The sequence below is a fragment of the Lolium rigidum genome, chromosome 2 (genome assembly GCF_022539505.1).
Source record: "Lolium rigidum isolate FL_2022 chromosome 2, APGP_CSIRO_Lrig_0.1, whole genome shotgun sequence".
Lineage (NCBI taxonomy): Eukaryota > Viridiplantae > Streptophyta > Magnoliopsida > Poales > Poaceae > Lolium > Lolium rigidum.
Genome location: NC_061509.1, coordinates 77,005,401 through 77,077,489, shown reverse-complemented (window position 1 = coordinate 77,077,489; position 72,089 = coordinate 77,005,401). Strand labels below are relative to the sequence as shown.

Here is a 72,089-nt window from a genome sequence, read left to right as displayed (position 1 = left end):
GGAGAGCATGCAAGATCATAAACAACACACATGTAATAGATTGATAATCAACATAACATAGTATTCTCTATCCATCGGATCCCAACAAATACAACATATAGCATTACAGATAGATGATCTTGATCATGTTAGGCAGCTCACAAGATCCGACAATGAAGCACATAAGGAGAAGACGACCATCTAGCTACTGCTATGGACCCATAGTCCAGGGGTGAACTACTCACTCATCACTCCGGAGGCGACCATGGCGGTGAAGAGTCCTCCGGGAGATGATTCCCCTCTCCCGGCAGGGTGCCGGAGGCGATCTCCTGAATCCCCCGAGATGGGATTGGCGGCGGCGGCGGCGTCTCCGGAAGGTTTTCCGTATCGTGGCTCTCGGTACTGGGGGTTTCGCGACGAAGACTATATGTAGGCGGAAGGGCAGGTAAAGGGGCGTCACGAGGGGCCCACACACCAGGGCCGCGCAGCCAAGGCCCAGGCCGCGCCGCCCTGTTGTGTCGCCACCTCGTGGCCCCACTTCGTAAGTCCTCCGGTCTTCTGGAAGCTTCGTGCAAAAATAGGACCCTGGGCGTTGATTTCGTCCAATTCCGAGAATATTTCCTTACTAGGATTTACTGAAACCAAAAACAGCGAGAAAACAGCAATCGGCTCTTCGGCATCTCGTTAATAGGTTAGTGCCGGAAAATGCATAAATATGACATAAAGTATGCATAAAACATGTAGATATCATCAATAATGTGGCATGGAACATAAGAAATTATCGATACGTCGGAGACGTATCAGCATCCCCAAGCTTAGTTCCTGCTCGTCCCGAGCAGGTAAACGGTAACAAAGATAATTTCTGGAGTGACATGCCATCATAACCTTGATCATACTATTGTAAGCATATGTAATGAATGCAGCGATCAAAACAATGGTAATGACATGAGTAAACAAATGAATCATAAAGCAAAGACTTTTCATGGATAGTACTTTCAAGACAAGCATCAATAAGTCTTGCATAAGAGTTAACTCATAAAGTAATAAATCAAAGTAAAGGTATTGAAGCAACACAAAGGAAGATTAAGTTTCAGCGGTTGTTTTCAACTTATAACATGTATATCTCATGGATATTGTCAATGTAACGTAATATAACAAGTGCAATATGCAAGTATGTAGCAATCAATGCACAGTTCACACAAGTGTTTGCTTCTTGAGGTGGAGAGAGATAGGTGAACTGACTCAACATAAAAGTAAAAGAAAGGCCCTTTCGCAGAGGGAAGCATTGATTGCTATATTTGTGCTAGAGCTTTGGTTTTGAAAACAAGAAACAATTTTGTCAACGGTAGTAATAAAACATATGTGTTATGTAAATTATATCTTACAAGTTGCAAGCCTCATGCATAGTATACTAATAGTGCCCGCACCTTGTCCTAATTAGCTTGGATTACCGAGATTGTCATCGCAATACACATGTTTTAACCAAGAGTCACAAAGGGGTACCTCTATGCCGCCTGTACAAAGGTCTAAGGAGAAAGCTCGCATTGGATTTCTCGCTTTTGATTATTCTCAACTTAGACATCCATACCGGGACAACATAGACAACGAGATAATGGACTCCTCTTTAATGCATAAGCATGTAGCAACAATTAATGTTCTCATATGAGATTGAGGATATATGTCCAAAACTGAAACTTCCACCATGGATCATGGCTTTAGTTAGCGGCCCAATGTTCTTCTCTAACATTATGCATGCTCTAACCATTAAATGAGTGGTAAATCTCCCTTACTTCAGACAAGACGAACATGCATAGCAACTCACATGATATTCAACAAAGAGTAGTTGATGGCGTCCCCGGGAACATGGTTATCGCACAACAAGCAACTTAATAAGAGATAAAGTGCATAAGTACATATTCAATACCACAATAGTTTTTAAGCTATTTGTCCCATGAGCTATATATTGCAAAGGTAAAGGATAGAAATTTTAAAGGTAGCACTCAAGCAATTTACTTTGGAATGGCGGAGAAATACCATGTAGTAGGTAGGTATGGTGGACACAAATGGCATAGTGGTTGGCTCAAGGATTTTGGATGCATGAGAAGTATTCCCTCTCGATACAAGGTTTAGGCTAGCAAGGTTATTTGAAACAAACACAAAGATGAACCGGTGCAACAAAACTCACATAAAAGGCATATTGTAAACATTATAAGACTCTACACCGTCTTCCTTGTTGTTCAAACTCAATACTAGAAATTATCTAGACTTTAGAGAGACCAATTATGCAAACCAAATTTTAGCAAGCTCTATGTATTTCTTCATTAATAGGTGCAAAGTATATGATGCAAGAGCTTAAACATGAGCACAACAATTGCCAAGTATCAAATTATTCAAGACATTTTAGAATTACTACATGTAGCATTTCCCGATTCCAATCATATAACAATTTAACGAAGAAGATTCAACCTTCGCCGTGAATACTATGAGTAAAGCCTAAGGACATATTTGTCCATATGCAACAGCGGAGCGTGTCTCTCTCCCACACAATGAATGCTAGGATCCATTTTATTCAAACAAAAACAAAAACAAAAACAAACCGACGCTCCAAGCAAAGCACATAAGATGTGATGGAATAAAAATATAGTTTCGGGGGAGGAACCCGATAATGTTGTCGATGAAGAAGGGGGTGCCTTGGGCATCCCCAAGCTTAGACAGCTTGAGTCTTCTTAAAATATGCAGGGGTGAACCACCGGGGCATCCCCAAGCTTAGAGCTTTCACTCTCCTTGATCATATTGTATCATCTCCCTCTCTTGATCCTTGAAAACTTCCTCCACACCAAACTCAAAACAACTCATTAGAGGGTTAGTGCACAATTAAAATTTACATGTTCAGAGGTGACATAATCATTCTTAACACTTCTGGACATTGCACAAAGCTACTGAAAGTCAATGGAATAGAAAAATCCATCAAGCATAGCAAAACGAGGCAATGCGAAATAAAAGGCAGAATCTGTCAAAACAGAACAGTTCGTAAAGACGAATTTTATTGAGGCACCAGACTTGCTCAGATGAAAATGCTCAAATTGAATGAAAGTTGCGTACATATCTGAGGATCACTCACGTAAATTGGCATAATTTTCTGAGTTACCTACAGATAATTAGGCCCAGATTCGTGACAGCAAAGAAATCTGTTTCGCGCAGTAATCCAAATCTAGTATGAACCTTACTATCAACGACTTTACTTGGCACAACAATGCACAAAACTAAGATAAGGAGAGGTTGCTACAGTAGTAACAACTTCCAAGACTCAAATATAAAATAAAAGTACTGTAGTAAAAACATGGGTTGTCTCCCATAAGCGCTTTTCTTTAACACCTTTCAGCTAGGCGCAGAAAGTGTATATCAAGTGTTATCAAGAGATACAGTATCAACATTACCTTGGGCTTTACCCTTACCTTTCTTGTTCTTTTTCTTACTCTTTGATTTAGGGAATATAAGTCTACCCCCGGGTGTAGAGGTGAATTTTAGGGTGCCTTCTCCCATATCTATGACTGCTCCCAATAGTTTCAGCAGGGATCTTCCGAGTGTGATTTGTCCTGTTCCTGCACATTCAATAACAAGATAATCAATGGATATTGTTCTCCCAAGAACGGTTGTATGCACACCCGCAGCTATTCCTTTAGGAATTATAACAGAGTTATCAATAAGAGTTATTCCTTCTCCCCCTTCAACGAATCCCCAAAGTTTCAAAGATTCATGAATACTCTTAGGCATTAGGCAAAATTCAGACATAATATCACAATTTGCATGAAGAGTTTGGTCACCGATAACAATCTTAATAGTAGGATCGCATAATGAAGGTTCAGAGTTCACTAAAACTTGATCAAGACGGTTACGAACATATCTATAATTTTCATTCAAGCGAGATGCACTTGTCTCAAGAGTGTTTAATCTATTATAAATGCTAATAAGGGCTGAATCAAAGTTATTAGCTGAATCATGTGATGCAACCAACTTCTTTATGGCATTAAAAGCTTGATCCCCATTGCAATGAAGGAAATCTCCTCCCACTACGGCATCCAAGGCATATCTATAGCGAATCATAAGACCAAAATAAAAATTACTAAGGAGCAAACTTAGAGTCATTTGAGGTTCAGCTTTACGATAAGAAGTAAAAATTCTGGACCAAGCATCTTTAAAACTCTCCTCATCCCCTTGTTTAAAAGTGAAGACTAATTCCTCGGGTGAAGAAGTAACAGGTGCGAGAACTAGACATGGTAACAAAAGTAAAATGCAAGTAACTAATTTTTTTTGTGTTTTTGATATAGAGTGCAAGACAGTAAATAAAGTAAAGCTAGCAACTAATTTTTTTGTGTTTTGATATAATGCAGCAAACAAGAAAGTAAATAAAATAAAACAAGACAAAAACAAAGTAAAGAGATTGGATTGTGGAGACTCCCCTTGCAGCGTGTCTTGATCTCCCCGGCAACGGCGCCAGAAAACAGTCTTGATGCGCGTAGATGACACGTCCGTTGGGAACCCCAAGAGGAAGGTGTGATGCGCACAGCAGCAAGTTTTCCCTCGGTAAGAAACCAAGGTTATCGAACCAGTAGGAGCCAAGAAGCACGTCGAAGGTTGATGGCGGCGGGATGTAGTGCGGCGCAACACCAGGGATTCCGGCGCCAACGTGGAACCTGCACAACACAACCAAAGTACTTTGCCCCAACGAAACGAGTGAGGTTGTCAATCTCACCGGCTTGCTGTAACAAAGGATTAGATGTATAGTGTGGATGATGATTGTTTGCAGAAAACAGTGAGAACAAGTATTGCAGTAGATTGTATTCGATGTAAAAGAATGGACCGGGGTCCACGAGTTCACTAGAGGTGTCTCTCCCATAAGATAAATAGCATGTTGGGTGAACAAATTACGGTTGGGCAATTGACAAATAGAGAGGGCATGACCATGCACACACATGATATGATGAGTATAGTGAGATTTAATTGGGCATTACGACAAAGTACATAGACCGCTATCCAGCATGCATCGATGCCTAAAAAGTCCACCTTCAGGTTATCATCCGAACCCATTCCAGTATTAAGTTGCAAACAACAGACAATTGCATTAAGTATGGTGCGTAATGTAATCAATAAATACATCTTCGGACATAGCATCAATGTTTTATCCCTAGTGGCAACAGCACATCCACAACCTTAGAACTTTCTGTCACTGTCCCAGATTTAATGGAGGCATGAACCCACTATCGAGCATAAGTACTCCCTCTTGGAGTTAAGAGTAAAAACTTGGCCAGAGCCTCTACTAATAACGGAGAGCATGCAAGATCATAAACAACACATAGGTAATAGATTGTTAATCAACATAACATAGTATTCTCTATCCATCGGATCCCAACAAACACAACATATAGCATTACGAGATAGATGATCTTGATCATGTTAGGCAGCTCACAAGATCCGACAATGAAGCACATAAGGAGAAGACGACCATCTAGCTACTGCTATGGACCCATAGTCCAGGGGTGAACTACTCACTCATCACTCCGGAGGCGACCATGGCGGTGAAGAGTCTCCGGGAGATGATTCCCCTCTCCGGCAGGGTGCCGGAGGCGATCTCCTGAATCCCCGAGATGGGATTGGCGGCGGCGGCGTCTCTGGAAGGTTTTCCGTATCGTGGCTCTCGGTACTGGGGGTTTCGCGACGAAGACTATATGTAGGCGGAAGGGCAGGTAAAGGGGTGTCACGAGGGGCCCACACACCAGGGCCGCGCGGCCAAGGCCCAGGCCGCGCGGCTAAGGCCCAGGCCGCGCCGCCCTGTTGTGTCGCCACCTCGTGGCCCCACTTCGTAAGTCCTCCGGTCTTCTGGAAGCTTCGTGCAAAAATAGGACCCTGGGCGTTGATTTCGTCCAATTCCGAGAATATTTCCTTACTAGGATTTACTGAAACCAAAAACAGCGAGAAAACAACAAGCGGCTCTTCGGCATCTCGTTAATAGGTTAGTGCCGGAAAATGCATAAATATGACATAAAGTATGCATAAAACATGTAGATATCATCAATAATGTGGCATGGAACATAAGAAATTATCGATACGTCGGAGACGTATCAAACCCCGGTGCAAGCGCATGAGAGTTTGAAGGTTTAGGCTCGTTTGCGCGAGTTGCACTTAGGTGCCTTGCGACTTCATCTTTGGTGAACCCCGATCTATCTCCTTCGTCTCTCATTGACTGTGGCGTTTGGGGGCGGCGTATCCGGCGGCGAGGCGATCGTCCTCGCGGTGCTGCCATATGCTTCCATCTCTTTGGTTATCTGTTATGCTGTGAAAGCTACAACGGCGGCACTCGACCTCAAGCTGTCTATCTGTCCTGCAAGCTTGGCTGCTCTGAAGGCGATGGTCGCTGCTCTTGTGTTGAGCTTCGTGATACCGGTGCAGTCTCGGTTGATCAATCCCCTTCGTCGGCGCAAGTGCCCTTCCTAGCAAGTGATTCGGTTTATCCCTCCGGCGAGCTTACGGTCAAGGTTCGTGAAGCCCGGTGGAATCTCGGTCTTGCAAAGCCCTTCGAAGGCGTTGACAGAAACTCCTCGCAATGTTGGCAATGATGGCCGGCGAGCTTCGTGTCCGCAATGTCGTCTCGGTGGCGCAAGGCCCTTCGCACAAGCCGACGACACTCGTTGACCCCATTGTTCTGAACCGCCAAATTCTGGATGACTGCTAAGCATGCTGGTCGCGCTGCATTTGCAATGACTCGGAATTGTGATACCCTTCGATGGCGTTCAGTGCCACTCCTTAGCCTAGTGCATGTGCTTGTCTCCTGCTGATGTCGCTGCGCTTGTAAGCTAGATAGTGCCTATCAAGTGCATTTGTCGTCTTCTTTTCTCTATTGTTGTAACAACTTATTTATCCTGACCAATGTCAACCCTCACGGGTGGACAAGAGCCTGGTCTTGTAATGCTCTTTTGATGCAATATATTCAGGTGGGGATTCTCTTCCCCCCGTGAAAGCTTCAAAAAAAAAAAATATATATATAACATTCACTCCGCAATCCCTCTTGTGTTGGAATCCATAACTGGAAAACCAGATCGAACTGAGTAGGATACTAGGATGCAAGTGGAAGGTGTTGGTGCGCGAGTGCGACGGCAGGCGTCATGTGGTGGCCATGGAGCCTCCGTTGCCTCACCACCCTCCACCTGCTTCTTCCATGGAGGCCAGCCACCCTTCCATCGAGCCAAAGTCGTCAGTCTGCCGTAGTGTAGGTACGTTCCATTTCAGAACGTGGCTGGCTGCCTCTCGTGCCTGGCTGTGTATCTGTGGCCCTGTGTATCCCTCTCGATAAGGCTGGGTTCAGAGTTCAGACACTCGTTCCCCGTATCTCTCGGCTCAGGCGTTCGTTCCTTGCATCCTATCCTGTAGTACATTCTCTATAGTACGTTCCCTGGATGCAACAGGCAAAAGGCACACCACTTTATTTATCTGCAATAGAGAACTAAGCTAGTGTTTAGTAGCTAGGCTTCTGCAACGGTTGAATTTGCTTTCTGTATTTGAGTTGCAAGTTTGATTGCAACTGAGATTTTTCAGTTGTAAGTGAACTTCCAAATGAAAATTTTAAGTTAAAACTACAAAAACTAAAAAATATCTTCAAACCATTAGATTTACTTCGTGATCAGTGCTAATGGTGAGTTGCAACGTGCGTTGCAACTACAAATCGATGACGTCATTCTAAAGAGAATTAAGTTATAGTTCTTAGTACACTGTAGTCAAACGCTATTTTATCTTTCGTTTGTACCTGTTGATGCCACTTTATTTATTCTGTTTGTACATGTCAAGGCCACTTCTCGTCTAATTGTTCCTTTCTGACTTTGTGATCTCGCCCGTGCGAGGCGATCAAGAGCCAATTACTTCCAAGTGCGAGAATTAGGAGGCTAATTTACTCGCAGTGCAGGCCGACGCAAGTACTTTGCGGCCAAGGCATGCATGAAACAAGACGTACGCACGTTTCTGAAGATGAGAAGACAAAGATAAAAGGCGTAGGTCAATGTATAAGCCATCAGGTATTCAGGGCAGCGTGCGTACGTACCGGCGCACTCCCGCGCGCGGCCAAGAGATCCGGAGAAAGGGACGGACCAAGGTTCAGCTCAGCTTCCTGAATCCTGATGAGCACCGGCCGTCGCCATCGGTGCTCGCAGCAGCAGCGTGAGCGACCTCGCACCTGTCGGCCGCTCCGGCGACGTAAGCGACCGACCGGACCACACCACCCACCACCGAAACCGGACCAGACAAACATGTTGTTCGATCCCCAGTGCTGCATGTCCCGTCTACGCAAGCACGTAGCGCGGTACGTGCTGGATCTCGCCCGCCACAGCGTAGCGAGCACGAGCGCCAGGACGACGCGCGCGGCACCGCCGCCGGAATGCCGTCGCCGTCGCCGTCGCGGAACGGACACACCTGTTGTCGCCGGCCGGAGCGAGCCACCTGATGGATCGGTCGGGCGGAGTCGTCGCGGAACTCGCCGAGGTGTCCGCGGCGACAGAGGATTCGGTTCCCGCCGCGCGCCACATGTCCTGTTTGAGCGCGCGCCTCGTTGCCGTCATAACTGGTCGATGGGTCACATTCCTCGTCTCCACGTATTCTTAGAGATCCGAATTTTTATCGCCGATGGGCACGTACGGTGTGTCCACGACGTCCTGCCGTCGCTGCATCACCTGTGTAATGCAAGGGTATCTCTTGCGGACTGATCCAAATAGGCGATCTAAACTGTTTTCTCTCTTCGCTTGGGTCGGTTTGTGGACAGAATTTCGCCGTCGGTTCAGCTGGCCCGAACAGCATGCCTAGCGGCTAACCTATTCAGTCCGATATTTGAGCAAATCTAACTACATATAAATTCTGAAATTGCATACATTTTTGGCGACAAATTTGCTTGAGCAAATGGATAGAACTTAGTAAAAGCACGGTAGAAGACTATATCGTCTTCATCCTTTCATCTCCTAATCGTTCTTGTCGGTGTGGTAGTGGCGACGGCACATGGTCTCATCGAAAATCTTGACGGTGAAGATGATGTGGCTGTCGTGCAGTGTCGTCGCTTGCAATCTGCGGCATCGTCCCGACCAATTGTAGCTCCCGCCCACGCACTTTGTAGCTTTGGCATCAACCCTTTGCAGCATCAAGAAGGTAAGGACGACTTGCAGCGGTGACGCATTTTGTCGAGACCGACGCCACGTTCCCTCAACCTTCCGCCAAGTGCGGGGCTCTCTTAGGAACCTTGCCTTCCGTAGCTGCCGCCGCCGCCCACGGCGAGCAGGAGCAATGAGATCGAGGCCTCCCTCGTAGTTGTAGATGTGAGGCGCGTGCCCGTGGCGGGAGAGGAGGGACGACACGACCTAGCAAGTACAGTGATAAAGGAGTTGCCATGGCTTGTATTACCAAGAAAATCTTGAGCATAGGGGGGGCGTAGCCCCTGCTCGTCCCTCCTTGAACCCGTCCCTGGTTACCACAGACGCCTCCCTGTTGACGGGAACGTCGACTTCCAATGAATGAATATTTCGCCTTTATAAAATACACAGATGTTAAACCTAAGGTTTGAATTCTTATGGACTGGAGGTATAACCACCCAACCTTAGGTTGGTTCCCCAAGTTCGCAGTGAACTCTTACTCGGTACTAGGTTTCCCGTATAGACGATCTGGTCGGAAAAGGGCACGAAACTTTATCCCGTTTGACGTTTGTACCTGTGAAGACCACTTGTCGGCTAGGCTCGTTGACTTTCTCATCTCGGCCGTATGAGACGATGATGAGCCGATTTTCTAGCTAGTGCGTGAATTAGGAGCAGGCTAATCACAGTGCAGGGCGACGTCGTCCGCCCCCCTTTGTGCTTTGCGGCCACGGCATGAAACCTGACGCCCTCTGCTTGTTCTTTTTTCCGAGAAATGAAATGAAGGAAAGTCCAGGTCAAAATATAAGAGCAGCTAGGGTGCGTACGTACGTACTGGCGCACTCCGGCGGCCAAAGAGTAGAGATCCGGAGAGAGGGACAGACGAAGGTTCAGCCACCACGCACCGTGACCTGGCACCTGTCGTGAGCGACCGACCGACCAGCGCACCGACGACCGAAATCGGACCAAACAAGGCCAGGAGCTGCCTGCCCCGTCTTGGCAAGCACGTCGCCCGGTACGTGCGTGCTGTGCTGTGCTGTGCTGGATCACGATCGCCCGCTGCAGCGCAGCGAGCGCGACCGCCAGGACGACGCGGCACCGCCGCCGGAGTGCCGTCGCCGTCGCGGAATGGACACCTTTTGGTCGCCGGCCGGAGCGAGCCCGCGCGCGGCGCGCCACCTGGTCGGTCAGGCATGCAGATTCCTCGCGGAACGTACACGGAGCTCGCCCAGGTGTCCACGGCGATCGGAGAGATTTCAGTTGCCGCGGCGCGCCACCTGTCCTGCTTTGCGCGCCTCGTCGCCGTCAGGACTACTGATCGATTGACGATTCTTCACGAACTCGCGTACGCACCCGCTGACGCACGATTCCTCGTCTCTGCCTCGCACGACGATTATCAGTTACTTTTTCATGTTTGCAACAGCCGTGTGATCTACACAACAAGTGATCGATCGGGTTGCTCCACCTGTTAGAGTATCTCTAGCAGATCCCCATATCGGTCTCGAAACGCGGCGGCGGGCCGATACGGGGTTTCGGCTATTTTTTGGGCCAGATTAGACCCCGCATCGGTGGTCTGGTCCGGAAAATGGATCCATGCCGCAGTCCAAATCGCCAAAATACCCGCATACATAACGGTCGGCAAAGAGAATGAGGGCCAAACCCCATCCGCTCCTCGGCCTCTCCGCATCCCACCGACGTGAAATCGCCGCCCCTCTGGCGAGCAATCGAAGCGTCCGCGTGTAGATCGAGCGTCCCCACCTCCCGAACAGCAACGATGGTGGCAGGGCACGGGCGCGGGGGCGGCCAGGTAGAATGCGGCGGACGCTCTACCGTGCGCAGTGCGAGCTCCACCGGTCCTTCCGCCGGCGAGAAGACAGAGGCGGAGAAGATCAAGTCGGACGCGGCGCGCATTCAGGGTAGCTACCGCTACCGCAAGCACGGCGTCGCCGCGCAGCCAGCCTTCGCCAAGCGGGAGTCCGACCGCTACCGCCGCGGCCGCGCCTCCTCCCCTTCCACGGCGTCGTCGTCGAGCTCCCGCCAGCGCCCTTCAGCGGCGTTGGTGGTGAAGATGGAGGAGGACGACGCCGAGTCACCCCGGCTCCCGCAGCCGCAATTCGCGCCCGGGGACTACCTCGACGACGAGCAGCTGAAGCTCGTCTTCCCGCAACTCGGCGTGAACGCGAGGCTCGCGCCGGGCGACTTCGTCGAGGAGCGCGACCTCGACACGGTGGTCGGCCTGTTCTCACGCTCGAGCCAGCGCGACGCAGACAAGGCCGACGAATGGCAGCGTATTGCGGAGGAGCAGGGTCGGGTGTTCGTCGACCTCGGCAGCGACACGGAGTGACGCGGCCGCTCCGACGCGCCGCCGCCACGGTACAGGGCTCCGGTGAGTATCCCGGAGCCGATTTTGCTGTTCTAGGTTGCCGTGGTGGCGGATTTCAACTCGAATGTAGCAAATTTGAGTTTCTTTTGATGTAATGTAGTCGAATTAGGATCAATGTAGTATGAACTATCTGAATGAATTGCAAATTCATTCTTCCGCGTGTTTTTTTTCAATTTGCAGTTCTATATGCCGTATTTGAACTGCGAGTGTATTCTTCGAACCCCAAATCCGCGTTAGGGTGCCCTGGATACGCGGATTTGGGGTTTGGGGTTTGATGCTTCTACTAGAGACGCTCTTAGCTGCTTCCAAGATCCAGCCCAAACCATTCCCACAAGTTTTACTTCCTGCAAGATCGACTTGTGGAGGAAAAAACAAACACAAGGCTGGTGACCTCCACGAAAAAGAGCCGAAGAAGAAGAACCACTAAATTTCGAAGCACCACCAGGTTGGTTCATGGTTGTGCGTGCCTCAAAACAGTGGAGGATCTAGGATTGTGAAGCAGGGTGGTCCATCTTCAATTTTTGTTTTTGAACATAAATAGGTCAATATCAACATACTAGCATATAATTGAACACTAACACTATGATCTTAAAAATATATAATAATTCACAACTTAGTTTGAATTTTGCATAAAATAGGCCTACATGTTTTCAAAAGAAGAGAGATGACTACTTTTGATAGGGCCTAGGCCTTGAATTTGCTCTTCCGCCACATCCGCCGCAGGTACTGACCGCAGTGGAAGGAGCTGACGGAGTAGCCTTCTTATTTGCCCTCCGAAAAAGAGATGCAATCTTTGACATCGAAGCCATATCTCCGGTCCTCTGCATTCTTCATCAGTTCTACAACAAAATTGTTCAACCTACTTTAGTAATTAGCTGCAATTCATTGGACATCAATCCTAAAGAATCAATCAGATTTTAGTTTCAAATAAGCTAAAAAATGTGTACAATTTTGAGTTGAAATTACCTAGCTCAGCTTGGAGAGTTGGAGGACGAATTGGGCTGATGCTGAGCCGTGCCGGAATGAGTGCCATCAGTTACCAATAACCAGTTAATCAAAAGTTGTGATAATAAACAACACCATCCAAACTCACAGTTGTCCTAATAGCTGATTCATCACAAGTTCTTCATCGGATGAGTTAATATATACCACTTCCCATAATATTAAAGACCAGGGATTGCTTCTAGTCAAGTCATATCTAATGGAGTGATATCAGACCTGACCCTATTTCTCTTCCTCATCTACTATGTTCATCTTACACATCTACTTGTCCATCCCGAAACATAGGAGGATGAATATGTTGATGACAACAACGGGAATGAAAGTGGCATCAGTGAGGAGGGTGAATTGAAAACTTCGGATGGTGGTAATGATGGCAACGAAAAAGGTACATAATGCAAACTGAGCTACATACTGATATATTGAATATGTATTCATGAACTTTGGTGATTGTGGTATGATATGTGAGCTTCCCTAATTGTTTTACATTGATTATGAGGATTTGCAGCAGAGTTCTCTTTATTGTTTTCAATGCCGCAGTATAGGATGCCCCTGTCTTGCTTGTTTTTAAGATTCAGGAACCTTACGGACATCAAATAGATCCTAACTTTTCGCCACATCATTTGTTTAGGAAATACAATAATGTGAGAAAAAGGAGGGGAGCTGGAGCCGCTAGAGAGGGCCACCCTTATTGATAATATTCATGACTCAATAATATGGAAGCTCACCTCCTCCGGAACCTACTCTGGCTGCTCGACTTACTTGGCCCAATTCTCTAGTCTTGTCTGCTCTCCCATGGATGCTCTAGTTGGGAAGAATTGGGCTTCCCTGTGCAAGTTTTTCTATTGGCTCATTATACAAAACCGTGTGTGGACGGCGGACCGGCTTGAGCCCCTCGGGTGGCCTAATGGTATAATATGCCCTCTTTGTCGTTGAGTTTGATGAGACGGATGCCACCTTCTCCTTAATTGCCAATACTCCATCCACATTTGGTACATGGTTAAAAATTGGTTCACACTTGTGGTTTTTGACCCTCCAAGTTGGACGGCTTTTAACGATGTTCAATCACGGTGGAGCCACCTTGTCCTCACCCATCCTAGGAGGAGGAAGGTCATGGCCTCGCTCGTCATGCATGGTAACCTTGTGGGAAACTTGGAACGAACTAAACCCGAGGGCATTCACGAAAGTGAGCAACGATACCCGCCATCATCTTCTTGAAAATCAAAACGTGGATCTTTGCCATGGCCAAACATTTGGACCATATCTTACCGGGAGATTTATATCTACATTGGGGATTGTAATTTGTGAACCTTGATACTAAACTTCTTCACTATTGGTAAATTATAAGTCAAATCTTTTATCTTTCCTTCAATTTTTTTTGCATTGTTTACTCCTTGACTAATACCTTGTCTCTGGACTATTCAACGCTTGCATATATGGACGGTGGGTACTGGATATACATTTCGCTGCGTCATTTCCGTTTCGGAAGATTCGGGCCGCACGCGAAAGTTTACGCAGCTGGCCGTGTGAGTGTGTGACCAGATTTATAGTCTATGTTATCATCAGGTACAGAAAGTCAAAACTAGGGTTATCTGCTAGTAAATATGACAGTCAACGCTAGATGCAATTTGTGTGCAAATTGAGAACTGCGAAATCAGCTACTCCGTCCGTTCATAAAAAAATGTTAATATTTATGTAAATTTAAATATATTTGTACACTAAAAAAGAGTCTACAAATATTTAATAAACAAACTTATATATCTTTTATAGACAGAGGTATTCTCAAATTCAGTACGATGCAGCTGGAGGATGTACGTCCGAGTGGGACGGGCGGACGGCATGCAGCCGTGATGTGGCGCCCATGCAGTCTCCGTCGCTCCACCTGCTTCACCGATGGAGGCCAGCCACCCTTCCAGCGAGCCAAAGTTGTCGGTCCATTTCAGAAGGTGCCTGGAACCTGGATGGATGCGGTGTCGTTACTGCTATTTTGTCTGGTTTCTGCAGTCCACGCCCTATACTGTACTGTATCCCTCTCGAGACTCGGTTGAGGCACTCGTTCCCTGTACTGTATCGCTCGAGACTCGGCTCACGCACTACTCTTTCCTTGCATCTTATCCTGGCTCGGTTCTACATTCCATGTACTACCTCTGTTTCAAGGAATAAGACCCGTATTTCAAAACGAAATTTGATCATAAAAATTGAGCAACAAAATTTTAATTTTATTATATGTAGTTGGATTCGTACTGAAAAGCACTTTCTAATGATGTTAATTTCATACAAATAATCTTTATATATTTAAAGTATTTTTTGGTCAAACAAAAAGCACGTAAAAAGAGGACGCCTTATTCCTTAAAATGGAGGTAGTATAAAACAGGCATGGAAAGGCCACTTCTCGTCTAATGGGTCCTTTGCTCGCGGTTGTGTGCCGCCTTTTTGCCTTCATTTTTTATTTTCTGATTTCGGCCGTGTGAAGCGACCAAGAGCCAATGAGCAAGTGCGTGAACTATTATGACGGCGAATCACAGTACAGAACGACGTCAGCCCTCCTTGTTCGTTGTGTACGAATTTGTGGGCTTACAATGTTTATACGTTCGTTGCATTGCCATATTCTCGGTCGAAGAAAGTCCACTTCTCATCCTTGAACTTTTGAGAAAGTTTATTTTTGGCCTAAAATATATCTTTAGTTTAGAACGGGCCTTGAACTATCAGAATAGTTCACTTTTCATTCTTTTTGGTTTAATTGAGAAAATCGCTGACGTGGAAAGAAGGAACAATCAACCAACCGAATTATTTTTAAATTAGACCAAGCCCAAGCTAGTTGAGATGTCGAAACCAACATCTTAATGAAAAAATAGAAACCCTTCGGTCCCTGAACCAGTCTCTTGCTCGATATATCTCTTTCTGTCTCTCTCCCAATTCACTTGAAGGCATGATTGCTTTGCCTATCAACATCGTCCTGCCTCTGTGCTCATGCAGCGTCGTCTTGAGTCTTTTGCCACCCGTGGCAGATAATTGCCTAGCTCAGCCGGGGAAAGGACTAAAAATGAACCAATCTTAGAGTTTAAGGGCTGTTTTGAACCAAACAAAAGTTCTAGGGCCAAAAGTGAACTTTCACTAGAATTTAAGCACCAAAATTGGACTTTTTTCTTCGGAAATTCAATTCGGCACATGGGAGCATATGCTCCTGCCACCGGAAAAACATTTTGAAATGTTCAAAAAATTCGTACAAAAAATTTCTCGCTTACGTATCAACATGTTACGTGCGCACATCAAGTCTTGCGAAAAACCGACATTTTTTGTGACTTGTGTAAAAAAGATAAACAAAACGTCTCGGACACAACTTTTTCTTACAGAAAAATTTGTCTTTTTTACAAATGACACTCAAAATGTCGATTTTCTGTGGAACCACTTTGTCAACGTGTAGAATTTCGAGATGTATCCACTAAATTTTATGTTCAAATTTTTCAACATTTCAAAAGTGCATTTAAAATGAAGTTTAAAAACCGGGAGCATATGCTCCCGGGTGCCAAAACGTCACTCCCTTTTTTCTTCTCGGAATAAAAACCTCAATGAGATAGTATTTATTAGAATTGGTTTTCTTCACTGTTTTCCCCCTCTCCAAACTTCGGCATGCGGATGGCCAGATTTTTTGGTACCTCTTTACGGACTAACTTATCCTCCAACTTGAATGGGGGTGAGGGAGCACACCGAAGCACACTCGCTAAAATTATGTAGGCTAATTAATATGAAATATTATTCTCAGATAGATCGAGGGCGTGATCCCATTTCTATCTTCTATCTCTAAATCTTTTTATTCTTAATAGGTGATTCTATTTCTCTTCACATGCAGCTTATCCACCCCATCACACATCTTTGAGCAATCTTAGCCTGCCACATCACCATAACTGCCACATCAACACGATAAATAAATGGTAGACCAGAATACGTTAAATGCAATCAATCCCCTTCCGTTCAGCTTCCAAGCGGCACTTAGGTTGCCGTATTCTCAACTCCCCTCTTAAGTCTGTGTGTGAGCAATCCCTTCCCATTCCACTTTCATTTGACGATGATTGACTTCTCGGATTCTGGAACGTCACTGGCATATTAGAAGACGGCTTCCACTAAATTGTTTGGCCTTCTCTCCTCTATATATGCCTCCTTGACCACAGCCCAATCTCATAGTATTGCTCATCCAGCATTCCTCTCTACCTTGCTCCATGCTTTGCCTCCACCTTTTCATCTCGCCGTGGAATTGATTTGTCAGCTACGCGTGGTACTGCTATGGGACAACATGATTACATAAACAATATGATCTATCTGTCCAGATGTGTGTACGAGGGTGCCAAATTTTCCTCCATTGTTCCTTAATTTTTTGTTGTTGTGCGTTCAACACTTTGCCATATATCGGCTTTGCCATGGTCAAGTTAGCTACAATCCTACATGTATTCCGCCAATAAGTTGATTATGGGCAGTATTGGACTTTTACTGTACATGATAATGCTAGACCAAATTGCAGGGTTGTTGGAATACGAAAGGTGAGTTCATCTGTGATCCTTTTTTGCAGGTGCGCTTTATTCATGTTGAAAAGTGTTGAACTGTTAATTAAGCAACCTTTGAATCCAGAAAGATGGGTATATATGTGGATGTTTAAATTTCTTTGTCTTGATAATTTATTGCGGAGTACTACTACTAATGGTTGTTCGTCTCATCTCTAGTGACCAATTCTCTTTTTATTACAGTACAACAACATGTGCCCCCGCAAAGGTTAATCAAGATTCTATGCTTATAAGCCTCTCCTTTTGAGAAACCCATCTCTTAAGAATCAGTGTTCTACATCAACAAACATAATTAATAGAATGCCATGAAGTTAGCATGGGACGATTCTCAAGAAATCTGAGTAATTTGATGATTGATTGAGCTTCACCCACTCAATCTATCTTTCGATAATTTTTTCATGGAGTATATTTCGATGATGTATATTTCGCTTACCACATCTCATATTTAGCAAGATTTAATAATAGAAAAGGTGAGTTATTTCTTCTTACATGAATGTTTAAATAGATGCTTCTGCGCCAACATGCAGGGAGTCATGCCATTTAAATAATTCGTTACATTATATATCTTCGATGTGCTTTACTCCAGAGTTCTTTATAATTAGCAAACGGCACGATGTGTCAACACTGAACCAAAAATACAAGTTTTTTTTTGCCTTAGTAGTTGGCTCCAACCTCAATCTCCATGATTTTTTTTTTATCTCTATCCATTTATCTTAATCTAGCATATTTTATTGTAACAGAAATATAGATTTTGGATGTTAAGCTCATGCATGTATTCTATGCTCAAACATGATAATTCCTTTATCCTTCCAGTTTGGCATGGCTAAGATTTCCCCAAGTTAGTACAGTTCAGTAAAGCATTCACGCTGAAGTATTGTTGATATGTTTCTAGCGGGTAGAAGGTTATCAACTTCAACTAGATTATCTCATTTGTTGTTACCTGCATGCACTATGTCAATTTCAACAGGTGGAGTATGTGAATTTCAACAGGAGCTTTGAATGCTCAACGGCGAGCTAAATGACAAATGCTTAAGATGGTGGCAATCTGAGCTATCTTTTATTTAGCCGCAACTGACAGTTCTGTGGCATCGCACCTATGTCAAGGCATTGTGTAGTTTTTATCCTAGGAGGATGAAACATATATATTAGTTAACATGATGGTTATTGGTGCATCCATTGGTAAGATTCACCAAATTTTGGTGGGGTTTTATATATTAGTTAATGTGATGGTTATTGGTGCCTCAACTCAACTATATTTCAGATGCTTTTTTTTGTTTTCTGATAGAATTAGTGATCAGGCAGTTGTATTTGTTAGGTAAATTACACTTCCTACTTTGTACATACGCAACTCCAAACTATTATACATACGCAATCTTCTTCTTCATAGAGGTTAACTATAGTAACTCATGGAGCAAGAGCAACCTTTCATTTGTCTACCTTTTCTATTCACCCAGGGCATATCAGAATGCTCTCAAGAGAAATTTTAATTATAATGTTAAGTTTATATTTAATGTATCTTCGCAACAACGTGCGAGTATCATCTACTAGTAGGAACCATCCACTAGCTTATTTCTCTCAGCATGTAGGCTATACACCTCAGCAAGCCTCTTATTGGTCCGCATCATCTCTCCTTTTAAGCCATTTCATCAGCTAGAAAAAACAATACTAACTGGCTGGACGATTGCCATGAAACGTTTGGTTCTCCACCAGATTATTTGCATTGGTAACGGCATACCCCACTAGCTAATAGTCCACTATTTGATTTAACAATGAGTCTTCCATTAGATTTAACACATGTGTCCACTCTTCTCCCACAGGTTCATCATCAAGCATCCTGTTTCCTTTGAGAGATTTCACCTTTGATCTCCCTCTTATCTATAAGTATAAATCAAGATGAATATTATTCTCAGGAAATATACTTAATGGCTCAGTGCAAGGTTAATTGGAAACTGTTTGCCGCCCAGAAATTAGGAACGTGTTGTACACATTCTTTGTAGGTGTATGAAGGGACAACTAAAGCCTACTTGGGCGGCCCATATAGAGGTGTGCCCATTTACACAACTGGTTATCCTTTTCCGGCATAATCCTAGGTTAGACCACGATTAAATGCCATTATAAACTTGATATGTTAGGTTTGAGGGATTTGCTAGTTCTCAACCTAGTGCTCAGTCAAATTCTATACCGTTTGATTGCATCATGATTCGTGCATATGAGTTGCAACTTAAATTACAACTGAATTTTTTTTACAGTCGCAAGTGAAGTTGCAATTGAGATTTTTCATATCACGAGACAAGGACACAGTTCAAGAAACTAAAGGAAGCAGAGGTGCGGAGAAGTGGTACCAAGGAAGAGGTGGACCAGCTGCGCAAGTCAAGACAGGAGCGACGTCGCGTGGCAGTGTGGCACGATTCAGCGGACCGGGATGGACGACCTGATCAGACGGCTCTCCGCGAGTTCGCTACGTCATCTGGAGCCTCCGCGCTGCGTCGTCTTAAACCCATCACGGCTTTGTTCGTAATTGCTTTTTGAAGCCACGAACTAAAGAAAACGTCACTGTATCCTTTCCCTCTGCTGCTTCTGCTTCTTCCCAGATTTCTCTAAATCTTCCTCATGCTGCTACCTTACTTGTATCCTGGAGATTGTTATCGTTGATTGGAACCTGTAGAGTGAATCTCTGTAGCGTCGATCAAGGTTCTCATCATTTCAGGTGCAAGTGGGAATGCAACAAGAACAAGTATTCAGACCGTTAGATTTTTTCCGTGATCATGCTAGATATCAGTTGTAATATAAGTTGTAACTAACATTTGATGACTGACTTAGTTCTCAGTTGAGAAATAGTGGCACCCTATACTTTAATAGTAAACTGTACGTAGCAGGAGCAAGAGATCTCCAATGAGCAAGTGCGTGAGTTAGGAGGACTAATCACAGTGCAGGACGACGTAAGTCCCACCGTACTTTGCGGCCACGTCATGAAACCAGACGCCCTAAGGGCATGAGCAATGGAGGCAGCTGTCCAATTAGGCTTGGATAAAACTTTTGACATATGCATGCCATGTTATGGTCCCATTAATATGTCTTTCTCTCAAAAGCTGATTTGGTTTTTTTCTTTTTCCCTCTCACATTTTCCACTTTATGGCTGAAGAGGTTGCCTCCTGATGAAGAGGCTGCCTCCTCATCCAAACCTACTTTGGACCACCCGAACCTAGTTAAAGGTGTGAGGCAACACCCCTAGGGCTATGCATTGGGCATGCCCTAAGAGCCATCTCCACCGGCGCCCTCGATAGCGACCCCGATAGCATTTTAGGGACCGGGGTCGAAAATGGGCTCGCACCGGCACGCTCCATACGGCGCCGGCCAATTTTGGAGCCCAATAGAATCGCCGGCAACCCCGTGCCGGCCCCTTCGCCTAGGGCGCGAATCGGGCACGCTGGCGCCGCGCGAGGCTGAATTTTTTGGGCGTGGGAGCCGCCTGTCAGTGACGCCAGGGCGCCGCGCAGGATATTTTATCGCCACGACGCCTGGCGGGAAACTCTCCCGCGCGGAAAACACTCCCGCCACGGCACCGCGCAGGATGTTTCCCGCCTCGCCGGCGGTCTATATTATCCCTCCTCCCCCGCCATTGCTGCAAAAACCCTAGAAAAAAGCACAATGTGGGATTCGTCGGACGAGGCGGCGCTAGAAGCGGCCGTAGAAGTCGTGGAAGCGGACCCGCAGCTCGTAGAGTATGAGGCGTGGGCGGAGGCGGCACTAGAGGCGACCGTGGATGCCCATGTCGCGGACGAGCGGCGGGGCCAGGAGGCGGAGCGGCGGCTGCGGGTGACCGAGGAGGCGCGAAGGCGGTGGGTGGCACGGCGGGAGGACCTGGAGCGGCAGCGGGAGGAGTCGGAGCGGCGGCAGCGGGCGAGGAGGCGGAGTTCTTGGAGGCGCGGCGGCGGTGGGAGGTGGCGAGCGAGCGCCGGTGGGAGCGGCGACGGGAGGTGGGGTGGGAGGACCTTTTGCTGCGGCGGTCGCAGCGGGAGGAGACGCAGATTCAGGAGGAAGTCTGCGAGCGGCGGCATTTGGCGGAGTTGCAGCTCCGCCTATAGAGGCAGGAGGTGGATCACCGTCGGCGTCGGGAAGACCTGGAGCGGCAGCTGCGTCAGGAGGCGGTGGCCGCGGATAGAGCCGCCTACTTGACGTTCGTGGCGGAGAGAGCAGAGGATTATCGTCGGAGGAGCGGTGGAGAGAGTAGAGGAGAGACCATCGGAGAGAGCGGCTCCACCTCCATAGAGCCAAGTGGCCAGTAGGTAGTAATCTTGAGATGAAGCAGGTTTCATATGTCATCCGGAATTGAGGAGTGAATAATGTTATACTCGGATTTACCCGAAAATATTATTCATTTCTCGATCCTGAATAACATTAAAATGAAATGTCAAGTATAATACTCCCTCCGTTCCTATATATAAACCATATAGTTTTTTAAGAAAAATTCCAGAATATAAGGTTTATTGTGTTGCCCTACTTGTATGGACAATATTTTTGTAGATTTGATTAGGTTTACTTATCTTATGCAAAGTCCTCTATTAGCTCACGACAATTACTTACGCTTAAGACTACTCATAGTGGGAGTAACATAGCTAGTAACATCACACATCTCAAGGCATTTTGGTGACATGGCATGTGAATAAATGAAGAAAGAGAGTGAGGTGGTAACTAGCTATGTTACCATAACATCACACATCCCAAGGCAAAATGAGTCTACAACATAATAAATAACACAATGCATGACACCACATATAAGTTACTACTCACTATGAAGGTAGTAACCTAGACTAGTAACATGGCATATGTTACTAGTCTAAGTTACTCCCCACTATGAGCAGCCTAACCCTAGCCAAACATGGTGTAATTTTTCCTAAATATGCATTTCTTAATTTCCGTGCCAGAAATTATATGGCTTATATTTAGGATCGGAGGGAGTATGTAGTTTATGTAAAAAAAAAATCTATCGGAACCGCCTGTTTGGAAGCGCCGGTGTGGAAACAGCTCCCCTAAATAGAGGATGCAGTACCGGCGCCCCCCAAACGAAGGTGCCGGCGTTCCTGCCGGCGCGTATTTAGAGGCTACTGGTGGAGATGCTCTAATGCCCTTTCCCGAAAGGAAAATGCTCTATATCCTCCGGAGGCTACAAACCTCCCAGCCTCCGGATTTCCCACCGTTGGATCCAATCATTCTGAATCGTTAGATCGGGTTCTCCCTGCAGTTTTGCTTTAAATCTCACTTTTGCTTCATTGAAGCAAAAAAAGTCCCGCTTTTGCTTCATTGAAGCAAAAAACGGTTCAACATAAAACAAAAAACACAAATACCATTCTGTTGTGGACCTCGCCGGAGACTTCGCCGGAGCACCGTACTTCACCGGAGACCTCGCCGGAGCACCGTACTTCACCGGAGACCTCGCCGGAGTACCGTACTTCACCGGAGAACTCGCCGGAGCACCGTTGCCGGAGACCTCGTAGCAAAACATTTGTACTAAAGTAGCATTATGACAGAACAATTGTAGCAATACTATTGTAGCATTGCAGCATTTGTACTAAAAACACGACCTCGTCGGAGAACATCGCCGGAGACCTTGTAGCAAAACTTTTCTACTAAAGTCACAGAATAGGGGAACAATTGAAGCAACAATATTGTACAATCGTAGCATCGATGCCCACTCCTTGAAGCACCGCCTCCACCAGATGGTAGTGCTGCGTCGCACGGGCTTGTAGCACCACCGTCCCTGGCTTGCAGCACCACCGTTGTCGGTCGCAGCATTCCCTACCGACGAGGTCTCCGATGAATCTCTGGCGAGTCTCCTGCCTGCTCTGTCCGACATGTCTTTTTCTTTTTTGTATTTACATGAACCATTTTTTGCTTCAATGAAGCAAAAGTGGGACTTTTTTTTGCTGCGAAGAAACAATATCTGAGTGAGTCTCTTTAGTCGAACCGTTTTTTGCTTCAATGAAGCAAAAGCGGGAGGTTTTTTGCTGCGACGAAGCAAAATCTAAATTTCAGGTGAAAGTGGACACGTGTCACGCATGCAAGCAGGAGGCTGGAAAGTTTGGAGCCTCCGGAGGATTTCTAGCACTGCCCTTCCCGAAAAGAAAAAAAACAAGAAAAGCAGCGGTCAATACATAACGGCATCGGCCCATCAGGGAAACGTGCGTACATACGTATTGGAGCACTCCCGCGGCCAAGAGATCTGGAGAAAGGGAGAGATGAAGGTTCAGCTCAGCTTCCTGGACACCGGCCGTCGCCTGTCGCCATCGGTGCTCGCAGCAGCAGCTTGACTGACCTGGCACCTGTCGGCCGCTCCGGCGACGTAAGCGAGCGAGCGACCGGACCACACCACACCACCCGCCACCGAAACAAACATGCGGTTCTCCGGAGCTGTATGTCCCGTGTACGTAAGAGAATCCCCACTCGTTGGCGCTCTCCACGTCCAAATCCGGCGAAATTTTCGTCTGGATTGGATGAAGATTTGGCGTGGGGAGCGCCGAAGTTCCAGCCGTCCCCCCGGCAGGAAACCCTCAACCTCGACCATTTGACATATTTCAAACAAATTCAACATAAAATTTAACAAGTTCGGCAAACAAGAGGACGAAAATTGCTGAAACAAATTCGGCGATAACGATACAATGTTTAACAAGTGCTGAATCAAATGAAGCACACAAATTTCACAATTTTTCAAACAAATTAAGACAGACTAGTTGGCGTCGGCGTTGGCGTTGCCTCGGAGCCTCCATATGTGCTCCACCGCGATCATCTTGCAGCGAGCTGGTGCATTGTAGAGTCTCGAATCTCCCGGCGCATAGCAATGAAGGCGGCCCATGATGGAGGCACCCGGTGATTAGGCTGTGCAAGAGGACCCTCTCTCTCATATGGTGCTTCTTGCTCAGCCTGGAGGAACCGGATGCTTTCGCTCATCTTCAATAATCATGTTGTGTAGGCACACACAGCAGTTCATCACCTCCCACATCCGATCTTTGGACCAAGTCATAGCGGGGAACCGGACGACGAGCAAATCTCTGCTCGGAGGACACCAAATGCTCGCTCGACGTCTTTTCGGCAAGCTTCTTGTTTCTTGACAAACTCGCAAAGTTTGGGGGTGCTACGGTTGGAGATAGTCTTCACAAATGTTGCCCACTTTGGATAGATACCGTCTGCAAAGTAGTATCCTTTGTTGTAGTGCCGACCATTGATCACATAGTCCACCGGGGGAGCATGACCATCAACAAGCTTGGAAAAGACCGGGGAGCAGTTTAGGACGTTGATGTCATTGTTGGATCCAGGCATACCAAACAAAGAGTGCCAAATCCAAAGATCATGGGTAGCCACTGCTTCAAGTATGACAGTGCAGCCTTTTTTGTGACCCTTGTACATTCCCTGCCACGGAAACGGACAGTTCTTCTATTGCCAATGCATGCAGTCAATGCTTCCAAGCATCCCTGGAAAACCTCTAGCTTCATTTGTTGCAAGGATCCTCTGAGTGTCTTCGACAGTGGGGATCTCAAGTAATAGTCCCCGAACACTGCTATGACGGCCCTGCGAGAACCGGTAGAAACAATCAAGGGCGGTGGACTCCGCCATCCGAAGATAGTCATCTGCGGTATCACCGGGAGCTCCATACGCCGAGCATCCTCATAGCCACTCGTGCACTTCGCAGGTGACGAAAATCCAACCAAACCTCGTGCAATCCGCCTTGCATCCGAAGTAGGGATCAAAGTGGCGGATGGCATACACAATTTGCGAAATAGCTTTCGCTTATCCCGAAACGACGCCGGAAAACACTCTCACCGTGCAATGGATTGTCGGCGAAGTAGTCGGCGTACAACATGCAGTAGCCCTCCATTCGCTGTCTCGGCTTGCACTTCCGGCGACCTCGTGCCGACCCACCACGCCGACGAGTTGCCGGTCCGGCGTACATGCTTGCCAAGCAACCAAGGATCATCATGTGCTCGTCGTCTTGGGCGGCTGCCGCCATCTCTTCTTGCATAAGCTCGACGAACATCTGCTCCTCCTCTTCGTCCGAGTCCATGGCCGGCGAGGCAAATGGACGAACACCGACGGGCGTGGTCGAGGCAACCCGAGCCGCGAGCGACGACGAGGAAGCGAGGCCGGAAAACGAGGCCGGTGGAAGAGCAGCCGGATAGGCCGTCGTCCAAACACGGCGAAATATAGGCAGGTGGGGAAGGAGGGGCGGCGCAATCCGGGCAACAAGCCGGCGGGGTGGTGCCGGCGGCGAGAGAGATACGAGGGGTGGGGAGATTTTGAGCGACGTGGCGGTGGGGTTCGTGCGTCGAGTCACCGACAGATCGGGCCCTTCCCCGCTTTTCACTCGTCCGGAGTCCCCGAGAGCTCCCCGGGGGGCCGGGGGTGGCGTGGGATCGCCGGATGAATTTAGGCCCAAATCCGGACGAAAACGAGGAACCGGGAGCGCGACTGGGCCGAATTTCGCCGTCCGGATGGAAAAAACGCTCGCCGGAGGCCTCCTCGGGGGACGAGTGGAGATGCTCTAAGCACGTAAGACGCCCACCGCGGCGAGTGCGAGGGCCAACGGAGTGACGCCGCCGTCGCCGTCGCAGAATGGACACTTGTCACCGGCTGGAGCTTCCGGCGAGCCACCTGGTCGGTCGGGCAGAGTCCTCGCCCAGGTGTCCGGCGATCGAGGATTCAGTCCTGTCTTGCTCTCGCGCGCCTCGTCGCCGTCAGGGCCGATCGGTCGGTCTCCGTCACGTACGTGCCAGCTGACGCTCCGTGCCCTGTGACGCGAGATACCGCATGTGTGTTCCACGGCAGTGGCATGAATAGAAGAGGAAGGCTACATCGTTCACCCGGCTCTTTTTTTTTGTTTTTTTAGCAGAAGAAAAAAATTAAGAAAGCCCACATCTATCATTCGCCCGGTTTGAGACCCATATGTAAAGAGCATCGCGTATCTGAAACACATTCGGCCATTACAGCACAACATGGGCCAACGTATTAATGGGCCGCCTGAACCATAAACTCTGCAGTAGTATTTTCTTTGGAAATGCACTTTTGATCCTAGGTGCATACGCTCCCTTTACCCAAAAACGAATTTTTAAATATTAAAAAAAATTGGACAAATTTAGCCCTTATATCTCCACATTTTATGTCATCACGTATAGTTTCATAGTAAAATGATAATTTTTGTGGCCTGTGAAAAAAGACAAACAAATGCCCAGTAAAAAGCCTTATTTAGCATCGATTTTTGTCTTTTTTGCACAAGCCACATAACAATTCACTTTTACCTGAAATGACTTCATGAACACGTATGATGTTGAGATGTACGCGCAATATTTTGTTTTACTTTTTTTTGTATTTTTTAATATGTTTAAATTTATTTTAAATAAAGGGAGCATATGCACCTAGGAGCAAAAGCACCATATCCTATTTCCTTTCCTTTCTCTTCTTCCTTTTGGGTTTCTCCACTTTGAGTTGAGAAACTTCCGTGCGAGTTTCGAGACTCAGCAGAGTTGAGAAAACCTAGCACAAGTAGAGAAACTTGGTTTAGAGGTACCGACCGACTATACGATATAGTTACCTATGTACTAAGTATCTGCGAAGGAAAGTTTTTTTTGTTGAAATTTCAAAAGGTTAACTTGAGATGTAAGCAATAATCTTAAATCCTCATTTGAGTCAACCAACCATCTTGACAATAGATAACAAAGATATTAAGGACTCAAAGCAGGAGATTACCTTGACAACCTATGTGGGGGAATTTACGATGAGGTTTGCCCTAGATTTTCTCATTCCAAGGTCAACATCGAATTTGTTCTGACTAGCGTACTAGGACTATAACTTGGAACACTTATTGGTCTTTTTTTTTCAATAATAAACCAAAACACATTATTGGTTCTGGATGCACTTTCACATCATCGTTATCTCGCCAATGTCAAGGTCTGACCCCCTCCAATCCACTTTACATTTAACTTTTGTTGCAAGTCAAACTTTATTAAGTTTGACCGTCTAAAAATATAGTTTTTCTATAAATACTAATTTGATGTCACATACATAAGCTAATCCCTCGACCTCAACTGACTCCCAAATATCAATTGCTATCTTTTTGTAAAAATTTGAGAAAATTTGACTTAAATCAGAAGTTCACGGACAGAATGTAAAGCCTACCAAGCAAATGTTAAATGTACTTTTTAGATTAAAAATCATGTGCAACTCTTTTATGATATATTAACCCTGATTTCATTCTGGATTAACCCTCACCTGTGGCTGTGGGGGCTAGCTAGGCACAGTTTTAGACCATCTCAACCTGAATGTTCAGAGCAGGTACGTATTACAGTCCTCGAGCAAGACAGCCATTGGCTAGCGCTTACACATAACCTAACAGACTCTTGAACCTCGATCTCGATCTCGTCACGACCGTTCCATCGAATTGATTGGGAGAATTGAAGGTAGCTAGCTAGCATGCCTGCGTACGCACGGCCGGTCACTCTAGCTACGCGTGTACATGCAATTTAAGAACCTGTCGTGATCAGGTGCATGGTCGTTTTCCGCCATGGGACAGTCGGCATTCGCTGACGATGACCTCGTACCACGCAGACTGCTTGCGATCGGCATCATCGATCGATGGAATCGAGAAAACGGCCGATCGCGCGCGGCACACAAGCTCATCAATCCTTGCATTGGATGCTAGCTCGCTCTCTCACACACAGTCTCACTTCCGGCCAGTCTCTCTCTCTACATACGATCGGATGACAGTGACGGCGACAACTTAACTGATCGAGCTTAGCGCGCGTAATGGCTGATCGACATATACCAAGTTGATCTTAATTGGTGGACATAGCTAGGTCGCTACAGTCTACGCGTACGTCCTGGCTAGCTACGTACACAGCGGTCGGTACGTGAGGGATGAATTAATTGATCGAGGTTTTCGGTCGCCTCGTCTCTAATCTGGACTGAGATCTTACGCACGCACGCACGTTCAGCTGGAGCTGTCGTACGTGCATAAACCATGGGTGCTACGTACCACCATCGTTTTCATTTTTGTCTAATCTGGAGGAAGCTTCGTCGATGACTCCGATGTGCTATAGTTCTGTCGATCATTGCTGGGGGGAAACACGGCAGACGGCTTTCGTCTTCGACGGCGGTGAGGCCGGCCGCGAGACTGCGAGAGGCGGCGCAAGTAGGCTGGTTCCGGCCGGGCTGCCTGCAATGCGGACGACGGTCGACGGAGGACTGTCAAGTTTGTGTGTAGCTGACCCATAGCGGGCTGGGCTGTTTGCCTCTTTAAGCTGCGGGTGTTACGATGTCGATGGGTGTATCGTCATTGACGACCCACCGTGAAGAACAGACAAGGATATGTCCTTTAGCGGGAAACATTATGAGAATGTCCCGTCATATTTTGTTACTCCCTCCATTCACTAATGTCAGACTTTTTTTTCGATAATTCAAAGTGGACTAGATACGTAACAAAACAAAGGAACTTACATACAAAAAAATATGTCTACATACATATATTTACGAAAGAAGTAAGGCCTTTAGCAAACTGAGGGGTACATGAAGACAGAAAAGTGAATAATAGACTTTGTGCATACATATGTTTTCATAAAATGCTTTACCATTCGATACAGAGGATGGAGCTTTGATCTCCTTCTTGAAAGCAAAAAAACCAATGCATCAAGTTTGGAGAGGGGACAAGGTAGAGCACGAGGGTTTCTTTAGAAATGGGAGGAGGAGGTAAATTGGAGAAAGTACGCTTTAACTTGGAAGCGACTAGTCTCGTTGAGTCGGTGGTGTGGGGATCTCTGCAACTCTGAGAGCGCATAGTTTCCCCTGTTAGTGATTGAGAGCCTACGGGCAAAGTTTGGCGAATTTCTTCTATGAAAACTATACACCTTCAAAAGAAAAGGATGTTTCAAGTTCAAGTCATCCTCAAATATTTATTTTTTAAAACAAAGGCAAAAGCTTTGCCTATTTTATTGATTTTTTTTTTGAATAGGAAAGGTCCCGAAGGACTGAGAGCTGCATTAAGTTAACACGGTTACAGACCAATTTACAGAAAGGACCTCAGGGAAACAGGAAATAACATACCAGCCCTTAGATTTTGCGTACAGGACCCTAAAGGAAAAGATAAAAAAGCGATCAGGTCCCTGGTCGTCGCCGGCGAACAGGCTTCGCCAACGACTGCCTTCCACGCCACCGGGGAACGAGCCACTTGGGGCGTAGACGGCCGGAACTGTCGACGATGAAGCTGTGCTGCAGGGGAAGGCGATGGCGCCAGCATGAGTCCCCCGTTGATGAGCATCCCAGGAAGAGCACCACCTCGACGGTGGTGCAGATGAAGCAGGCGCAGCCCCCACGAACTGCCGCCAGCACAGATGAGCAGCAGAACCATCGCTGCCCTCGCCCTCGCCGCCACGGCCGAGAGGAACAGCTTTGGCGCAGCATCTCCGCACCAGCAGCAGCCAGGATAAGGCCTCCAAGATGCAGACGCGTTGGCGACGACGCGGCTGAGCTCCTCCTCGCCTCCACGGCTGGCCAAGAACTCCTCGACGTCGTTGAACGGCGGCACACACATGCTCCCCCCCTCGCCTCCAAGGCCGGCCAGGGGAAAACACCGCCCACCACCGCCGCGTTGCAGCAGAAGGAACACCGCCACTCTTTTATTAAATGGAGCGTCGATCTTCTTCTCCGTTCTCCCCTCCGACCATCGGAGAAGAAGAGGAAGGAAGAGAGATCCTACATCGGCAGAGATCCAGGCGGCTAGATCTCCTCCACCGCTCGCACTAGTGAGCATCAAGCCCCCTACCGGCATAAAGCCACTAATCCTAGCTACTCTATGTACTCCGGCGCCTCCCCTCCACCCATCTCGACCGGCGGCGCCGGCGAGATCGGCTTTGGTTCGGCCCGGCCCTTTCGAGGAGGCTCTCAGCTACTGTAGAGGGGAGAGAGAACGAAAAGGGGGGAAATAGTGGGGCCTATTTTATTGATTAAGAATACGTTTGTTCTTAAGGTTACAATTTACAAATTAGCCTAAAAGGCTATGATACAAAAGCATACTCTCGCACCATAATAGCATTCAAAAGCTTTGCCCCTGCAGCCACCACATTTCACGTGATGGCTGCAAGGACGATGGAGGGCATCGAAACGAAGTTCTTGAAGACCCTTTCGCCTCGGGCCCCCACCCCCGCAAGCGAGCACCACCACTCCTTGACCGATGCAAAATTAATCCAATGAGAGGTGTCCATATGAATTAGGCCGAGCCATTCCTTGATGCTCTTCCAAACTCAGATAGAATACCGACATTTGAACATGTGTGCCGCGGTCTCTTGCTCACACTTGCTCATTGTCGAAGTAAAGATTTTTTTTTTTGAACTTATGGAAGTAAAGATAAAGCTAGTGTGAGTTGACGACTGCTTGCTTTGCGCAAATATGATCCATGCAAGAGAAAGAGAAAGCTACCGTACGTTGGGATCAATAACAATAAGAGAGTGCTTAATTAAGGCCAGCTTTATTGCCTTGTCTCCCAGACTTGTCCTTTTCGGCAGATTTATTGTTAGAAGAAAAAAAACATCATAGATCATATATGTACCAATGCACAACTAACCCTTATCCTACTTACCCATATAATTTCCTTCACCGAACAGCACTTTTATGGTCAGATCTCAGAGTCTATCTAACCCGCAAAAAAAACCGCAGGTAGAAGAAAAGAAAAGGTAAGGATTGAATGTCATGACATGTTGAGCCCAACAGTAATTGACAACCGGAGATTCTGTCACAGAAGTCGTTTAGTTGTAACACAAGAAAAATACATGATTTAACGAAGCATCGGATGTTTGCCATAGTTGTCAAACTAATAAAAGTAATTTTGACTTTGAAATTTCAAGCAAAGTAGCACATAGTAAGAAATTTATGGTATTTAACCCTACAAATGAAACAAGCCTATGTAGGAAAATCCACACGGAATTGAATCCTCCAAAAGTTCTTAAGAAATTTCCTTGCGTAAAAGAAGCCCAAACATGCATCTGACAACTGGCTAGCCTCTAAGTACATCCAGGTTGGATAAGCAACGAGATTAATGCCAAGTGTAAGACAGGAAAGTATCCAACTACTTAACAGGGTCTGATGATGAAGACTATTGGCATCTTAAATCATGTTTTAAAATAGCAATTAGCGTTGCAAATCACTATCCAGAAATCTCTTTTTTTTTGTGGGGACACTATCCAAATCTCTTGCACCACATGTCACTGGCGTAGCTTCGATTGTTACCTTTTGTATGAATGTTTTCAATAACATAATAAACTTTGATAAGAAATAATGTGTCAAATTTGCTGGTACCATTTTTATGTACAATATACAAATATTTTTTACATTAGTTGTCAAATATACAAAAAAATCATGTTTTCTAAAATGTCATCTATTTTCTATTAGCACAAAATAGAGTTTATCACATAATAATGAGCAACACGGCAACACACCAGGGTCCAGGGGTGAAGCTACAGTCAGACTATCTGGGGTTCACCGTGAGGTGTTTTGGATCACCAATTCACCATGGTGCATTTTACAAGAACTACAGACTGTTTTTTCAGGCTAATTGCCAAGGAAAATCTCAATATCCTGGCGACTATGCCCCCTATTGCCTCGGTTCATGAAATTCATAACACAAAAACATGTAGGGACTGATGGTACAAAACATACTTTGATAGTACTCCAAGTTAACATACCTAACAATAGTATTCTCAATTACGGCCAATTTAAATAAGTTTAAAATGTTAGTAACACGAAAAATTTAAGGAGCTTTGAGCAGAACACTCGCAATCTAGAACTTCAAATAGTATATGTGAAATGTTAAGGAGTACAGTATTACACAGAGGTAGTAGTAAATTGTGAAATGGTCCTATCTCTTGATTTATGTGCTACGGCCAGTTTGAAGTGGTCTGCGTGTACTTGCCATGAGGAAAGGATGTGCAGAGACAGTGTCAGAAGAACATATCAGTGACAGAAGCTTCCTATCCAGCAAAACCTGACACAGATGTCTGTGGAGCCTGCACATACCTGTTTCTCATTAACTGAGTCGACAGGGGTAACGGGCTCCAGCAAATCTGATTCACTTCCACACACAAAAATAAATTTTTGGGCAGTTGCATGGTGAAATATATGACAAGGCTCCAATTATTGCAGACCAACTGTTGGACACTTAAATGTCGATATCACCAGACTGCCTTAGGACGTCCACAGCCTAGTACCATTTGCCGTGCATTGGCAGGGCACCTACCTCATCTCAGCAAATTTATAGACAGTAAATTTAAGAGCAGCAAGATGTTTTTGCAAATTTGAATTTCCTTGTGAAGTGCAGACCACCGAAAGGACACCAATCAAGCGCACAGAAAGGCAACCAAGCATTTTTCAGTAGAGCCTAAACCCAGCATTCGGGGTTAAAATTATGCATAGAAACAGAACTACTGCTCCAACCGTCTCTCTGTTTCAGCTTCCTGACATAGTCTACTTACTCTTCCTCCATGAAAAAAATAGTCTAGTTACTAGTGACAAAAGTGCAAACTTTAATACATTATCACGCTATCCACCAAGCAATAAGCCACAACAGTCAACAATATGTCAGAAGATATAACTTCTGAATTTTTCAATAGCAAAGAGCGTCAACCAAACATGAGCGGGCACCATCGTGATCACCAGGCTGTGGATGGAGCTAACCTTAGACAAGCTTAAATGCCAACCAACTCCAAGGAATGGATCCCAGAGCTAAAAATATCAGAGCAAAGGGGAACTTGACAGTTCTTCCAGCAAGGCTTACTCAAAATCGCTCTGTCGACTCGAGCGCAATCCGAAGTCACTTAAAAGCAACATTTCATTGCACATTTCAAGCTCTACATCCTATGGCTCGAACAGGACTGGGTGTTGAAATATGAAGAGTGGTTCCAAATGAAGCAAAAGAACTTTGAAGATGCCATCGCACATCGAGCACGATATATCACAAACACGCTATTTTCCCAGCACAAGTCTTACCATATTGACGATCTTCAATAAAAGGTCTTACCACATCTCTCTTCGTAGTTAAGTACGATGTCCATGCGTCCCATGGCACTCAAACCCATGATTGAACACCTGGACCACGGTCATTAGCTACAAATGCATAAAGACATCGAGCTCTTTTTATTGGCTCCACTTTGCTCTCGCCTGTCCTGGATGTTATCATCATTGTAATTTCCTTTTAGCTCCTCAAGGCGTCTGTTGAAGAGCTGTTTGTACTACTGACTGTTGAGTCTTTAATATAATCTCGGTATCTTATATTTCGGAAGGAGGAAAAACATGGCTAGTTGTAGGAGCTTAGGTGAATCAACTCAGCAGCCAGGGCAGCCCAGCCCAACAATAAATGGGGCTGGCCATGGGTGTAGGTGAGCGTGTTTATTACCACTGTACTAGCAGGGAAGGTGGTTATGCTATGCATCTACTCAGTTCACCGACAGTGCACCACTGCGGACCCCCTTCAGACTTCCGTTGCCCCTCCTCTGATTTCGCTCTTCGTCTCTATCTTCTGCTATAGTTTCTTTTTATCCCTTGGCACAGGCTTGCTATACTGGTACTAGTGACCCCAGCCAGCAGCAAGCACCCATCCTCTCCGGTGTATACCTTCCATTTCCAATCATGGCCAGTGAAAACCTAGACCAAGCGCACACTCTCTCTTTCTCTCTTATGTGTGTGTGTGGGAGTGACACTGTGCCACGTATTATTTGACTACCTACGCATCTAACCACATTTAACACGGCAGTGCAGAAGCAAGTACAGGCTGGGCAGTTTATATTCACTCGCCCCAGAGCTCTCCTCCCCCCACAACACCTTCAGAGCCTCATTCCCTCGTCTGTGACAGGCAAAGACAAATGGTGCAACCCAAGAAGAAGTTTCGTGGAGTCAGGCAGCGCCACTGGGGCTCCTGGGTCTCCGAGATCAGACACCCCCTCCTGTAAGCCCCTACTACTAGCGTTGCTTCGGTTCCTTCTAAGTTTCTGTTAAGGTCAGTGGTTTTGATCTGTCTACAGGAGTCTAAATGCATGACATATTTTGCAGTAAGAGGAGGGTGTGGCTTGGTACCTTTGAAACGGCGGAGGAGGCCGCACGGGCCTATGATGAGGCCGCCATCTTGATGAGCGGGCGGAATGCCAAGACTAACTTCCCCGTGCAGAGGAGTGGCACTGGTGATCCTGCCCCAGCTGCAGTCCGCGATGTTCGTGGTGGTGGCAGCAGCAGTGGGAGCTCCTCCTCGACGAGCAACCTATCCCAGATTCTCAGTGCCAAGCTTCGCAAGTGCTGCAAGGCGCCATCTCCGTCCCTGACTTGCCTTCGCCTCGACACCGAGAAGTCCCACATTGGTGTCTGGCAGAAGCGCGCGGGAGCCCGTGCCGACTCCAGCTGGGTCATGACCGTGGAGCTCAACAAAAGGGCGGCGCCATCCAGCGATGCAGTGGTGGTACAGTCCACCGTATCAGCAGCCACAGCATCTTCACCGGTGAGTACAATGGATGACGAGGAGAGGCTCACACTGCAGATGATCGAGGAGCTGCTGAGCAGGAGCGGTCCAGCTTCACCTTCACATGGAGAGGATGAAGGCAGCTTCGTGGTCTGAAAAAGCATGGGCGAAACAGCATAGCGAGGTCGCCGTCTGAGATCAGGATCCCGTAGGCTGGTTGGTACACAAGCAGTTCAGGTTGATTCAGTAAGATAGATATGTCTATTACTCACAAAAAATTATAAGTTTGCGATTGTGTGCAGCTATATATATGTACTTACGTTGTTATTATAACTCAGTCACAGTCAAGATGCTTTATTACACATCAATGTCAGTTATATAGTTTCTCATAAAGATAATAAATAGATTGTGGTTCTTTGTTACCTCATCCTTTCCTTCAACTTCAGACTCCAACGTGGGCTATGTAGAGAAATCTAAAAAATGTGATGAAGGTGATATTTGTGAGGAAGACCTCAGCTTTATACAACATAATCATTTCTATGGACCATGGACTCTAGAGTTTTATGTGTACAAGAAGAAAGCACCAAATACTTTTGTGTATTCATGCCAAGTCTGTATGCATTTATTGTGAGGAAATACACTTATAGGGAACATAGGACAAATCAGCAAGAATACAAGCACAAATACAATTCAGTGAGAAGAATTAGCTGCAAATCCATCGGATGACTACAACTTGGCATTGTGTCTCAGCTAACACACAATTCCATCATTTCCTTTCGAAATGGTAGAACATTCAATTCCGCACCACCAAACAGAGATATGAGAAGGACATATTTTCAGAAAGCTCCCCTCTGCCACTAATGCTGTCAGCATCATGAAATCATTACATTTTCAGCAATAGAGATGCATGAGTATGTGTTTTCTATATTTAAAACTAAATCCTAAGAAATTCACTGGAAAATCCCCCAAGCAAAGAAATCTTAAGGGCTTGAGTGATCAAACCAATGATGGACCATAGAAAAACTATTTGAGGACAGGTGTACAAAAGACCTTGAGAGTCGTATTTCGCCTCATTCAATAATGAAATGCGATGCATAATTAAGTAACATTAATCATATTAGGCTAGCTAGGATGAGCCCACGCTATAATGACCAACAAATCCTTTGCCTTTAGACTAGGAACAACTGATAGAGCCTTGGAGCATTCAACTAATAACCAGACAACAGAAGCAAATCACTAGACAGCTCCACCTCACGTCAATTATGCATTAAAGAGATGGCCATCATATAAGGTGAGTTTGTGAAAATAGTTTACATACCAGTGATGACCAATGTCATGGTGAATTGGTGATAGTAAGACCAATGGGCAACTGTCTCAAACTTAGCAAATACTGAACTGGAAGAAACTTAGTGGTGAGGGTTTGTTAGCTCAGATGCTAACTCAAAACTGGCAAGTCACAAGAGGTAGTATATGTATTTCAGTGTAAAAAGAAAAGATCAATCAGGAACGACGAGCAAGGTCCCCACGTTCCTTTTTTTTCTGTCCAAACTTCAGAACATGGAGAAATGACAAAAAAAGATCAGCTTCATGGTTGAGTTTAAAGGATGGTGCAAAAGCAGGCAATCAATGCTGAAGGGCCCAATCAGTGAGTTGGTCAGTCATCATAAGCAACTGGATCAGGAAAGAAGAAAATAATAACATAGATGGAAGAAAGTTGCCAACTATAGTCTCTGCTGAGTCACTAGGTCATGAAATAAATGGCATTTCACTGCTTTTCTTACGATAGTTAAGTTGCTTCCTTTTTAGTCATTATCCATACCTATATGGAAGTGTTTGGATGGAGACTGACTGTCTTTTCGCCTACTATGTCTGTCTTACTCACACATTTTATATGAAGTTCTGTTTGATGATTTGCTTTTCATTCAGCAGGCTGTAGTAGTCTTGTCCTTAAAATCCCCGAACTCGCCCGTCATCAGTCATTAGTGCCACAGGTACCATCCTCACAGGGATCCCTCAAGCAACAAACAAAAGCTTTCTGCACCTGTTTCTTCATACTTCTGCCAACATTTGCAATGATGTACATGTAGTATCATCTCTAAATCATCCCCATACCCTTTGTGCAAGCACCATCTAGCATCACTATATACCTCTCTTCATTCTTGATGCCCAGTAACAGAATAGAAGAGCAGGATCCTAAAAACAACATTGAAGTGTGATGGTACCAGTAAGGGATTTATATGCTAAAGTTGGTCATTTTAGTCTTTTATTTACAAGGTTAATAAGTTCTATAGTGTTAAATACTAATAACTAAGGTATATAACTTATAATGGCTTCGTCGTACATCAAAGTTCAATACATAATTTACACACATCTATGTACTAAGAAATTTTAGCATGACGAAACACATAGCACCGTTTATATGAGGAAATTGTTCAGAAGAGGAGGATGTGTATGTGTTCGATAATTTCTGGTACCACATTAGCTGGTCAAGGAACTCCCATGCTGTAAAAGCGAGAATTGAATATGTCCAGCAAGAGAGCTGTGGTGGTCCTCCAATATTAACTCTACCCTTTGCTTCAATACTATTCAAACAAATCAGTGAAGTCACATCTTAATTACGATTTTAAAGCATATCGCATTAAGTCACTTACTTAGTGATAGTGATATTTTCATATGCTAGATCTACATAATATGGTTTAAATAAGATCACATGTACATGTGATTCGAGTATGTACTACGGGTTACAGTACATACAGCACCAATGGGTTCATGGTTCCACATGATAGAAATGTCAGAATAAATTGGTGAACAAGACATAAAAAATCAAACCATTTTCTAGTTAGTCCAGTAGACTCAATAAAGCATAACTTCCATTTGGATGATTATTAGCCCAAACATCATGCTTCGAAGAATAGATGTTCAAATTATAACTAATAAGTTATTGTTCAACTGGAAGAATAAATAAATAAAGAAGGTAACATGGAAGTATCACCGAGTGATCCACTTTAATGTGGATTATTAAAATCAGATAACTAGTGAAAACCAGTTGTTAACTTATTATAATAGTTAAAATGGAACCTCGTTGTAGTTGTAAAAATATGGCATGGTACATTGAATACCGCTGGCAAGACAGCAGAATATTGAAGTGCTTGTGGAAGGATGTTTATACTGCAACAATTGTAGAGAATGCTACTATAATACTTGTGATTCCACCAATTTGCTTTATATGGCTAGTTCACCGTTGTACTTGAACTATTGCACCAGTGAATTAATTTTAGTAAACGAAACAAATATAAGTTTACTAACACATGTAACAGGTATGCTGGAAGAAAATGAAAGTAAACAGAATAACAAATATTCGCAGTGAGTTCATAAGTCCATTATATCGGATGTGAAAAAAATGTCTAGAGTAGCAACATTTATTAGAACAGTTCTCGTCGAATGTTAAATTCCAGTTGAAAAAAGCATATTTGATCAGCAACAAGCTATAGACAATTTACAACTCTTTTCATAGCTTTGGAAGGAGACAGCCAGTAAAGTATCGGATCAAATCTGCCACTTTGAGTAAGTCTAAGTACCGCAGAACAGTGGTCACGTATTGTGCTTCGCTACTAACAATATGGTCCATTGATTTTTTTTGTTGATACTTGATCTATCCACGATTCATGTTCTTATAGGTTTACGGCCCGCAATACTCAGCATTCAGTGATTTCCACAATTCAATGTCCTATCCGAGCTTCCATAGTTCAGATTATCCAGGATCATAAAGAAAACAAACTAGAGCTAGCAAATCAATAACGTAAAGTTGAAAATTTAAAAATATAAATCGTACCATTGTTAAGTCGACTGCATTACTGCACTGTGCATGTTTGACTTATATTTGGACGGAAACATATGATAACTTCTTTACATTTTCAGCATGAATTGATTCCAGGCACATGCCCTGAGGAATCAACTTAGACTGGTTGACTACTCTGGCTTAGGAAGGTCCTATACATTTCAGAAGTTGCATATTCTGATATCTGGCATATCCGCAGGAAGATGGATGCGCAGATGGTTTTCCTAAAAACTTCAACTTGACTACTGAACAACAAAGCCATATAGTTGGTAGTGCATACAGAAGTGTCATATTAAGAAGATTGGCCACTTCTCTGTTAAGTCAATTTTCTCTTCCTGTTAGTGCCAAGAGAAAAATTGTTGATGAATTTTGAATTAGAGAGTTCCCGGGGAATTGGAGCTCCTGCAGTCTTCAGAACCTGAGCAAGTTCTCTGAAGAGTTTCCTATCCTCATCATTCACCAAGACAATAGCCATGCCCTCCTCACCCATTCGAGACGCTCTTCCAACTTGGTGAACATATTCATCAATGGAATTTGGCATGTCAAACAAAATCACTTGGCGTACTTTCAGGAGATCCATTCCACGTCCCAAGACCCCAGTACAAACAACGACAGATACTTCTCCTGTGAGGAACCTTCTCAATCTTTCTCTTCTCTCTTTCATTGTCTTCTCACCATGAATAGAAATAGCCTCCAACCCAGTGGCAGCAGTAATTGCTTCAGACAAGAGATCAGCACCAACTCTGGAACTCACAAACACAATGGCAGGAGGTTTAAAGTGCTGCTTGCTTCTCATTATCTCAAAAATCTTCTGCTTCTTCTGCTTAGACTCCACCCAGATGACCACTTGCTTAACTGATTTGTTTGGTCTACTTGGGTTCCCACAAGTAATATGCATCATGTTGTTAGAGAGTGAGTTCGACAGCTCCTCAATTTCTGAATGTACTGTTGCTGAAAACATCATAACCTGTGGACGTGACAGTGCCTGAAAGATCTGCATGACCTGATCTCTGAATCCCCTCTCTAGCAAGCAGTCCACTTCATCCAAAACAAATGCAGAAACATCGGTAAGGTCAACATTGTGTTTCATGAGAAGATCAATTAGTCTCCCTGGTGTGCCAACAATTAACTCGACACCATTTTCAATTCTATATATTTGCTGAGCTAACGGATCTCCACCAACAACTAGAGCAGTTTTAAAAGTTAAACCCTTTCCAAGCACCTTGGCTTGATCTTCCACCTGTATGCATAGCTCTCTAGTTGGAGCAAGGACTATAGCTAAGGGACCACGCTTGCTTGTACACTGCTGCAGCCGCCCTCGTGAACAATGTGCAATTATAGGAACTAGGAAAGAAGCTGTTTTTCCAGAACCAGTCTCTGCAGAGACAAGTAAGCTTCTATTGCTTAATGATGCAGGGATGACTTGCATCTGCACCGGAGTAGGCATAACATATCCTGCAGCTTCGAGATTGTGCACAAGCTTCTCAGGAAGACCACACGAAGAGAAACACATGATTGGATCAGGAACAGCCTCACCCTTGACACAAATGTCAAGTTTATTTCTTAGCGAAGCGATCTGGCTAGCATGCAAACTCGGCACATCAGGACAGTTATTATCTCTGACACAGAAGCTTTCGTCACCAAAAGGAACATCTACGCGCACTGGTGTTTTTGCTGGCGTCTTTGCTGTAGCGGCAATTCTAGTAAGAAGAGCAGTCTTGCATTGGACGCTGCAGACATCATCATCAGTCTGGTCACATATATACTCGCCGTATCGACCGCATATAATGCAGCGAGGCTCCCCTGGGAGAGCTTCTCTCTGCTCAAAGCACCTTTCCTTCACGCGGTCTGTGAGAGTAACAACTATCATGATTCATGAAGAAGATGTTTTGATTCCTTGACTGAACACAAGGAACAGAGAGAAGGCAACCATCTGATATTTTTACATCAGAGAGGCGCAGGACTGTAGATGATACGAAAAAAGGATGGTGTTTTGTTGCAAGATAAGGTGAAAGCAAGATTATAACATGAGAAACAAAATGTTCATCAGCTACCAAGGTAAAACACCATAAATGATGTCAGCACGAAGAAGGCGTAATTTTATTATAATAATCTTGAGCTTCTAAGTACCAACTATTGCGATATGAAGTCTACATAAAACATTTTTTCTTTGGTAAATAAATAAATTTATAACTGTGAAAAAAAACCAGCTTCCTAAATTCATTTATATATCTTTATTTGGCAGGATTTTTCCCTTCTTTTAGGATGAGAATGCGTACGAGTCCAATTATTTGGCCTTTTTGCTGATATGCATGCTGTGATAAATTCAAGGCAATTACCTTCCACTTGGACCTCGTTCCTATCACCAGATGGAGCAACCTCCGCTGAATATTTCTCCCCTTGTCCCATTAAATTGAGGAGAGAAGAAAAATAGTGCAAACTGCATAGATGAAAAGGAGAGACGAAATTAGATCCAATACAGGACAGGCGGTATCGGGGCGTAGCATAACCTCCGGGGGGAGGGAGGACCGGAGAGACGAGAGAAGGATGAAACCTGCGCCGCCGTCGTGCTCCGCTGATCCCGTCCCTTCTCTTCGCCTCCCGCGGCCGCAGCACCCAAAAGAAAGGAGCGGCGCTGCGACAGGGCGGCGAGCTTCAAGGCGCCGGAGGAGCAGCACGGATTCGAAGCTGCGGCGTGCGTGCGGCTGCCGGCTGGTCTGGTCTGCGGGGAAGCGCGGCGCGGCCGTGGTGTTGCTCCGTGCTCGGGCTAGTTGGGCCTGGCTAATTTAGATTGGGCTGTGTGCGACGGGTCCATTAGGTTTTCAAGGCTTTTGCATGTTGACCGCTCATTCCCTCTCCAACCAAACAGGCCCAGCCCACTAGTCATTGCCGGCCGTTGTGATTATCTACTCCCCTGATGCCGTGTCGCACCGTACCAAGTACAAAACGGCAGGCGCCGCCGCCCCAAGCCGTAGGCGAACGCGATCAGGTCATGAGGAGCTCTAGCTGATCATCATCCGGCGAGTCGGCGGCTACTGGCGAATTCTCATGGGGCGCAACGCTAGCTCGCACCTCCGGCCGGCCGCTCGCTGTAAGTACAAATCGCTGATTGATCGAATCCCCCAAGTGCCGCAAAACTACCATGAATCCAGAAGTTGATCTGATCAGCTTCAAGTCGTTGTATTCATCATCCAGCAGATAGCCGTATATAGGGTCTCGATTAATTCGTGCAAGTACTAGTTGCATCGATCCTGTCTTTGGTTCATTTCGAAGTCCTCTAGGGTGGCAACATCAACGAGGAAAAAAGGTCCTGGTCCTACCTCCTGTCGAAGAACTTGGTCCAATTGTCAGTGTAAGCATTTTTAAACTATACTTACAATCCTATGTTATTATGCGACTACCGAAACCCATATCATGCTTAAATACCATTCCTAGTTATTCTCATGGAAGGCTACAAACATCTGCTTACTGAATTTCTATTTTAATATTAACTGAAACCCATACCGGCCATTTCCTCTGATAGGTATCTGCTTACTGTTATTGTTTCGGCTGGCGTGAAGTTCATTTTGGATATAGGATGGACCCTCAGTTACTTGGTATTATCGTTTGCACTTTCCATGATATAACCCTTTAGATCTCTCAAGAACAAAGTCTTACGCTAGGAATTGTTTGTTTCACAGGTTTTACCTAATATTGTTGTGGCTTGATATTGAAATTACTTATATATGAATGGACGCTATTCAATCATGTGCACTATGATTTTTGCAAATTGTGGTTGCTCATGCTCATTTGTTTTTGCACCATGCACATCTCAACATCTCTCAGTTGCCCAGCTTCTTGAAGATAAATCAGTTTGTTAGTTGCAAATTTAACATGGAGGAGGGGTATACTTCACACTTGAAAGCTACTCCCTCCGGCCCAAGGATTAGGGCGTACAAAAAAATTCACATTTTTCTCAAGGCCTAAGGCGAGGGGGCGGGGGGAGGGGGTATCGATAGGATCTCGTTTTTACCGCTGGCATGTTCCTCCTCGACTCATGTGTTGTATTCACACCCACCGGCTTCTGCCTCAACTCCTGCGCGAATGTACAGCCGCCTACTCCCAGTCCTTCTTTAGATCATGGCGCCCAGGGTAGAGAGGATCTTCCCGTTCTCTCACACACTCCCTCTACCCTATTCTGACATTCTTTTCTTTGCGAAGATCTTCCCATGCCACCCGTGGCAGTTCCCATCCAAAGGGCGGTGTCGTTGATGGCGTTGGCAGTGGTTCAAGTGTTGCTGCGGTGATGGAAGAAGTAATGCGGTGGAGGTAGTTGTAAAAGATGTTGTTGCGATGCTGGAAGAAATACAAGATGTTGTTGCGGTGATGGAAGAAGTACAAGATGTTGCTGCGGTGGAGGAAGTTGTAGAAGATGTTGCTGCGGTGGATGGAGTAGGAGATGTCGTTGTGGAGATGGATGGACTAGAAGATGTCGTTGTGGAGATGGATAGAGAAGAGGTCATCATTTTGATGTTCTCACACCTGATGAGCAAGTCATGGTTGACGTTATGTTTGATGTTCACCATCTAAACATTTATCTTGATGACAATGGCTCCTACCGTTATCGTGGGGAATAGATAACAAGTTCTTTATGTAATGAATGAGAAACATTTGTGTTATGCGAAAATTATGGGTAATAATTTTTTGCATAACACAAACTCATGATTGCATTACATAAAGAACTCGTTATCTATTTCTCATGGTAATGGTAAAAGCCATTGTCATCAAGATAAATGTTTGGATGGTGAAGTTAAAACATAACGTCAACTATGACTTGCTCACCAGCTGTGAGAACATCAAAATGATGCACATCTTCTTCGTCCAAACAACGACATCTCCCCAACGATGTCTTGTACTTCTTCCATCACCGCAGCAACATCTTCTACAATTTTCTCCACCACAGCAACATCTTGTACTAATTAATTGTACATGTTCACTTTTGCTAAAGTGAACCTGATCGTGACCACACCATGCCTACCAAAATATTTACTCCTCGTTAGTTCGAACCTCGACAACGCTCAACAAGTTCATGAAAAATTGTAGAGTAAAACAATATGATCGCTGGCATCTACCAGTGCTACTTTCCCAATGGCTAGAGGAAAATGTCTCGTGGTCAATTGGGGTACATGCATTACAACGCCAGTGATTTCTACAATTGATACAGCATGTTATGAATTAGATAAGATATTAACTTTGACACTCTGTCGATGTAATCTAGTCATGTATCGATATTATTACAAGAATACTAGTGATTGAGCCATTTGGTAAATTTAAGACATCATCGATATGTGTTCATGTAAAGATAAAATTATATATATGATTAAGTAGAAAATCCATTGTACATTTACTTTACCTAATAATGCAAATGACACAATAGTATATGTTTGGCAAAAATACTAAAGTGTATAATATCAACATAGTAAATTAATCCGTCCCACCTTATTTACATATGTAATTTTTGTAAGGCACGTTTTCAAAAGCCCGCAACATGCTAAACATGGGTCAGTTGATTAGTTTGAGCAAAACCAGAGGGAGCTAACTCAAACAAATCAACTAGCATATGTTTTAAGTCCGAATAAAAAGTATGATGTAAAGAAGGTGGGATGGATTGATACTCTGCGGATATAGTACACTTTCCTTTGTTGTAAAACATATTTTATTGTGTCACTAGTACTGTATTAGCTAAAGTGAACATGTACAATTAATTTTCCAACTAACTATATATACTTTTCTCTTTACATGATAATATATGGATGAAGTTCAATTTCCCAAATGGCCCAGCCATTGGTATCTTGTATTAATATTCATAGATGATTACATTATATTGATAGGGTGTCAGGTTATTTTAGTAGTTCATATAATAGTATGTCAATTATATTGCCATGGAGCCGCCATTCTGCGGGATCTTCCTGCCTGGAGCCGCACGAAAAGTCATAACAAGGTGAAGGATATAGAAACCTCACAACCTGGCCTGAAGGGATCTGGATGTGATATTGAGGCTCTGTTTGGTTCATTGCCCACGTTAGCCCCACCAAAAAATTGGTTGCCTATTGTATTTTGGTGTATGTTTGGTTTGTTGCCAAAATTTTGGCTACCAATGGATGTCCCACTATTTGTCTCACAGAATCTTGCCAAATAATTGATCAAGTGGGGGTGGAGGATTCCTTGGCCAAAACATTGGCAAGCCAATTCTTGCCAACATTTGGCAGGGCAAGGTATGGCACAAACCAAACATACCCTAACAACCATCTAGTTCAGCGTGGCGTATGCCAATGACAAATCTTGTGGTCGCGGAACTGAAGCGTGATGAGATCCCAGCCGGTCAAGCCAACCATACAGTTCCGGAACCTCCTTCGACTCGCCTATGCCTGAATTAAATTGTGATTGGCAGTATTGGTATACTTTATTAAGAAATCGTTGCAACAAATTTTGATCTCCCCAATTCATGTAAAGCTAGTGTGCTTCACTTGGGACTCCAATCAGAAAAGAAAGCAGTTATCCTATTGATGTTTTTTAATAATATGTTTATATGATTATCAATTAGAACAACATTCTAGAATATTTGTTTCTATGATATTACCGCAATTGTAATTTTGCAGAGTTCATTCTGATAAGTAGCTATTTATTCTAAGATGATTTTCACATGTGATAACATTTACTTGCACTCTTGCAGACATCCTGCCAAACTATTTTGCATGTCTTGTAATACTTACACCAGATTTCTCTTTCTAAACACAAAAATAGAACACTCCATTGTGCTGCTCTTTTGCCTAGGAATCCATGACACTTCATGGCGTTTCTAGATGTTGAGGGATTTCCTGAAGTATGTTCGGTTAGCATTTTAAACCATGTTAAGTTGCATGAGAAGAGAACCTACGATTGACGGCTATCATCATTTCTTTTATCCAAGGATGAATTATGTCAATTTATATGATCTTATTCAGGTTTGACACTGCCAATGATAGGATTATCAGCACCACAGTGGAATTGGCTCGCCCTTGATAAATCTCAACCAAGATCATTCGAGTGTAAGTTTTTACCATTGGTTTCTCTAGATTGTTATGCTACCATCTATCTCCAGATGAATTGGCTAGAGTCTATGTCCTAGTGAATTAGCTACCATTAGTTTTACACTTCGACGCTAATATCATTTGTCCCATGCAGTTGAGTTCAAGATGTTACTGTGTCATGTGATGTGGACATATCGTTGCACATTATCATATTTGTCAGAACTCCATATCTTCCTTCATCATACATAGTATCTGGCATTCTATCCCTATATATATGTCTTAATTCTTGCAAACTAGATACACAGTTAAGGGCAAGATTAATTTGCGCAACCAACTCTAATGCATAATAAAGCTAGCAAGGTAGAGAGCCTCCGTTGCAACACTGCTCAACCAGATTTTTTTCTAGGAAATGATCACGATGTAATTGTGCACTTCTCTGCATATATAAATCTCTCTTTATTTGCTATATAGTATTTCACATGACTTCTAGCTTTTATTTGGGATAGAAGGAAACTCGCTAGCCTTGCTCATGGATTGCTTGTTAATTCAGGACATTTTTAGTCCTCGAAGTGGATATAAGACCTTGACAACATGTCAGGACAACAAAATTCATGGTTGGGCTCATAATTTTGGTAATTTGAATCATCAAATACAGAAATTGTGCACACCCATGATTTTTTCGAGAAAACGCAAAGGACCTTTATATTTCATTTCATTGAAAAGAAAGATAGTCTGTTACAATCCTCCTAGGAGGCTGGAGTTGCAACCTTAATGCATGTCCCAAGTCGACGGAGAACTACCCTAAGGCCGGTGCCTGCTTGTGCCCAGCACAACTTCGTCTTTGATGCGGGAGACAAGGCCATCTATAGATGGCTGGGCACCCTCAAAGACACATTCATTTCGCTGCTTCTAGACGAACCAAGAGGCTAGGAGCATGATGGAGGCAAGGCCTTTGCGGAGAGGCTTTGGAGTGTTATGCTTTGCTGTCCTGCACCACTTGGCGGGAGAAGATTCATGGTCAGGTGGTGCGCAATGTCATCCTTAGCATGAAAATACCTCGTGCCATATCTGTTTGGAGAAAGAGCATGCGAGGATCAGATGAGTCATCGTCTCGGGAGCTTGTCCACAGAGGAGGCAGGCTGGGTGGTGCTGTAATCCGCAATGAGCTAGGCAATCCGGGTGCTCCAGCTAGTTAAGGGGCGAGGCGCAGTGAAAGGACATGTAGCCCCCATGTGTGGTTTTGGTAATTGATGACAATACCTACGGACTAATGGATGCATTGAGAATCTATCTTAGGTCGTGTCCATAGCCATATGTTGGTCTCAAGGTTGCAAGATGAAGAAAATCGAGTGCAATAAAGAAGATGGATGAAGACGGTGTCGAAGAGAGAAGACGGTGTAAAAGATGAAGAGGGATGAAGACGGCGTAGAAGATGGATGAAGACGGTGGCGTGCGTAGAAGATGGATGAAGATGGTGGTGTGTATGTTGGAAGAAGATGGTGGCATGTACAAGGTTGAAGAGGGATGAAGATGGAGCTTGCCGGCTCGAGTGGAACGCGCAAGGACAAGGTTTGTCCTCGATAGGATAGTGGGTCGCATCATCGGAGAGAGCTCAAACCTTGCATGGATTGCATCGTGTTTCTTGGTTGTTATTGGTTCATATCCATGAGATGTTTTAGAGCTTGTGTTCATTCTCATGACAAGCTCTAACTCATCGGAAACGGATTCCTTCTACATCGCGTGTTACATGATCGTGTTGGATAACTTTTCCCGATTTACCATATTGAGAGGTTGCTCCTATAAATGCATAGAAAATCATCGTCCACTCTTTCTCATGTTTTCATCTTGTGTAGAGGTATCTTTTGTCGTCCTTTTTCTAGCAAAATTGGTTCCACCTCATTTGGATCTTCCTAGCTTGAGATATGGCGTTTCTCGTATTGCGCTTTATTTGGAAAAAGAAAAAGGAAAAAATAAAAAAATGGGGCGGTACTACCGGGCCAGATACCGGCCCAGTACCGGCAGGGTCTATGGGAGCCCGTGGAGCCCAGCCGGTACCAGGCCGGTACCGGGCCTGGAAGTACCGTCCGGCCCGACTCCCTTTTTCCCTCACAGCCGCCGGTGTGGGCCGCGCCCCACAATCCGGCCCACCTGCGCCACCTCTGCGTCTGGGTCGTGCCCGCACCAGGCCGGCCCAGCTCCTCCCGGCTCATTTCCCTCTCCCGCCACGCCAGGCCGCTGGCCGGTCGGCCCATTCGCGCGGCCACGCTTGCTGGCCGTCGCCCGCTCGCTGCGCGCCTGCTCGCGATCGAGAGAACCCCGGCGCTGCTCGCTCCACGCGACCACGCCTCGAGGCGTTGACCCGGGCCAGTCCTATACACCGACCAGGTCGGCGCCGATGCGGGTTGCCGCACACCCTGGTCGGGTACTGGGCCTGGCCCATTTAGCGTTTTTTTTATTTTGCCTTCGTTTTCTCTCTTTTTTCTTTTTTCGTTTTTTCGTTTTTTCGTTTTTCCGTTTTCTGTTTTTTCCTTTTTCTTTTTCTTTCTGTTTTATTTTTTCTTTTGTTCAAATTGAAAAAGTCTATATTCGAAAAATGTTTAAATTCGAAAAATGTTTAAATTTGAGAATTACTAAAATGGTTCAATATGAAAACTGTTCAAATTAAAAAATTGTTCAAATATGAAAATGGTTCATATTCGAAATTTGGTCAAATATGAAATTTGTTCAAATTCGAAAATTGTTCTAATATAAAAATCGTTCAGATTTGAAAATTGTTCAAATTCAGGAATGTACAAAAAGAAACGAAACAGAAAAAAAGGCTTACCTGATGTTGGGCTGCGGCCCATTTAGAGAAAACGGTTCGGCAAACTTAAAGGGCCAAGCCCACGAAGGTGGAGGGGGTGTGCGGCAACTGTGTTCGGTGCCGACCAGCTCGGTGTATATCACCTCCCGTTAACCCGTGCCTCGCTGCCTCGCGCTGCGCTCGCTTGCCCGCGCGGTGGGCTGCTGCTTGGCCCTCTCCGGCCCATCTCCATCTCCCTCAGCCCATCTCTCTCTCTCTCCAGGCCTGTTTTCATGTCCTGTTTTGCTGCTGCTTTTACATGGGCGGTTGTACCGGCCCAGAGGGTGGTAGTACCGGCCTGAAACGTTTTCTTTTCTGTTTTTATGTCTGTCTTTTCCGCCAGAGAGGTAGTACCAGTTTCACTTGCGGTAGTACCGGTCGGGTGCGTTTCTGGCAGTTTTTCTGCCCCCAACAGCTATATTTTGGAGCCCCTTATATATACCTTTCTCTCACATCTTGTCTAGGCAGTTCTTCCCATCTATTCTCTCTCCTCCATTGTTCCCTTGAAGATCTTAATCTCCCTCTTGATCCCCTCACTATTTGTTGCATTTTTTTGGGGGAAAGGAAATAGGACATCTAGATCTAGTGTTCCACCCAAGTGAATCCCTCTCCAAGTGAGGGGATCTTGCTAGATCTAGATCTTGGAGTAATTTGGTATTTCTCCTCATATTTGTTCTTCCTTCCTTATTCCCCCAATAGGTTTTGTAGCTTTGTTGGAATTTGGGAGAGAAGAACTTGGGCATCTTAGTGGTGTTTTTAGCCATTGCATTAGGTGCATCGGTTTGGGTTCTCTTCGGGGTTTCGGTCTCGTGTGAGTTCCCTCTAGGGTTTCTCGGAACCCTAGAGGGCTTGTTGACCTTAGTGGTGTTATTTCCTTTGTGGCATTGTCACCTTTGTGGCGTGCTAGCCTTTGTGGCCTTGTCGCCTTTATGGCGTAGTAGCCTTTGTGGCGTTGTTGCCTTTGTGGAGTGTGGTAGCCTTTGTGCTTTTGGAGCTGGTTGTGGCACGTTGGAGCCTTCGTGGTCATGATGCCGGTGTGGTGTGTTGTAGCCCTTGTGGCCTTTTACTTGAGAGCCTCCGTGTTGTGGAGTTCGCCTCAAGCTTGATACTTGGGTTTGCCCGAAGCTTGACGGGTTCGGTGACCACCCTAAGGGTCCCTTAGTGGATCGAGGCTTTCTCTTTGGTGGAAAAGCTCAAGGAGAATACGGTGGCCCTAGCGGCTCATTGGAGTGCCTTGTGCCTCCACACCGCTCGAACGGAGACGTAGCACCCAAGGGTGTGAACTTCGGGATACATCGTCGTCTCCTCGTGCACCGGTTACTTCTCAACCCGAGATCCTTTACGTATGCACTTTACATTGTGATAGCCTTCGTGCTTGATGTTCTATATCTAGTTTGGTATCACCTTGTGGCTCATCATGCTTAGCATGGGTTGTTGGTGCACATAGGCAAACCCTAGTTGATAAGCTTTGAGCTTAAGAAGTAAACCTTAGTTTTATTCCGCCTTGTTAAGCCCTCAAGTAGAAGTTTTTATAACCCGCCTATTCACCCCCCTCTAGGCGACATCCTTGTACATTCACGCGGTCTGCAAACGAAGCGTGAGGCGTCTGAATGAGTCAGCTTCATTTACTGAAGACCAAGCTGCAGAGATGGTGTCTTGAAACCCATCAAGACCCAGCTAGTAGTCTTTGAAGTGAATGCGCCGACAAGTCGGTGGCATGGGGCAGTAGTCCAGCAGTAAGGGACTGTGGTCGGAGACAACAGACACAAGGCAGCGGAGGTGACATCCATCGTGGAGCTCTTCCCAATCAGCAGAGGACCCGGTCGAGGTGGACAAGTGTCAGCGGTGTTTGCCATTTCACCATGTGTACCAGCGCCCGTTTAGGTACACTTCCTTGAGAGAAAGGCCTTTGATATGACGGCGGAATCTGCCCATCATTCGACGATTTAGATTATCGTTGTTCTTGTCTTCATCGCGATAGATTAGATTGAAATCTCTGCAGACCATCCATGGCCCTTGACAATCGGATGTTACATCGCGCATCTCTTGGATGAATGCAATCTTGTCGGTGTCCTCTTGCGGTCCGTACACCACGGAGAGCCACCATTCCATGGTGCCTGACCTGGAGACTTTGGCAGTAATCACGTTCATGTAAAACGAATGATCAAAGATGGTCATGATATGGCTCTTCCAGGCCAGGAGAATGCCTTGTAGTCCTCTCGTGGTCTAGCCACCAGTGCGCGGTGCCTGACCTAGAGACTTTGACAGGTGATAACTTTCATCGAGAACGAAGGATCAGAGATGGTCACCCATGATTTCAATGGTCACTTGACTCCTTGATCCCTTCAAAGCCGAACAGGGCCCAATAGATAAGAGTTGTACTCCCTCTATCCGTCTGTGCGTATTCCTAGATCATCAATTTAACTAACATAATATAAATTATATAACACAAAATTACTATATGATTGGAAAGTAGAACATCTTTACTTTTAATGATATATATTTTATAATATTTTTACCTTACGTTACATGGGTTAAATTTACGGCCTACGAATACGCAGAAGACCTATAAACTGGTACGTAGCAACAAATTTATTTTTTTCAGTTTCTTCATTAGCATGCAATTTTTTTATATAGAATGTTACCTGCTCCACAGGATTACTCAAAACTGGTAGAAATCAGAGCCATCAATACTATTCGTCCTCGGCAAGAAGGAGGAAGGCCATAGGGGTCGGCCTCATAGAAGGGCCAGTTTGGATGCCCGCATGGATTTCAGGGAAGAAGGCCACATGCATCAGTCTCGTGGAAGGACAATTTACTGTCTCAAGTATAAAGCCATGTTTTACATCTAGCTTGGTTGTCAATATGTCATTTTTTTGCTTGTTTGTGCACTTTTTTTTAGATAATAGGCAAAGATTTGCCCAACTTTAAATTAATAAAGCCAACAAGGTAGCAAGGTTTAGATACATACTGCTGGGCATTACAGCTTCGCCAACGCACACATAAGCATAGAGTTTCTAAACAAGATTCATGGAGACAGAGAAAAGCCACATCATATAAGGAGAGGTCTTCATGCATTCCAGGCCGTCCCAGGCACCCCACCATGGCACGGGCTACTCCATCATGACATCGCTGGCCTGAGAGACGCGTACAGCTCCCTTAGCTCGCGCACCATTCAGTTTAAGCCCTCCTTTTCTCTTGACTTGTATTTTAGGCTCCACAGCTGCAAAAAAAATGATGATTTTGTAAACGATGTCAGCTGGGTTAGCAATAATTTTCTTTTCAATAGCAAGTTTATTGCGCACATTCCACAGCGCCCAAGACTGGGCAAGAAAAAGGATCCACAACAACTTTCTGGGGTAACCCGAGAAGCTAGACAAGATATCATGGAACTGGGCAAAGTTAGCGGGGCGCCAGTTGCACCCGAGCAGCTGGCGCGTGACTGACCACGCGAAGATCGCCAAAGAACAGGAGAAGAAGATATGACTAACATCCTCCGGCGCACCACACAGGGCACATAGGCCGTTTGACGGACCATGTCGAGTAAGGATCTGCAGTGCCGAGGGCAGCTTATCCAGGGCTAACTTCCAGGAGAAGATTTTGATTTTTAGCGGAACCGAGGCTTCCCACAGGTCTTTGAAATGAGCCACCGTCGTGCCCTTCGACAGCATAGCATACATGGATCTCACTGAGAATGATCCGTTTTGTTCCAGGTGCCAAGAGATCTTGTCTTGACCCGTGGTGAGAATCACCGCAGCCAAACTTCTTTGAAGATCTTCCCACTGCCGCACACCCTCCGGATCAAGAGAACGGCGAAAACGGACTTGCAGATTGTCTTGAAACAACGCATCAGCGACCGAAATATCTTGATTGTCACAGATGGCAAATAACAAAGGAAAGGACTCCAGTAGGGGCCCCCTTCCCCACCACCAGTCCTTCCAGAAGCTGGTTCTATTGCCGTTCCGCACCTTGTGCTTTGCTCCTACCTTAAAGAGGTTCTTGATTTTGTGAAGACTTTTCCAGAAGGGGGAGCCTCCATGACCTGATCCCGCAAACAAGTCGGAGGCGTCCACATACTTAGCATGGATGATGCGAGCCCAGATCGTGTCCTCTTCCCCGGTACAGTCTCCAAATCCACTTCAACATCGGTGCCACATTCATCTTTTTGGTATTGAGTAACCCTAGCCCTCCATATTCCTTGGGTCTACAAACAGCTGGCCGCTTCACCAGGTGGTACTTCCTCTCCGGTCCCGCTCCTTCCCAAAAGAACTTAGAACGATGAGAGTCAAACCTCGCATGAATCCCATCATGGAGGAGGAACAGGCCCATCGCAAACATCGGGAGATTGTCTAGGCAAGCATTAGAAAGGATAAGTCGTCCCCCTGACGACATCAGCCTTCCCAACCAAGGTTCGATTTTAGTGGCGAGTTTCCGCACAAGAAAGAGCCACTCGCTCTAGGGTTAGCTTTACGTCGGAGATAGGGAGGCCCGGATAAATGAAGGGGAAGGAGCCAAGTTTTCAGTTAAGCTTGTTAGCAATTGAAGTCCGCTCTTCGAACCGCTGACCCAGCACAAACACCTCGCTTTTGTGATAGTTGATCTTGAGCCCCGACATATCCTCAAAGCACATCAGCAGGAATTTAAGGTTGGCAATATCCTCATCCGAACCTTGAATGAGGATAAGCGTGTCGTCTGCATACTGAAGATGGGAGACGCCCCCAGGCAACAGGTGTGGAACCAGACCGTGAATGTGTCCGGCCTTGGAAGCCGCAGAAAGAATACACGCATGTGGCCTCACCAATGAAGTTGAAAAGCAGCGGTGAAAGGGGGTCTCCCTGGCGAACCCCTCTCTTATTTCTGAAAAACGGCCCCACTTCACCGTTGATAGAGATAGCAGTTTGTCCCCCAGAGACAAGTTGTAAAATCCTATGGATGTATCCTTCATCAAAACCTTTGCAACGGAGAACTTCCCCCAAGAAGTCCCAGTTCACTCGTCGTATGCCTTTTCAAAGTCCAACTTGAGAAGCACCCCATTATGCTTTCTCTGTCTCAAATCGTGAATGATTTCTAGCAGCGTCAACGGACCGTCGAGGATATTTCTTCCTTTGACAAAGGCAGTTTGATTGGGAGAGAGGATCCTATGCGCAATCGGATCCAACCTAGATGCGTAAGCCTTGGAAACGATCTTAAAGATTACATTGATCAGTGCAATTGGTCTGTATTGTGTGATTTGATCCGCGCTGGGCACTTTCGGAATAAGCGAAAGAATTCCAAAGTTGAGCCTAGAAATGTCAATGCGCCCCAGCACAAAGTCATTGAGGATGCGCAAAATACCCAGCTTGACCTGCGGCCAGAATCTCTTGAAGAAGATAACAGGGAAACCGTCCGGGCCCGGGGCGGTATCTCGTCTTCATGTCCTTAACGATGGCATCAAGCTCGGCCTCGCGAGAAAGTGAGAGCCGATTCACATTCTCCTCCTCTCGAGACCCGACTATACCTATCCCAGGTATCTGGCGCCAACCCGCACATCCTTGCGGCAGACGAGCCAAGCAGGCTTCTGTAGAAGTCATAAACATGCTGTTGGATGAGCTTCGGGTCCGTGACCGTCCCGCTGTCCGTGACTAACGCTGAAATATTGCATTTCCTTCTTCTGCCGTTGGCAACTGCGTGAAAATAGGCTGTGTTTGCATCTCCCTGCAGAGCCCACCTGACCCTGCCTCGCTGCCTCCAGTGTTCCTCTTCAATCTTATATATATGCAGCAGTTGCTCCTCGAGGTGATATCTAGATGCCCAGGCGTCTTCATCCAAACCAGAGGAGTCAGCCAAAGCACATCAAGCCGAGCAATCCGAGTGAGGAGCGCGTTCTTTGTGGCCTTGGTGTCCCTACCAAGGTTCTGATTCCATCCCCTCAAGTACTGTCTTAGGCCCGACGACATGAACGACCACCAGTCGATGATGTCTCGGCCGCCCACCTTGGACAACAGCCTGGCCCATGTAAACTGGACAAGAGGGACAAAATCGGGGCGCTCAAACCAGCTGGACTCGAAGAAGAATCAATTAGAACGAACGGGGAAGCCCTCCCCGGTGTCAAAAACGAGAGGCGTGTGATCAGAGCCAAGGCAGGTCTCGGCAGCAAGAGAGCAAAGAGGGAAAATAGCTTCAAAGGATGCAGAGACAAAGACACGGTCCAGAGCAGAGCGGACAGGATTAATCTGACGGTTAGACCAAGTGAAACGCGCCCCAGTGCGCGGGATTTCTCTTAGGGCCCAAGAAGAAATGCTGTAGTTGAAGAGATCAATAAGGGTCCAGTTGACATTATCGTTGTTCTTATCTTCCGCCGCTCTGATAAGGTTGAAGTCCCCACCCATGAGGATCGGCAAGTCACAGTTGGCGATTTTGGCCATAATCTCGGCCGAGAACCCTCTAGAACGAGCATGGTCTGCAGGGCCGTAGATACCTATGACTTCAAGCTTTTTCTTGGTAGCACGATGCAGAATAGATAGGCTAAGGAAGAATTGACCCTTGTCCATTCTCCCCACTTCAAACATACCGTCCCTAACTCCCAACAACATGCCTCCCGAGTGGCCATTCGCTGGGAGCCATGACCAGAAGAATTTCTCTCCCACCTCAAGGCTGGCAAGCTCGGCGTCCGTGAAGTCTTGTTTAATAGTTTCTTGAAGAAGGACCAGATCAATACGGTGAAGTCTGAGGTAATCTTTGAGCAGGGTTCGCCTCCCTCTGCGGCCGAACCCCCTGATATTCCAGAAGAGGGCCCTCATTGGGAAACCATGCTAAGCGCCCGTGCTCGGCGGGTTAACGGCCGGTGCCCAACCGGGGTAGGTCTGCGCGCGATCCTTCGCTTCTTGGGAGGAAGCTTCTTTGTTTTGCCAGGGCCCGAGCATGGTTCCCCCTCGGAACCAGCCTTCGGGCAAGTACTTTCCTCCCTTTGGTCAGTACTTGTCCGCACTCGCTTCTTCCTTGTCTTTAGCCTTTTCCTCTTCAATCTTTCGCCTAGCCGAGAGCAGGTTCGGCCTGGGCACGCTCACGAGCTTGGAGAAGAGTCACCGCGTGGGCAGGCGACCCCTCCGAGGATTTAAACAGGATGCAGCTATCTCTAGCCACCTTAACAAGATGCTGAACCGACGAATCTTGGAAAGCGACAAAGGAAGAGGGAAGGTTGGAATTACCTGGAGCAGGCGTGGCGGAGGACGGTGCAGCGGAATCCTCGATGGGGCTCTTGGACATGGAGTTCTTCTCAGCAGTGGCGCGGATGGCACGTTCCAGGACCGGGCCATCAGAAGTCCCTTTTGCTCTCACACTCTTGCGTTGCGCCTCCACCGGAGGGGCCTTGGAGCGCGGCGCGCGAGCAACAGCAGCCCCCAGGGCTGGGATTGGGGCATCCAGCAGCAGCAGTTGGCCCGAGGAAGGTGAGCCGCCCTTAGAGATGGCGGGAGCATGGTGCAGGTCCAGCGAAGGAGGAGGCGCATGTGTCTCCACCGTGGCTTCAGCCTCCGCTGCTTCCGAGCATCGCTCTCTAGAGGGGCGATCATGGTTGCTCTTGCTCCTCGCGCTCGCCGTTCCTCCTATATTCCCGATCGGACGTAACGGAGGGAGGGGTGACCCAGCCCACCTCCGCTCTATCCTCCTCGGACATCCTCGAGGCTTTTCCGTGGGTCGGCGAGACCCGTTCTCCCGACGTCGGGTCCTCGTGGAGGTCAAGTTGGAGGAGCAAGTCACCGTCGGAGGCCTCGGGAGGCTGGTGCTTGGAGGTTGTGGGAACCGAGGCCTTGATAATTTGCGCCACGAGGGGAAAGATGTTGCCTGTGGGGGTTAGATTGGAGCCGTACTGGCTGCGAGCAGAGGCAGGTATGGTGAGAAGCGCCGCGTCGTCCGCAGGAGGAGAGAGAGGCGCAGCGTTGAGCGGCACCGATTTCCGCGGGCCGCTTCCTCCCTTGCCTGGCGCAGAGGCGGCGGCTCGTTTCTCTTTCAAGTGCTTGCCCCGCCGCCCATCCCAACGGTCATCGTCTGTTTCTTCGCAGTCATCTTCACGTTCCCCGTTGTCATCGCCAGGAGGGAAGCTAGGGGGAGCCCTTGGGGGGGAGTCTTCAGCAGCAGCGGTCTCGCGAAGGATCTTGATACGGTACCCTTGGAGGTTGACGAAAAGAGTAATAGAATCTGGGAGTACATCTCCTTTGCGGCAGCCAAAGGACATCCTGACCGGCGTCTCCAAATGAGAGAGGGAGTCCTCATCCACAGACATTGGGCGGCCCACCTCACGCGTTGACAGCAGCAGGCGTTCAGCAAGACGCAACGGAGGCGGCACCCCAACCAGCTTGACCCAAATCTCTTCAAGGGTCTCAGAGGCAAGCGGGTCCCCGTGGGGACAAGAACTAGAGCTTTGATCTTACTTGACGGCAGGGTTAGCCCGCCACCACGGATCGCAATGCGGAGGCTTTCCTTGGAAGGGAAGACGACGACGAAGTCCGAGGCAGAGAGCTGCCGCACCTGCCAATTCCAGTTCTCATCCACGAGGTCTTTGAACTCTTCTTCCACTTCTTCTTTCGAAAGGCGCCCCCAGCCAGGATGACCGTGGCGAGTTGGAGGCAGTGGCGCCGAAGCTCTTCGTCTGGGACTTCAATGCAGAGGAAGCCCTGGCGCCCTCCGCCGAAACCCGCCCAATAGGGAGCCAGCACTTTGGCGAAGGCGGCGCACATGGCAGAGAGGTGGCCAACTTTCTTACACTTGACACAGAAGGGCTCGTCGGTGCAGTCGGCCTGAATATGCCCCTGTTTCCCACAGTTATAGCATGTTATGTGGGCCGCATCAGGGTTTGTGACAGCGGCTTCCCCTGGGCCGGTGCCATCCCCAAGAGATTGAGCAGATGTAGGTCCTTGATGTGCGCGCGGCTGGCGGAGATTCCTCCGGCCCGCGTTCTTCCCTGAATCACGGCCGCGAGGAGGAGGAGGAGGGGGCCGGGTGTCCTGCCGTGGGCCTTCCCCCTCGGAACGCCACGACGAGGAACCCGGCCGGTCGAGGTCACGGTCACGTTGGCGCTGTTGTCGACGATGTTCCTCTTGTTCACGATCCAGCTTCTGCCGTAGATCTTGCTCGCGGTTGCGAGAGTAGCCCCCGTGGTAGTCATCAAACGGGCGCTTGCCGTAAGAGCGGTCACGGTCCATGGCTACGAGGTGAGGGACGAGAGCGCCTGAGCAGGGGTCGCGGTGGGTAGAGAGGCGCTTGGCGGCGGAGCGGTTGCGACTGACGTCTTGAGAGGTGGCGGGGAAGGCGAGAGTGAGATCTAGGGTTCCTGGAGGGAGCCAGAACCACTTAAGACCTGCCGGTGGAGGGGTAGGATCGTCCCCAGCGAAAACCCTAACCGCGCCGGGCCGCCCGATCCCACTGGCTGCGACGTGGCGGCTATCTGACGGTTCGGGCGAAGGGGTACTATGGTCCCGCTGGTCCGCAGGAGGTTGGGCTGGCCCAAACGCTCCCAACGCCCCAACAGAGCCCACGTGGGCCTCAAGCGCAGGGCCCAATCCCTGGGCCGGCCCAGGAGGCCCCTCACGGCCTCCGGCAGCACTCCCCGTGCAGCAGGCAAACCCTAGGTGGAGCGGCGGCGGCGACTCCCTCGACTCCGGCCGCCCAGGGCACGGAGGAAGCGCCACCACAAGCTCTCCCACGCGGAACGACGGAGTTCCTGGTGCGGATCTACCAGATCCCACGGCGGGCAGCGAGCTCCGGCCCAGGCCTGGAGCGACAGGAAGCGGCGGGAAGTGGGTAGACTCCGACGGCGGCGGCGGCGTGGCTGGTGCTTGGTTCCCCTCCCTTGGGGAGAAAGCCGGCGGCAACAGCGGCGGCGCCTCCCCCGCCGGATCTGGCCAGAACCTCCCTAGGTTCAGCACAGAGGAAGATGGCGATGGCGAAGTACCGTCGGCGTCCGAAGCGCAGGTGTCAGAGAGCGAGTCCTCGACGTCGGAGCAGATGGGAGCGAGGGGGCAAACCTGTTCCCCTTCCTCGCCGTCGACCGGCGACCCCCCTGGGTGCGCCCAGATCCGCGGCGGCGGCGCTCCGGGAGGGCGAGCTCCCAGTCGCCTCCCGAGTCGCCAGAGCGTCGCGTGAGACACATCCCCAAGCCTCTATCCCTTCGTTTGTGCACTTTCTATCGAGCTTGGTGCTTCAAGTCTAACAACATATATGTTGTTTCACTTAGTTGTTAGGCACACCTTTGTTATCATCATAGGATAAAACTTGTGAAAATAATAGTAAACTTTGTACGAACATATTTCCTGCCCTCTAGGTTAGTGTCTCTATCTTGTCAGAGCTTCATATCAAAATCAACAGATGCAAGCATATTTTGGTTGGTGTAGTGAATTCTCTCATGTATGCAGGAGATTCGCTTCTATGCACTTTAGAAGTCATGTGAGTACCATTACACGTGCCCTAATACAATCATACCATGAACATGAAAAAAAATTGCTAGGCTTCTGCGCAATACAATCGTGTCATGAAATATAAAGTAGAGTTACTCACCCTAAAATATGAAAATCATCAGGACCTATATTTGATCTTCAGAGGAGTACAAGCAGGTGGTGGCTTGATCATCTCTCCTCTAAAATCTCCAATAACATACATGATTTTCGCGATATTGTTTCGGTCTATCTTCTTTATGTGTTGTGGATCATCCAAAATCTCTGGTTATGTTCAAGAACATGAAGAAACATTGCCAATTGCTCTAAAGGTGTGGATGCTATGTTTAAGAAACCCCTAACCTTTAATGTGTTCTCATGGTGGTCGAAAGCAGCTCCTTTTCATCCTAAGCATATTTATAACCTCCGCATCCTTGTTATCGAGCCAACCTCCTTTCCTGGACGCGGCTGCGGTGTATGAGAGCATCTCTAGCATACCCCCATCGGACCCCCATCCGCATAATAACCGATGTTTTCCGGTTTGGAGGGGGAAAAGGGGACCATTCAGAAACCTCATCAAACCCCCATACCAAAAAATATTTCCGGGCTATCCCGTTTCGCGCCGCGGAAACCCCAAGTTCCAGGTTTGGAGAGGTTGTGCGAGCGCGAACCCCATCTTCTCCCCCGCGTTGGTTCGAAGGATGTTTCAACTCGTCCTTTCCCCCTTCCGCCCCACCTACCGCTCCCGATTCCGCCGCTCCCAGTCCCCTCCGGCCACCGCAGCCCTCGCGCCCTGCACTGACATGGACGCCATCAGCCCAGCGCTGCTCCCGGGGCAGACCACGACGCGCAGACCGGCTCCACCGACCGCATCTGGATCCAGCGCCGCCGCGGCATTCGGCACCGAAGGCGTCATGGTCGACGCGCCTCCCGCTGCTGCTACTCTCGGAAAGCGAAAGCGGCTGGGGCAGCACATTGTCCCCTCGCCTCCCGCTGCCCCCGCGCCACCCGCTGCAGCTGCCCCTCCCGCTCCGGCCAAGCGTCTGAAGCGGCCGGGCAGTGATACGTCTCCAACGTATCTATAATTTCTGATGTTCCATGCTAGTTTTATGACAATACCTACATGTTTTGTTCACACTTTATATCGTTTTGATGCATTTTCCGGAACTAACCTATTAACGAGATGCCGAAGTGCCAGTTCCTGTTTTCTGTTTTTTTTTTGGTTTCAGAAATCCTACAAAGGAAATATTCTCGGAATTGGACGAAATCAACGCCCACGATCTTATATTTCACCGAAGGTTCCAGAGCACCGAAGAGGGACCAGAGGGGAGCCAGGGGGCCCCACCCCACATGGCGGCGCGGCCAAGGGGGGGGCGCCCCCCTATGGTGTGGATCTACCAGGACCCCTCCGAGGCTGCCCTTCCGCCTATATATTCTCTCCGCCTCGAAAACCCTATCACCATAAGCCACGATACGAGAAAAGTTCCAGAGCCGCCTCCATCGCGAAGCCAAGATTCGGGGGACAGAAGTCTCTGTTCCGGCACGCCGCTGGGACGGGGAATTGCCCCCGGAAGGCATCTCCATCAACACCACCGCCATCTTCATCGACGCTGCTCGTCTCTCGTGATGAGGAGGGAGTAGTTCTCCCCGAGGCCGAGGGCTCTACCGGTAGCTATGTGGTTCATCTCTCTTCCCATGGTGTGATCTTTATGTGATCATGAGCTTTGTATCACTATTAATCTATGTGCTACTCTAGTGATGTTATTAAAGTAGTCTATTCCTCCTCCATGATGTAATGTTGACAAGTAGTGTGCATCATGTAGTACTTGGCGTAGGTTATGATTGTAATCTCTTGTAGATTATGAAGTTAACTATTACTATGATAGTATTGATGCGATCTATTCCCCTTTCATAGCTATTGTTGACAGTGTGTATGCTATGTTAGTACTCGGTCTAAATTGCAATGGTCTATTATGCACTCTAGAGGTTACTTTAATATGAACTCCGAATGTTGTGGAGCTTGTTTACTCCGGCTTGAGGGAGCTCTTGTAGCCCTACATAATGAATGGTGTTTGTTATCCAACAAGAGAGTGTGAGAAAGTAGCACAAGTGAAGAGAAGTTATTTATTTATGTGATCATTGTTGAGAGTGTCCACTAGTGAAAGTATGATCCCTAGGCCTTGTTTCTAAGCATTGAAACCCCGTTTCCAACAAGTTCTGCTACATGTTTGCTTGCTGCCATTTTTATTTCAGATTGCAATTACTACTCATATTCATCCATATTACTTGTATTTCACTATCTCTTCGCCGAACTAGTGCACCTATACATCTGACAAGTGTATTAGGTGTGTTGGGGACACAAGAGACTTCTTGTATCGTAATTGTGGGGTTGCTTGAGAGGGATATCTTTGACCTCTACCTCCCGAGTTCGATAAACCTTGGGTGATTCACTTAAGGGAAACTTGCTCGCCGTTCTACAAACCTCTCGCTCTTGGAGGCCCAACACCTGTCCGCAGGAATAGAAGCGTGCGTAGACATCAAGCTATTTTCCGGCGCCGTTGCCGGGGAGGTAAGGTAAAAGGTATTCACATCCTCCTACTACTAAGCTATTTCCTAGCACTGTTGCCGGTGTGTGAGTGCTTGAAGCTATTTCCTTTAGATCCTGCAATTGCATCTTTTTGTTTCTTGTTTTTATTTCACAAGTTAGGCTTAATGGAAAACAACAAAAAAATTAGAGATCTTTATGAAATTTATCTTGAGTTAGGACATGAGGTGTTTGAAGAGAAAATTAAAAAACCCATGGAACTTTGTTTGTGATACGTCCAAAACGTATCTACTTTCCCGAACACTTTTGCTATTGTTTTGCCTCTAATTTGTGTATTTTGGATGCAACTAACACAGACTAACGCTGTTTTCAGTAGAATTGCTCTAGTGTCTCGTTTTTGTGCAGAAATTCAACTTTCAGCAAAATCCTCGGAATTTATGCGAAAGGTCCTATTTTCCCAGAATATTGACGGAGCCAGAAGGGCAAGCCAGGTGGGGGACCCGAGGGCCCCACACACTAGGCCGGCGCGGCCCAGGAGGGGGGCGCGCCGCCCTATTGTGTGGCCGCCTCGGCTGGCCCCCGACGCCCTCCTTCGGACTACTTATTGCCTTTGACCTAAAAACGCACGGGGGTTAGTCGAAATCGCCGTAAACCATCCGAGACGCCGCCACCGTCGCGAAACTCCGTCTCGGGACCAGAAACTCCGTTCTGGCACTCCCCCGGGACGGGGAATTGGAGGAGATCATCACCACCGACGCCTCTCCATCGACCAGCCATGTTTCCCCCATCCATGTATGAGTAATTCCCCCGCTGTAGGCTGAAGGGGATGGTAGGGATTGGATGAGATTGGTCATGTAATAGCATAAGATTGTTAGGGCATAGTGCCTAGTGTCCGTAATTGGTACTTTTATGATATTGTTGCAACTTGTTATGCTTAATGCTTGTCACTAGAGCCCGAGTGCCATGATCTCAGATCTGAACATGTTATCGATTCATGATGATATTCATTGCTTTATGATCTTACCTGCAAGTTGTATACACGTATTGTTGTACGGAACCCGAGGCCCCAAAGTGACAGAAATTGGGACAACCGAAGGGGAAGGCGGTGATATGAGGATCACATGTGTTCACGGAGTGTTAATGCTTTGCTCCGGTACTCTATTAAAAGGAGTACCTTAATTTCCAGAGAGATTCCCTAGAGGCCTCGGCTGCCACCGGCTGGTAGGACAAAAGATGTTGTGCAAGTTTCTCATTGCGAGCACGTACGACTATATATGGAACACATGCCTATTGATTGATTAGTACTTGGATACCGTTTTATTGTTATCTGCAAATGCCCTGCTTTGATTGTTACATGAGTTTCTCTCATCCATGCAACGCCTGTTCATCCATCCCTGTGCCTACAGTATTTTAATCCTGCTGTTTACTATAATCACTACTGCTGTCTTTGTTACTCTGCCGTCGTTATTTCACTACTACTACTCGCTATAAAACCGTTACTATCGATAAACTCTTGCGAGCAAGTCTGTTTCCAGGTGCAGCTGAATTGACAACTCCGCTGTTAAGGCTTTCAAGTATTCTTTGTCTCCCCTTGTGTCAAATCAATAAATTGGGTTTTACTTCCCTCGAAGACTGTTGCGATCCCCTATACTTGTGGGTCATCAAGACTATTTTCTGGCGCCGTTGCCGGGGAGCATAGCTTTATTTGGAAGTTCACTTGGATTGATATTGTTCGCCGCAAATTCTCCATCATGGGTAAACCTCGCGATCCTAAAGTCGCCATATTACCATCCACTACAAGAAAAGGTACAACTCGAGTACCTCTCGCTGCTCTTGATTCACCATCTCGTGATTGATAAACTTGTTTCACCACCACATGCTTCACATGCTGGTACTTCTGCTAGATCTAAAAATTCTTATAATATTGATGATGCTTCTGCTGTGCTTGATGATAGTGGTTCATTGGGATCTTTTCTAGATGCTACAATTGCTAGGTCTAGACAAATTGAAAATGCTGAAACTCCTAATGAAAATGCTGCTACACCTGTTAATTCACCTGAGTCTGTTGAATACTCTAGTGATAATCTTGATGAGGATTATGCAGAACTTGATGATGATTTTATTGATAAATGCAATGCTACTACTGATGCAAGAAAAATTAAAAAGTTGCTTGCACAACATACTGTTAGATATTAACGGTCTCCTGATCCTAAATTTGCCACATCTCCTATAAACATTAAGGATAAAGATTATGATTTTTCTCTTGATTTGTCTCATATATCTATTGTGGAGAAAACACCTTTTTGTGGTACTGAAAAAGAAAGTGTTGTAGAACACATGATTGAGCTATCTACTCTTAGTAGCCTGTTTTCTGATGATGTTAAGAAGCATACTTATTTCGTTGCTAAAATTTTCCCTTTCTCATTAAAGGATGATGCTAAAACTTGGTATAATACTTTGCCACCTGATTCTATTAATAGTCCAAAAGAATTGCTTGATGTTTTCTTCCGGAAATACTTTCCTGCTAGTGCTCAACATATTGCTTTGCAGAGAATTTATAATTTTGATCAGGAAGATGGAGAGAAATTGCCTGAGGCTTGGGCTAGATTTTGCTCTCTTATTAGAGCTCGGCCTGACCATGATTTGAAAAAGCATGATTTACTTGATATATTTTATAGTGGATTAACCATTGTGTCTAGGGCATACCTGGATAGTTGTGCTGGTTGTGTTTTCAGAAAAGAACTCCGGACGACGCCGAAGAATTATTGGCGAGAATAGGCCGGAATCATGATGATTGGTCTACACCCGAACCAACCCCGACACCAATATTGAAGAAGAGGGGTATGATTAAATTAAATGATGAAGATATGAGGGAAGCCAAGAAATCTCTTAAAGAGAAGGGTATTAAATCCGAAGATGTGAAGAATTTACCTCCCATAGAAGATTTATGTAAGATCACTCCCCCTTCATCCATGATTGAGGTACACTCTCTTGAACGCTTTACTAGAGAAGATATTCCATATTCAAAACCTCCTGCTCAATGCTTAGATGAGTTTGATAATTATATTGTTAAGCAAAGTAATTTCAATATGAGAGTAGAGAATCATTTAATGGAAAATTCTCGAGCTATTAGTGAATTGCATGGTATTGTGGAGAGAACCTCCAATGATGTTAAGATGCTTGTTAAACATTTTCAAATGGTTCAAACTCAAATTGATCAACTCACTAAAGTGCAAAATGACTTGTTAAAAGATAATTCTAAAGAAAAACATGCTTATGAAGTAACAACTAGAGGCGGTGTTTCTACCCAGGATCCTCTATATCCCGAAGGGCATCCAAAAAGAATTGAACAAGATTCTCAACGAACCGAAACTAGTGCTCCATCTAAGAAAAAGAAAAAGAAACATAAAACTGTTGTAGAATCCTCTGAGCCTGTTAATGATCCTAATAGTATTTCTATTTCTGATGCTGAAACTGAAAGTGGTAATGAACATGATAAAGATAATGATAAGAATGATGCTTCTGATAAAGAGGAGGTTGAAGAAGAACCTGAAAAGCATGCTAAAAATAAAAAGTATACTAAAGAAGATTTTATTGCTAAGAAACATGGTAGTGAAAGGGAACCTTGGGTTCAAAAGCAAATGCCTTTTCCTGCTAAGAAACTAAAAATCAAAGGAAGAAGAACACTATAATAAATTTTGTGATTGGATGAAACCTTTATTCCTGCAAATACCTTTGACTGATGCTATTAAATTGCCTCCTTATTCAAAGTATATGCAAGATATTGTCTCTAACAAAAGGAAAATTCCTAATGAGGAGATTTCCACTATGCTTGCTAATTACTCTTTTAATGGTAAGGTTCCAAAGAAGCTTGGCGACCGAGGTATTCCGACTATTCCTTGTTCTATTAAGAATAATTATGTTAGAACTGCTCTATGTGATTTGGGAGCGGGTGTTAGTGTTATGCCTTTCTCTCTTTATAAGAGACTTTATTTAGATAAGTTGATACTGACTGATATATCTTTGCAAATGGCTGATAAATCTACTACTATTCCTGTTGGTATATGTGAGGATGTTCCTGCTCAAGTTACTAATAACTCGCTTGATATTAACTCGATTTTGTTGTGTTGGAAATGCCTGAAGATGATAATATGTCTATTATTCTTGGGAGACCTTTTCTTAACACCGCAGGGGCTGTTATTGATTGCAATAAAGGAAAAGTTACTTTCAATGTCGATGACAAGGAGCATACTGTTTATTTTCCCAAGAGGATTGAGAAAGCATGTGGAGTTAATACAATTTCTAATGTGAGAACTATTAAAGTGGGAACTATTGATTGTCCAATATATGAGCCTAAATAAGAATATCAAACTCTTGTGATTGGATCCATATCAATTCAATACAAGGTAACATGATTGATTTGAGGTTTAATTATTCTTATGTTATGTAAAATTTATTTGGTGGCAAGACTTGATCAACCTTGTTAACAAATTCATTTTATATGCATAGAAGAGCTAAACAACATCTCTTTCTTCCTCCACTTGATCTACTTGCTGTAGCACTTTTGTTTTTGCAAAGTTCTTTAGTTAATTAGAGATTTCAAAATTTTTCCTGCCCGGTAATAATAATTTTGACACCCAGAAATGTGCATTTTTCAAAGTTTTCAAAAATTCACAAAAATTATACCATTGGTCCTATTTTTCGACAAGGCACCTGGGAACACCTGGGGATGACCGATGGGGCACCCCGAGGTGGCACCCCACGAGCCGGTGCGGCCAGCAAGGGGGGCGCGCCACCCTGTTGTGTGGGCCCCTCCTTGCCCCACTACTTCATCTCTTTCTCCCATTCTCTTCTCTCTCCCGAAAAAACTCGCACCAGGTTCTTCTCACTCGCGTTTCTGCTCAAGAGATCAAGATTTCTCGATCTCTTTGCTCAGCCCAGATTTCTGTCTGAAATTTGGCACATTTGCTCTCCGGTATGTGACTCTTCCGATTATCCAAGTAGAATTTTGTTTGGTGGAGTATATCTTGAATATTTTGCTGCTGTAGGTAACATGTTTAGTGAGCTTGCATGCTTGTTCTAAGTGGTAGAAACTAGTTTTGATGCATGATTAGTACTCTAGCAAGTTCCTATGATAGTCTCCCTCAATTATATGTCACCAAATCAAATTTTATATTGTTTGTTGAAAAATTTCAGAAAATGGAAGGGAGTAGGCACCAACTCAACCAACAAGAATTGGAGGTGCAACAGGTTATGAGAGTTCACCGCGAAGAAGGAGTATACCCCGCTTACTACCCGTGCGTGGATTTTACGAGAAGTGCAGGAATCTTGCAAGATGTTCAAAGTCTATTTTCTCGTGCAGGGTTGGATGATTTTGTTGTTGGTGAACCATGCCAATATGCAAAATTGACTATGTCTGTAGTGCAGGATTTTGAATTCAATTGTTCGCGATCTAACCCCATGGTTCGGTACAAAATTTATAATAAAACTGTCAACTTGCCATTCGATGATTTTTGTGCAGCAATCAGAGTGCCGCAATGGGGATCATGCGAGAAGATAAGGGGATCGCCGCAAGAGATCTTGAACCTCTTCAAGATGATTTGTCATGGAAGAAGCTACTCAGAGGATGGTGGTAAAATCAGTAGTATTCAACTCCCAGCTATTCGTTACTTTGCTTATTTCATCACTAAGTGCGTTCTTGCTAGAAAGAATGCAAGTAAGTTATCTATCCAGGATTTAGCCTTTCTAGCTGCTGCATTACAAGGTGATAGGACTTACAACTTGGGTGCTTTAATAGCCAATAGACTTGCTACTAATCGTGAGAAGGGAGGAATTTGTGGAGGTCTCATCGCCTCTCGTTTATTAGCTATGCATGGTGTAGAACCTCACCATCTTGATATTCAACTTCCCATAGAGAAACTTGACATAGTATCCATGATTAAACATGAATTTGTTTCTGATTCATCTAATTTGGGTAACCTGTTTTACAAGATAACATTTTACAAGAAAGCTTGGAGGATAACTAAGAAAACTGAAAAAATTAGTAGGATTTCCTGCACCTGTTCTATTTAACTTTGATTCCATGAAGGATTGGTCAGTCACGGAAGGTGAACTGAATGCATACATAGAGGGAGATGGCCATCATGCAAGGGACGGAACGGAGGAGGCCGAGGAACGCCTTGACTCATCCGATGCAGCAAGTTATTCGCATTAACAAGTTGGGTATGAGGAGCCTCCACGCTTTTCTTCTGCATCGGGACCTTATTATGACTACGCCATGTATGATCCACCGGCGTGGAACCCAGACCCTCGCTGGGGTTGATCTCCACTTAGGCCAAAAGCCTAAGCTTGGGGGGAGGTATACCGGCATCACTCATTCTTTGCATATTATGGTTGCTGGATACTTGTATATACTTGTTTAGTCTCTTTGAGTGGTTTTCTAATGAGAGGGAGATGATATTTGGGGAAGTGCTGATTGAAAACAGATTTTGGCCTGTTACTAAAAACATTCGTGAGCACAGCCAGAACGTTATTTTGAGCTGCCAATTTTTGTGCATGTTCCCCAGGTTGTTATCTAACTTTCATTAGTTGAACACTTTTCGAGCTGAGCAGCGTAAGAATTTCTTAAAAATCGATTCATCGTACTGTTGTCAAGTTTTGGCAGATTTCTGCCATCTTGCTTTTCTGTGTTTCTTTTAGTTTTCATTTTCTTGTTCTTGCTTTGTTTCTTTCCTAAAACACAAAAAGACCAAAAATATTTCTATTGTTTCTCTTCACCATTTGTTTACTTTGGTTTCTTGCTTTTATCTTGCTTTATTTGCTATCGTTGGTTTGCTATAAGAAAATCCAAAAAGATTTGCGTTGTTTGCTTGTTTCCTTTTGTTCTTGCTTCCAAATTCGAAAACACCAAAAATATTTGCTGTTCTTCTTTGGTTTTGTAAAGTTCTTTATGAGTTCAATGGTCTTCGGTGGCTGGAGCGTGGTTTTCATTCCATATTATTCAAGCTACACAAGTGAAAAGGCAATAATGACGATATTCGACGATCTGATTGTGGTGAGAGGCTGATATGAACTCTATTTGTTTTCATTTTTGTACATATACTCATCCATGTGAGCATGCTTAGTTGGTTCATGTGAGGTATATGTCATTTAAGAAAGTCTAGTAGTTCATGATCTCTCATGATTAGCTCCAATTTATTAATATGAGTAGCATGTCATAAATATTTGCTTGCATTGCTTTATTCATAAATAGGTATGACATTGTGGTATCCTCCTCTGAATAATTCTCTTGAATCAACTTGGCACATGCTCACGCATGCATATGACTGAACAAAATGTCAATTAAGCCTCGATGATTTACTTTACCTCGTAGTTCTTGTATCACTTTTATGCCCCCGTTAATTTATTTTGTCGCAAGCATGATTATGACGATTCATTGCTCTCTTGATTGTCGCTTCCCGGCCTATTGCTAGCCTTCACTTGTACTGAGCGGGAACGCTGCTCGTGCTTCCAAACACATGAAAACCAAGTTATTCCAGAGTGTCCACCATAAATACCTATGCATGGCATTTCAAACCATTCCAAGTAAATTCTCATGTGCTACCTTTAAACCTTCAAAATGCTTCTCAATTTGTGTCAATGTTTCATAGCTCATGAGGAAATATGTGGTGTTTATCTTTCAATCTTGTCATTTACTCCTGACAGACTTTCATAATGGACTAGTGGCACATCCGCTTATCCAATAATTTTGCAAAAAGAGCTGATAACGGGGTTCCCAACCCCAATTAATCAACTTTCACTAATAATTCTCTTCACATGTTTTGCCCTGATTTATCAGCAAGCAACTTAAATTGCAAATAGACACTCCTCCATGGTATGTGATTGATGGAAGGCACCCGAGGATTCGGTTAGCCATGGCTTGTGTAAGCAAAGGTTGGGGGGAGTGTCATCCATAATGAAACTAAAATACGTGTGTAAACAAAGGAGAAGAGGGATGATTTACCTTGCTGGTAGAAATAACGTCCTTCATGGGAGCCGCTCTTGAAAGTCTGGTTGCCGAGGTAGTTAGAGTACCCACTATCATTCGTTGACAACAACAAACACCTCTCAAAATAATTTTGTTCCTGTTTTACAAATGAAAAGCTCTAGCACATGTTAATCCCTGCTTCCCCTCGCGAAGGGTCAATCTTTTACTTTTACATTGAGTCTCCATCCTTTCTTTGAGCTCTTTCTTGAGAGCACAACTGTCATTCTTAGTATAATATGCTTGTCCCAAAATGTGATTAACTGTGGTATAACTTTGATGCTTTTATCTTTGATAATCTCTACTTCCAGTCTTCTCATGAACCTCAAAGGTGCCCAAGCATTTATGTTTTGTTGTACAATTATGGGCAAGCGAGATACCACTTTATCATATCATTCTATGAACATTGCAATCCTGCTGATAGACATGATTCATGATGCTCATTATTAATTTGTTGGTACCTTTTCCATGATTGACATAGCTATTAGATGATTTTATTTGCATGTATCTTATTATGAACTCGCTTAAGTACTTGCCATATCATGAGAATATTTACATCATATGAACAAATGTGTTCATGAAAGTTCTTTTATCGCACTCAGCTTGTTAATCGAATTGCTTGAGGACAAGCAATAAGCTAAACTTGGGGGAGTTGATACGTCCAAAACGTATCTACTTTCCCGAACACTTTTGCTATTGTTTTGCCTCTAATTTGTGTATTTTGGATGCAACTAACACGGACTAATGCTCGTTTTCGCAGAATTGCTCTCGGTGTCTCGTTTTTGTGCAGAAATTCAACTTTCAGGAAAATCCTCGGAATTTATGCGAAAGGTCCTATTTTCCCAGAATATTGACGGAACCAGAAGGGCAAGCCAGGTGGGGGCCCGAGGGCCCCACACACTAGGCCGGCGCGGCCCAGGAGGGGGCGTGCCGCCCTATTGTGTGGCCGCCTCAGCTGGCCCCCGACGCCCTCCTTCGGACTACTTATTGCCTTTGACCTAAAAATGCACGGGGGTTAGTCGAAATCGCCAGAAACCATCCAGTACGCCACCACCGTCGCGAAACTCCGTCTCGGGACCAGAAACTCCGTTCTGGCACTCCGCCGGGACGGGGAATTGGAGGAGATCATCGCCATCATCACCACCGACGCCTCTCCATCGACCAGCCATGTTTCCCCCATCCATGTGTGAGTAATTCCCCCGCTGTAGGCTGAAGGGGATGGTAGGGATTGGATGAGATTGGTCATGTAATAGCATAAGATTGTTAGGGCATAGTGCCTAGTGTCCGTAATTGGTACTTTTATGATATTGTTGCAACTTGTTATGCTTAATGCTTGTCACTAGGGCCCGAGTGCCATGATCTCAGATCTGAACATGTTATCGATTCATGATGATATTCATTGCTTTATGATCTTACCTGCAAGTTGTATACACGTATTGTTGTCCGGAACCCGAGGCCCCAAAGTGAAAGAAATTGGGACAACCGAAGGGGAAGGCGGTGATATGAGGATCACATGTGTTCACGGAGTGTTAATGCTTTGCTCCGGTACTCTATTAAAAGGAGTACCTTAATTTCCAGTAGATTCCCTAGAGGCCCGGCTGCCACCGGCTGGTAGGACAAAATATGTTGTGCAAGTTTCTCATTGCGAGCACGCACGACTATATATGGAACACATGCCTATTGATTGATTAGTACTTGGATACCGTTTTATTATTATCTGCAAATGCCCTACTTTGATTGTTACATGAGTTTCTCTCATCCATGCAACGCCCGTTCATCCATCTCTGTGCCTACAGTATTTTAATCCTGCTGTTTACTATAATCACTACTGCTGTCTTTGTTACTCTGCTGCTGTTATTTCACTACTACTACTGCTATAAAACTGTTACTACTGATAAACTCTTGCGAGCAAGTCTATTTCCATGTGCAGCTGAATTGACAACTCCGCTGTTAAGGCTTTCAAGTATTCTTTGTCTCCCCTTGTGTCGAATCAATAAATTGGGTTTTACTTCCCTCGAAGACTGTTGCGATCCCCTATACTTGTGGGTCATCAGTTTGCAAAATAGTTGCAGCAATGTTATTAGCATGAACTCTTTGAACACTATTATTGCTAATGTTATGGAAGAATTTAAGCTTGGGGAAGCTGGTTTTGATGAGCATGATATTTTTAGTCCCCCAAGCATGGAGGAGAAAATTTTCTTTGATGATACTTTGCCTCCCATTTATGATGATTATAATGATAGTGGTATTTTGGTGCCACCTACTATGGAGGATAAAGTTTATTATGATTATACCATGCCTGCAATTTATGATGATTACAATGATGGTTGTGATAGTTTTACTCCCACTATTACTAATAAAATTGATTACGCTTATGTGGAGAGTAATGATACTTTTATGCATGTGAATAAGAATGCTTTATGTGATAGTTATATTGTTGAGTTTTTTCATGATGCTATTGGAAATTATTATGAGAGAGGAAAATATGGTTGTAGAAATTTTCATGGTACTAAAACACCTCTCTACATGCTGAAAATTTTGAAGTTACTCATGTTTTATCTTCCAATGCTTGTCACTTTGATCTTCATGAATTTATTTGTGTACAAGATTCCTTTGCATAGGAAGTGGGTTAGTCTTAAATTTGTTTCATACTTGCTTTTTGATTCCCTCTTTGCTCCAACTCTCATCCTTATGTGAGCATCATTAACATTGCTGAGCTCATCTTAATGGCTATAAAGAAAGCACTTCTTGGGAGATAACCCATGTTTTATTTTGCTACTGTTTTGTTGTGTCTTGGAAGTTGTTACTACTGTAGCAACCTCTCCTTATCTTTAT

The 72,089-nt window shown here is 45.6% G+C and overlaps 2 protein-coding genes across 2 annotated transcripts; one reads left to right on the top strand and one right to left on the bottom strand.

Moving 5' to 3' along the window:
* The first annotated feature begins 33,964 nt into the window (after window positions 1-33,964).
* Window positions 33,965-34,707, top strand: LOC124686749 (ethylene-responsive transcription factor WIN1-like). Its single transcript, XM_047220649.1, has 2 exons — window positions 33,965-34,047; window positions 34,152-34,707. Exons 1-2 carry the CDS (start codon window positions 33,965-33,967, stop codon window positions 34,705-34,707), a joined length of 639 nt encoding a protein of 212 aa, XP_047076605.1.
* A 3,639-nt stretch (window positions 34,708-38,346) lies between these two features.
* Window positions 38,347-41,056, bottom strand: LOC124686748 (DEAD-box ATP-dependent RNA helicase 41-like). The gene is made up of 3 exons (XM_047220647.1): window positions 40,944-41,056; window positions 40,729-40,829; window positions 38,347-40,237 (listed from the first exon to the last, which is right to left on the bottom strand). The coding sequence occupies exons 2-3, from the start codon at window positions 40,796-40,798 to the stop codon at window positions 38,706-38,708; spliced, it is 1,602 nt and encodes a 533-aa protein (XP_047076603.1). The 5' UTR covers window positions 40,799-40,829; window positions 40,944-41,056; the 3' UTR covers window positions 38,347-38,705.
* Window positions 41,057-72,089: the final 31,033 nt, after the last annotated feature.

Excerpts from the sequence above, each read along its gene's own strand:
- LOC124686749 (XM_047220649.1), top strand. The coding sequence starts at position 33,965 with ATGGTGCAACCCAAGAAGAAGTTTCGTGGAGTCAGGCAGCGCCACTGG. Across the intron at positions 34,048-34,151 it reads GAGATCAGACACCCCCTCCT|TAAGAGGAGGGTGTGGCTTG; the intron begins GTAAGCCCCTAC and ends CATATTTTGCAG.
- LOC124686748 (XM_047220647.1), bottom strand. The coding sequence starts at position 40,798 with ATGGGACAAGGGGAGAAATATTCAGCGGAGGTTGCTCCATCTGGTGAT. Across the intron at positions 40,238-40,728 it reads GAACGAGGTCCAAGTGGAAG|ACCGCGTGAAGGAAAGGTGC; the intron begins GTAATTGCCTTG and ends TTACTCTCACAG.